Raw genomic sequence first — 72089 nt, 5'->3', positions numbered from 1 at the left:
ACATAGAGTTGACGCTCTCGAAATCAGCAAGGTACCTAGGAGTTATTTTGGACTCCAGGCTGAACTGGATGGATAATACTGCCGATCGCATTAAGAGGGCTTATGCGGCACTATACTCGTGTCAAAAATTGGTCGGGCAGAGATGGGGAATGAGGCCTTCTCTTTTTGCCTGGATTTATACCGCGGTTGTAAGACCTGTGGCCACATATGGCTGTCATGTTTGGTGGACGATCTTGAAACACCAAAATCATATATCGAGAATAAACAGGATAAATAGGACTGCCCTCATCTATATGACAGGTGCCATGAGGACCACAGCCACTGCTGCTCTGGAGGTAATGATGGGGTTTATCCCACTCGATTTACACGTAAGGAAAATAGCTGAACTGACACTTCTGAGACTGAGGAGCTTGAACACGCTGGAGAGGACAACCTGCAGGCATACTGAAATTTTGGACGAGCAGTATAGAGAGACGGGCCATATGGCCACGGAGCATGTTTATCATCACAAACCGACGTACATTATACCAAGTATGGAAGAGTGGGAAGACAGGAAGATACCCTTCGGAACCCTGAACATGTATACGGACGGATCGAAGATGGAGGAAGGAACGGGCAGCGGAATCTATTGTAGTGAACTAGGTATAAGGGAGTCTTACACGCTGGATAGTGATTGCAGTATTTTTCAGGCTGAGATTTATGCGATCACGAAGGCTGCTGAATCGCTGTTGATGAGGCCGTTATACAGAAGCGATATCAGCTTCTTCATCGACAGTCAGGCAGCTATAAAGGCATTGTGCAGTACTGACATAAGGTCTACGGTAGTCAGCCGCTGTCGTCGAGAACTCAAGGTTCTCACTGAACAGCATAATATAACTCTGTGCTGGGTACCTGGGCACTATGGGATAATAGGAAATGAGGAAGCGGATGTGCTGGCTAAGGAGGGTGCTCGTGGAACGAACAATGTCCTAGCGGACGTTTTTCCTCCACTATCTTCTTATCATTACAGGATAGAGGTTAAATATGATGAGCAATGGCGTAGACGCTGGGTCTCTTCGGTTGGTTGCGAGCAAACCAAGTTGATATGGGATGAAAAGAAACGTAGAAACTGCGAAATTTTGTTGTCGATGAGCAGAGAGGAATTACGGCCACTGATTGGTATTATAACAGGACACAACACACTTGGGAAACACATGGTAAGAATAGGACTTAAAGACGATGATATCTGTAGATGGTGCCTGGACCCGGAAGTTACGGAGGACTCGTACCACTTCCTGTGCCAGTGCCCAGCTTTATCCTTTAAAAGAAACAAGATACTGGGCTCCTTTTTCTTTCAGACTCTCACTGATCTACGGGAGTGCAGCTTAAGGAACATACTTGCCTTCATCAGGGCCTCTGGTTGGTTATTCTGAGATTTCTTTCAAAGAGAACGGGCAGAGGGAAGTTTCTGGGACGAGGCGGCCGCATCGGAAGAAGATAGATTGAAAAATCACATCGAGGGATCACAATGGACCTATACTGGTCTAAGTGGGCATCAATATAAAACATTGATGTCACCCTCTACAACCTAACCTAACCTAACCTATATCATTGATACCCTACAAACAATGTTCACTAATTCAGTAGGGGTGATTTGGGGTATGATGTAGTCGGCCCGGCCCGACTTCCTACTTTACTCGTTAATTCGAATTTTATTTAATCTACCAATATTTTATGGTACACTTTCTCGACAATATTTCTCATTTTCGTTAGAAAAAAAACAAAGCAATATTTTATAAAAGGTTTTATTGTTTAAGGAACGGCACTATACTCGGTTTTTGCACCGAAAACCAGCGCTTCAACATTACTTTTTTAATCAATTAATTTTAAATGAAAAAAAAACTATTACACAATCCATACATTGGAAGGTTTAGTGTGACCAAAGTCGTGAGTGTGACCAATGTCGTGAGCGTGATTAAAATCGTGGGCGTGACTGACATCGTGAGTGCGATTGACATCGTGATTCAAATCGAGATCGTGATTCAACTCGTGAGCGTGATTCAAATCGTGAGCGTGATACAAGTCGTGAGCGTGATTCAAATCGTGAGCGTGATTAAAATCGTGAGCGTGATTTAAATCGTGAGCGTTATTAAAGTAGTTATCGTGATTCAAATCGTGAGCGTGATTTTGTTTTCGTGAGTGTAATTATCAAACATTTTTACTCACGCACATTCACGAAGAATTTTTTTTCGTGACTCACGCTCACGTACGAAAATTTTCAGCTTGATCACGCTCACGCACGCTCACGAGATTGACTCCATCGTGACTCACGGCTCTCGCGTGAGTCACGAAAAATTTCGTGAGTCGCGAAAATTTCGTGTCACGTGCACACCTCTAGTAGTGACTCCAAATCGCGATGATAAACAAAATACGACGGCCAAAGCGCGATCCCGGAGGCTGTACACGACGATGCTGACGAAGTTTGACTGCGTGGTAATGGACGACGAAACGTAAGTCAAAGCCGACTACAAGCAGCTTCCGGGACAGGAGTTTTATACGGCAAAAGGAAGGGGAAAGGTAGCAGATATTTTCAAGCACATAAAACTGTCAAAGTTCGCCTGTACCTGTGGCTTGAAAAGCAGCATTTTCATAACTTCCGGGACTGTCAACCAAGAAATTTACGTGAAAGAGTGTTTGAATAAACGTCTGCTGTCTTTCCTGAAGAAACACGGTTGTTCCGTACTGTTTTGGCCGGATTTGGCATCTTGCCATTACGGTAAAAAGGCCATGGAGTGGTACGCCGCCAACAACGTGCAGGTGGTTCCCAAGGACAAGAACCCTCCCAACACGCCAGAGCTCCGCCCAATTGAGAAATACTGGGCTATTGTCAAGCGGAACCTAAAGAAGACAAAAAAAAAAAAACTGCTAAGGACGAGCAGCAGTTCAAGGCAAACTGGCTTTCTGCGGCGAAGAAGGTGGACAAGGTGGCTGTACAAAATCTGATGGCAGGTGTCAAGCGTGAGGCCCGGCAATTCGGATTTGGAAAAGCGAAAGCCTAACTGAATATTTTTCCTGAATTTTATACTAATTGAACTTGAAAAAGAAATTTAATTTAATTTTTTAAATAAACGATTTCACCGATTTACACGCGTTTTCCCTTGACCAAATTTTGACCGTATCACCCTTTATGATCACTCCCTAGACCATGGGGTTCAAATAAATGCCGAATTTTATCCATATACTTTCTCTCAAAGACAGTATTGAAGTCCTGGTCAGACAAGCACGCAAAAAAATAATTCTTGAATGTAACATGGGCTTCTCATAGGACGGATGTCCATCATTTCCACAGCCGTTGCACTGAATTTGCATCACTTCTTAAGGTGTGATCCGAATTAAATGTTTTGGATGTGAATTAAAAAAAATTGTGATATTTTGCCAAATTCATAATTTTTTTATAATTTTTTATGATTTTTAATGCATTCTAACGTTTGCCTAAAACGTTTGACCTCAAATATTTCCACAAATTCGCAATTTTTATACCCTCCACCATAGGATGGGGGGTGTATTAACTTTGTCATTCCGTTTGTAACACATCGAAATATTGCTCTAAGACCCCATAAAGTATATATATTCTGGGTCGTGGTGAAATTCTGAGTCGATCTGAGCATGTCCGTCCGTCCGTCTGTTGAAATCACGCTAAGTTCCGAACGAAACAAGCTATCGACATGAAACTTGGCACAAGTAGTTGTTATTAATGTAGGTCAGACGGTATTGCAAATGGGCCATATCGGCCCACTTTTACGTATAGCCCCCATATAAACGGACCCCCAAATTTGGCTTGCAGACCCTCTAAGAGAAGCAAATTTCATCCGATCCGGCTGAAATTTGGTACATGTTGTTAGTATATGGTCTCTAACAACCATGCAAAAATTGGTCCACATCGGTCCATAATTATATATAGCCCCCATATAAACCGATCCCCCAATTTGGCTTTCAGAGCTTCTAAGTGAAGCAAATTTCATCCGATCCGGCTGAAATTTGGTACATTGTGTTAGTATATGGTCTTTAACACCCATGCAAAAATTGGTCGATATCGGTCCATAATTATATATAGGCCCCATATAAACCGATCCCCAGATTTGACCTCCGGAGCACCTTGGAAGAGCAAAATTCTTCACATTCGGTTGAAATTTGGTACGTGATGTTAGGGTATCCAACAACCATGCAGGAATTGGTTCCTATCAGTCCATAATTATATATAGCTCCCATATAAACCGATCCCCAGATTTGACCTCCGGTGCCTTTTCGAGAAGCAAAATTCATCCGATCTGGTTGAAAATTGGTATGTGGTGGTAGTATATGATATTTAACAACCATCTGAGTTGAAATTTTTGGATGACAGTCTTTCGTAGAAGTTTCTACGCAATCCTTGGTGGAGGGTACATAAGATACGGCCTGGCCGAACTTACGGCCGTATATCCTTGTTCTAGATTGGGTTTAGCATTTTTTTCGACAAAATGTTTACCATTTTGTTAATCCTTACTCTGTTTCACATCACATCCGTCAAATGTGTTGGGTGTTGAATATATAGAGGTTTGTCCCAAATACATACATTTAAATATCACTCGATCTGGACAGAATTTCATAGACTTCTACAAAATCTATAGACTTAAAATTTAAGTCGGCTAATGCACTAGGGTGGAACACAATGTTAGTAAAAAAATATGGGAAACATTTAAACCTGAAGCAATTTTAAGGAAACTTCGCAAAAATTTATTTATGATTTATCGCTCGATATATATGTATTAGAAGTTTAGGAAAATTAGAGTCATTTTTACAACTTTTCGACTAAGCAGTGTCGATTTTACAAGGAAAATATTGGTATTTTGACCATTTTTGTCGAAATCGGAAAAACATATATATGGGAGATATATCTAAATCTGAACCGATTTCAACCAAATTTGGCACGCATAGCTACAATGCTAATTCTACTCTCTGTGCAAAATTTCAACTAAATCGGAGCAAAAAATTGGCGGCTGTGGTCATATAAGTGTAAATCGGCCTAAAGCTATATATGGGAGCTATATATAAATCTGAACCGATTTCAACCAATTTTGGCACGCATAGCTACAATGCTAATTCTACTCCCTGTGCAAAATTTCAATTAAATCGGAGTAAAAGATTGGCCACTGTGGTCATATGAGTGTAAATCGGGCGAACGATATATATGGGAGCTATATCTAAATCTGAACCGATTTCAATAAAATTTGGCACACTTGACTACACTACTAATTGTACTCCTAGTGCAAAATTTCAACCAAATTGGGGTAAAACTCTGGCTTCTGGGACCGTATTAGTCCATATCGGGCGAAAGATATATATGGGAGCTATATCTAAATCTGAACCGATTTCTTCCAAAATCAATAGGTATCTATTCTGAGCCAAAACACATACTTGTGCCAAATTTTAAGTCGATTGGACTAAAACTGCGACCTAGACTTTGATTACAAAAATGTGTTCACGGACAGACGGACAGACGGACATGGCTATATCGACTCAGGAGCCCACCCTGAGCATTTTTGCCAAAGACGCCATGTGTCTATCTCGTCTCCTTCTGGGTGTTGCAAACATACACTGAAAAAAATATTGTCGTGAGGTCAAAGATTTCATGTCTTTAAAATACGAATACATATTTTGCTTGGCATAGAAGACGCATTTCTCTAAAATAAAGTTATTTTCCTTGTCCAAAAGTCGATAAACTTTTCAATGAAGTCGTATTATCCTTATAATTAAGTGATTTGTCTTAAAAATGGGTATCTTAACATGACAGAAAAAATTTATAGGCTAAGGTCAACTTGACTTTAATAATTCAGAAAAATTCTTTAAATTTAATGAAATTGTCTTTAAATTTGTTGTCTTTTTGCATCTTGACTACAAAGCAAAAAATCGTTCAAATATAGGACATGTTTTTCAAAACTTTATTTTAAAGAAGTTTTTTACTTCAAACATAGCATAATTTCTACTGGAAGTCGAGTCCTAATTTGGAAAATAAAGTTGCCGTTAACTCGTTTTTAAAGGACTTTGATAGCATATGAAGAAAAAAAGCTGAGAAAGCGAAAAATTAAAATTTGCTTCCTGGAAGCAAGTACACAAAACCTAAATTTAAAAGAGAATTGTGTCTTAAAAGTATCCTTACTTGTATTCTCCGCTTCTTTGGCTCGGAATCAATACCAAATTTTTTAAAGTAAAGACAAAATCTTTGGAACCGAGTATGCTTTTTTTTCAGTGTATGCACTAACTTATAATACTCTTTTCCACAGTGTGGCGCAGGGTATAAAAAGTTATACTTACCCTTTAAAAATATGAAAAAAAAAGATTTATAAAAAAATTTAATTAAAGACCTTTCTGAGTAGTTAAAATAAATAACATATTTGGAGGAGAGCACTTCCAAGCTTTTAAAGTTGTGCTCTTAGAAGTACTTCCAAATTTTTTTGCTGGGCGTTTAATAATTTCACTTGTAGGAGTAAATTATGACACTCCTCATTTAAGGAATATTTAACTCTAAAAAGGATTTCAGCTATTTAAGTTAACATACTAATTCTTATTTTGTTTTTAACTCTGTCGAACATTGAAAATGCTCCTTCGACAGAAGCATGTGAAAAAGGGCAACGAAAGTAATGCTTATAAAATTTTGACAAAAGTCTCTATAGAAATAAAATTTTGAAAAAATTTTCTGTAGCAATAAAATGTTGAAAAAATGTCAATAGAAATAACATTTTGACAAAATTTTCTATAGAAATAAAAATTGGACAAAATTTTTTATAGAAATAAAAATTTTAAAAAATTTTCTATAGAAATAAAATTTTGACAAAATTTTCCATAGAAATAAAAATTTGACAAAAACTATAAACTACAAAACTTTGCTTAAAAAAAACTGTGAAATAAGAATTTTCTATTAGGTAGTATTTGGTAAAATTTTCTTAAAAATTTGGTAGATTATTTTTGACTTGAGTAGCAATCGTGGTCCTACTTTATTTAGGTTTTGGGCCAAATTTTCATGAGACCAATATTTATATCGCCTTTTCAGCAGCGTTAGACCTATTCTAACTAAAACCGCTCAATATTAGAATTTGTATTGTTTTTTTTTTGTTATTTAATTTATTTCTTTGTATAATTAGAAAATAATTTCCATTCGTCTACTTAAATACGTTGAAATAAAATCGTATTAACTGGTTTTTTAAAAATAACAAATGATTTATAAAATAACTGCCGAAATTTTGGCGCCAATCATAAGCAAAAGAATGACAAATATTTAAATACGGCTTTAATTTATATATCATCTTCCTAAACCAGATGTTCAAAAAAAGTACATGATTTTAGCGGTGTATAACTGTAATAACAGCAATTGAAGGAGGCTTAATATGTACCGGTTTGTATTACTTGCCATATACAATTTTTGTCTATACTATTGAGTATTAAAAAAAAATAAAATGCCATGCATAATGATAAATATGCAATATGACACGTAATTTACTTGTCTCTCTCATAGCTACTGTCAGTGTCAAAAGCATTTGCCTCACCATTCATATGGGACACAAAGGAAATACCCATTTGTACGTGTGTGCAGTGTATTCGCTCTCTTGTTATCTATGTATCACACAATACTCTCTGTTTAGGGTGAGATTCGTGATAAAATTACCAATTTATGGCTTAATCGTGTGTTGCTTATTGTTGTTTTCGTAGATCTTGTTTTGGGATTTCTGTTTGTTTTTGTTTTTGCTGTTCTCTACATGCGGCGGTGTGTAACACGAGCTTCAAATGAGGGTTCCATAACGGCACAACAATACCAGTTCACCATACGCACACATGTCACACTATTTGATAAGAAGAAACCCTCCGCACGAGGATCAGTTTACACTTTTAAAACAAGGTAGCCCAGCACTCTTGCCAATTTCTTTTTCATTATAATTTTTATGATGAATATATTCGTTTACATTCGACGAATGAAACATTTTGTACCTCTTTTTTCCTCGTATAATTTTGTTGTTGTTTTGTTTGTTTGAAGTATTTTTTGTTGTACTCACCTTCTTTCCTGTTTAAATCAATGAAACCCCAAAATTGTATACAGGAGGACAGGGCTCAAAATCCAATTGCCAATTATGCAGCTGCCCCTATTATGGTGAAAAGAAAAATACATTGTATGTATAATGAAAAATGTACAGTACAGTGGGTAAAAGGGGGGAAATTGTATTCTATAATGCAATAATATTTCTCCACGGCAAACGAATCATTTCTGCGACAAGAATGGAATGTATCCAGAGTGATGTGGTGGGAACTTATGTTTGCTACTACCGATTCGGAATTAGTGGGAGTTACACGCAAAAAAATAATTCTTTCCTCCCAAACGAAATTTTAGACAAACAAAGTTCGTTTCTCATTTGCTTTTCGTTGAAAGAAAGTGTATTTAGAAGAAAAGTATATACTTTTTGTGATAAACGTTTATTCTTTTCCAGGATGTAAAAACAGTTTCATAAAGACTAACTCAAAAAAAAAGTTTTCTGGCTAATTGCATTTTCCCTCACATCTTTCTCACTTCCACGAAGTTTTTTAGTTCTTAGCACCTTTTTCTGTAACACAAACAATGTAGAAGAAATTATACGATTTTATAAATTTAAAATTTTTTTTTACCTTTCGCCTGGATGGAGAATCGAACCGCGGACCACGCAATTTGTAAGCCTATCCACTATCCACTGAGCCAAGTAGCCGTTATTGTCATCAATAGACAAATACCCATATAAGTTATATTTATATAGCATAGCTTGCGGCGCCCACGAGCCTATTAAACAAAGTTTATTTAACAGAAAAATACATTTAGTTGGGCACCGTGGAGCAGTGGTTGCTACGTCCGACTTGCATGCCAAGGGTCGTGGGTTCAATCCCTGCTTCGACCAAAGTTTTTTTTTTTACATATATTCCAGATATGGTCGGAAGATTCCGAAAAAATGTTCAATATTACATTCTACTACACGGATGAAAAAGACTGTTTTTCATATGTTCGGCTATAAACATTATATGTTTGGAACACAAATTTTTAAACACAATATTTTTGAGTGCAAGCATATAATGTTCATAAACTAGCATAACATGTTTGGGGCATATATGTTAATATGTTAGAACATATTATGTTTGGGACATAAAATGTTTGTAAATATAATATGCTTGGATGCAAACATATATTAATTTAGAAATAGCCTATAAACATATATGTGTTTAGTAGCTTGGAGCGCTATTTAACAGGGAGCGATATTGAATTAAGTTGGTGGTTGTTGCTTGTTATTACAAAATTAACATTTTATTTTTCCTTGGGCAATTGATCAGCTACTTCTTTGATCCTTACAAACTGTGTGGTCCGCTGTTCGAATCCCCGTCCGGCAAAAGGTAAAATTAAAATAAATAAAAAAAATCATACAATTGAATAATTTCTTCTACAATGTTTGTATTACAGAAAAAGGTGCTAAGAACTAAAAAATCTCGTGGAAGTGAGAAAGATGTGGGGGAATATACAATTGGGCAGAAACAAAATTTTGAGCATTCAGGTCGAAAACCTATGTTGTTAGCACCTATATTACCTGTTTATTTTCATAATTCATTATGATTGTAAATATATAAATAAATAAATAAAATTTTGAGCACAATATTGTTTTGGAGAATTTTTTTTAAGCATATAATATTTTTGGGTGCAAAATGCTTCCAAACATATTATATGTTCACATAATAACATATTGTTTTTTGGAAGACAACATTATTGAATTTGGATGCAAAAATACAAAATGTTTGGAACTTAGACTACCCAAACATATATTGTTTAGACCAATATGCTTTCAAACATATTATATATTGGAAGAGATCAAACATATAAATGTTTGGGCAATACCCAAAAATATATATGCTTGAAGCAAAATATGTTTGGGAGTATATGTTACAGAAGCGATTTTTTGTGAGCGTGTATATAAAATTTTTACTATGAACTGTAAAATGTGTCTTATTAAAGACCTAAAGTCAGAAAAGAACAGTGTTTGATATAAACGAAATGGACTGTGTTGTTGGTTCAAAAATTACTTTTTTTACTGAAAAAATAAAAATTTTGTAACAAACGAATTTTTTTGGTGATAAAAGTTTAAAATTTTCGAAGCAATTCAAATAACTCTAACAAAAGAAAAACGTTTTCGGTACACGTTTTCCAAACGTTTTTTTTTTCTTTGCGTGTAGGGTAGTTTCTTCCCGTCTGCCTAGGATGAAACAACAAATTCCTTAATTCACTGACAGCAAAATGTTGGAGCATTGTTGGTTGGAGAGGAGAGATGACAAACAAATCGTAATTTTTCCAAATTTGTCTCGGCTAGAAAATTCTTTTCACAAAGACACAATACATGGTTTTCGCGTCAATTACATGCTCTACATAAGCATTAAATTAATTCGGCAACAATGTCCAAAAATGTTTTTTCTGTGCGTGTTGTCTTGTGGACATCATTGTAGGGGAAGTGAATCATAGAAATTGTACAACGGGTCTAATGGACATGTTGTCTAGGCATAACTGGGGCAATGAAGACCACGTCAAACAGAGCCTTGGGGACTTAAAACATATATAGGTTCAGATCAAAAGCATCCATTGCTGCGATTAGATTGACGATGTTGGGAAAATGGACGGAAACACGGCGAACCATCAAATAATAATAGGGGAGACGGTGGGTGAAATACCGGATGCAGCAACAATCCATGATCGTATAGCTGAGGTAACCATAGTTTCCCTTGGTCCCAGTACAATGATCCTGTGAGAATGGAACCCCAGAACAGATACCAGGGAGAAATAACTGCTATACGAAGGGATCGAATATGGGCGAGAGAGGGATCGAATATTATCCGATCACAACACAATCCGAAAGAATTTTCTTGGTAAAAAACGAACATTTTCGTTAAAATACAAAATTTGTCATAGTTTTACAACCAAAGACACTTTTCATTAAAAGTACGAAATATTTCGTTCTTTTTACGAAGAAAAGTTCTTCCAAAATTTTCGTAGATTGTAAGAAACAACTTCGTACTTTGTGTGAAAATTTCATACTTTTTATGAAACAATTTCGTTCTCTTTATGAAATTGTTTCGTACTTTTTACGAAAATTTTTCATATTTTTTTTATGAAATTTTTACATACTTTTAATAAAACAACTTCGTACTTTTTATGAAAAGCTTTCGTACTTTTTGTGAAAAATGTTCGAACTTTTAGAAAAAAAAAATTTAAGTCCAAAGTGCATTTGGTTGTACTAACAAGTTTTGAAAAATTTAATCATTACCTTGCAACTTATGCGCTTTACAGACTATCAGTTATTCCGGACGACAGTGCTCGTGTCGAATATATCCCATATATTGTGCACATTATAAGTTAAGTCCGAAGGCATACTCGATACTGCTGCATGTTTATGGGATCGATAACACATTTGACGATTATTTAGTCATCGCCGACAAGTCGTATCGATCCGACACATTGTAAGATTCTTTAAAAACACCGACATTCCGTCCAGAATAACTGATTGTCTGTAAAGCACATTAAGTTTTTGAATAACTTTTAGTTTGGTTGCTTCACTTTTTTTCATTCGATAGGTTAGGTGGCAGCCCTATGTATCAGGCTCACTTAGACTATTCAGTCCATTGTGATACCACATTGATGAACTTCTCTCTTACCACTGAGTGCTGCCCGATACCATGTTAAGCTCAATGACAAGGGACCTCTTTTTTATAGCCGAGTCCGAACGGCGTTCCACATTGCAGTGAAACCACTTAGAGAACCTTTGAAACCCGCACAATGCCTGCAGCTTTGGTATTACCGACGTTGCGGTCGAAGCGCTGTTTTGATAAATTCTTTATAGAGTCATCGGCAGTTATAATTTCAAATTGTCTGCCAAAAAATTTAATGGAAAGAAAACATTTATAAACAAGTAAGGAAAGTCTAAAGTCGGGCGGGGCCGACTATATTATACCCTGCACCACTTTATAGATCAAAATTTTCGATACTATATCATATCATATCCGTCAAGTGTGTTGGGGGCTATATATAAAGGTTTGTCCCAAATACATACATTTAAATATCACTCGATCTGGAAGAATTTGATAAACTTCTACAAAATCTATAGACTCAAAATTTAAGTCGGCTAATGCACTAGGGTGGAACACAATGTTAGTAAAAAAAATATGGGAAACGTTTAAATCTGAAGTAATTTTAAGGAAACTTCGAAAAAGTTTATTTATCATTTATCGCTCGATATATATGTATAAGAAGTTTAGGAAAATTAGAGTCATTTTTACAACTTTTCGACTAAGCAGTGGCGATTTTACAAGGAAAATTTTGGTATTTTGACCATTTTTGTCGAAATCAGAAAAACATATATATGGGAGCTATATCTTAATCTGAACCGATGTCAACCAAATTTGGCACGCATAGCTACAATGCTAATTCTACTCCCTGTGCAAAATTTCAACTAAATCGGAGTTAAAAAGTTAGCCTCTGTGGTCATATGAGTGTAAATCGTGCGAAAGCTATATATGGGAGATATATCTAAATCTGAACCGATTTCAACCAAATTTGGGACGCATAGCTACAATGCTAATTCTACTCCCTGTGCAAAATTTCAAGTAAATCGGAGCAAAAAATTGGCCTCTGTGGTCATATGAGTGTAAATCGGGCGAAAGCTATATATGGGAGCTATATCTAAATCTGAACTGATTTCGACCAAATTTGGCACGCATACCTACAATGCTAATTCTACTCCCTGTGCAAAATTTCAACCAAATTGGGGTAAAACTCTGGCTTCTGGGACCGTATTAGTCCATATCGGGCGAAAGATATATATGGGAGCTATATCTAAATCTGAACTGATTTCAATAAAATTCGGCACACTTGACTATAGTACTAATTGTTCTTCTTGTGCAAAATTTTAAGTAAATTAGGGTAAAACTCTGGCTTCTGGGGCCATATAAGTCCATATCGGGCGAAATATATATATGGGAGCTATATCTAAATCTGAACCGATTTCTTCCAAAATCAATAGGGATCTATTCTGAGCCAAAACACATACTTGTGCCAAATTTGAAGTCGATTGGACTAAAACTGCGACCTAGACTTTGATTACAAAAATGTGTTCACGGACAGACGGACATCGCTATATCGACTCAGGAGCCCACCCTTAGCATTTTTGCCAAAGACACCATGCGTTTATCTCGTCTCCTTCTGGGTGTTGCAAACATATGCACTAATTTATAATACCCTGTTCCACAGTGTGGAGCAGGGTTTAAAAAGAACATTTGTTACTACAAAGTAGTTCTAAATCCAAACTGTATGATAACAGGTTGGCTGATAAGTCCCCGGTCTAACACAGAAAAACACATTTTTTTTGTCAAAATTCGTTTTTATTATTCAACATAGTTCCCTTCAAGAGCGATACAACGATTATAACGGCCTTCCAATTTTTTGATACCATTTTGGTAGTACTCCTTCGGTTTTGCCTCAAAATATGCCTCAGTTTCTGCGATCACATCTTCATTGCAGCCAAATTTTTTCCCTGCGAGCATCCTTTTGAGGTCTGAGAACAAGAAAAAGTCGCTGGGGGCCAGATCTGGAGAATACGGTGGGTGGGGAAGCAATTCGAAGCCCAATTCATGAATTTTTGCTATCGTTCGCAATGACTTGTGGCACGGTGCGTTGTCTTGGTGGAACAACACTTTTTTCTTCTTCATATGGGGCCGTTTTGCCGCGATTTCGACCTTCAAACGCTCCAATAACGCCATATAATAGTCACTGTTGATGGTTTTTCCCTTCTCAAGATAATCGATAGAAATTATTCCATGCGCATCCCAAAAAACAGAGGCCATTACTTTGCCAGCGGACTTTTGAGTCTTTCCACGCTTCGGAGACGGTTCACCGGTCGCTGTCCACTCAGCCGACTGTCGATTGGACTCAGGAGTGTAGTGATGAAGCCATGTGTCATCCATTGTCACATATCGACGGAAAAACTCAGGTGTATTACGAGTTAACAGCTGCAAACACCGCTCAGAATCATCAACACGTTGTTGTTTTTGGTCAAATGTGAGCTCGCGCGGCACCCATTTTGCACAGAGCTTCCACATATCCAAATATATATGAATGATATGCCCAACACGTTCCTTTGATATCTTTAAGGCCTCTGCTATCTCGATCAACTTCATTTTACGGTCATTCAAAATCATTTTGTGGATTTTTTTTGATGTTTTCGTCGGTAACCACCTCTTTCGGGCGTCCACTGCGTTCACCGTCCTCCGTGCTCATTTCACCATGCTTGAATATCCCTGGGTCAGAGTCCGGAAACTCATTATCAAGCCAAGTTTTTGCTTCCACCGTATTTTTTCCCTTCAGAAAACAGTATTTTCTCTTCAACACACGAAATTCCTTTTTTTTCATTTTTTTCACAATAACAAAATTTGCTTCACAAAAGACGCTCTATCTCACAAACTAATTGACTTACAGACGTCAAATGTTGACACGATTTGGTCATTTCAAGGTTGGTACTATATAAAAATAATATGCATAATATGAAGCGCCGATAAAAACTGCATGATATTAGAGAAATTTTCCTTATGACTACCACCTACTAACGCAGCTTCGCTTTACAGTTTCGTCCTCTTGTCCTTTTATTCTCTCTGGTTTTTATTTTCGCTGATTGCCAGATTGTAACACTAGGGTTGCCAAATTGTGAAATGAAAACAGCAACATTTCTAGAATGAATTTTTGGGGACAGTTCATTTGATTTCGATAGTATTGTCAAATATAACTCACCATCAACCCTCCCATTGTTTTCTGATCAACCACGGCTATGGTTTTTTTTTAATTCGTTTCTCACATACACCTCTTCATATCGACAGTAATTTTGTGCACCGTCATCCTTTTTTGCCGCCTGATTTAGCTTGAAATTAAGCCATGAATGAGAAGTTCTTTACGCCAATGATTATGAGGGTGTATCTCTTATTACACACGAGTTTCTTTTCCTTTCTTTGTTTTTTTTTTTAAACGTGAACTGGTTGGATGGCCTAGGTATTCGATGAAGGGAATACAAATGACAAAACTTGGGAGAGGGACTGGGCTCTCAGTTGCAATGACTTGGATGGATTTCATCTATCGACCATATTCAGCCAAGTCAGCAGGGCAAACAGACCCATTTTTTGAGGACAACCAAAACAACAAAAACGAATAGAGCACATCACACATTTGAAACCCACTTTCCTCACCCCATGAGGTATACCTACATATTCATGCGTTCATATGCGAGAACGAGATTCATTTTTATGATAATAACACAATTTGTTTATTATCACAGGAAACATAATTTATGGTGGGAGAATTTCTCCTTTTGTTGGTGTTGTTGTTGTTGTTGCTGCTGCTTCATATTGACGACCCTCTGCCGTGACAGTAAACCTTTAAAAAAAAATTCTGTCTTAATGGTACTTGGGTTCTTTGATGGTCCCAGGTTCTGCCAGAATAATGAGGGGAATTGTCGTTGCCAATGGAATTCATCCATTCCATAAGCTCGTAAGTAAGTCTTGTTATTATATTTCCTTTTGGGTTATTGCTGTTGTTGTTGTTTGTTTTATTGCGTTTTGCCTGTTATTGCTGCGTAACATAAATAAACCTTTTAATTTAATTGAATCGTCTACACGAGTTCTTTCTTCACTCACAAGAATATCGCATCGTGAGGCTCATTTTGGTGCATAATATTTTGAAATTTGTTCTTCCATGACGATATACAAAAAGGCCCGTGTGATTTCTTTTTGAAGCTGATGGGTGTAGGCGTTGGCAATGGAAGATGTATGGATGGAATGGTTTGTGATAATGTTCTTGAAAATTAAATTGAATATCTAATATCAGTATGACTAAAATATTAAATTGAGCTTAAAATTTCATTATTGAAATCATGTAAATTACTTTGATATCATAGCATATCTGAAGATATTTCGTTAACATCAAATTTAGTATGCTAAGTTGACAGACATAGCATAGAAATGAAATTAATATTTATTTAAACCTTTATATAAAGCGTTTCGAAGAATTTCAAACTGTAAGAAACCATCAACTCTCTCCCTCTCACACACTTTCTCTCTATGAGATTGATAGCCGTGGTAATATTCACCTCAAATAATTGTACGGCCGCAGAGATGTACTAGAGAATATGAAAACATATGGTATGTATTAGCAGCAGTGTTGCCAACTCGGTATTCTTGAGAAACAATGTCCTACTAACATAAAGACAATCAACCACAATCATTAGATTGTAATAACAGTTTCAAATGGCAAAGTGTCTTAAAACTTCTTAAGAGTCTATGTTAGACAAAAAAATGGCAGACTAAGATGGTTGCCTTTTCTATTTCGGGATTAGAGAACAAACACATATATTAATCATCGAAAATAGCTTTATTATTTTTCAAAATATTCCCCATTAAGATCTATACACTTTTGAACCAATTATTGAAGCACTTTTGTTACTCTGATTGGGGTATCTCCAAAATATGCATTGTGAGCGCATTAATCGCTTTCTCAGGTGTCGATAAACGATGACCTCTCATTTTATTTTTTACGCTCAAGTATAATAAGGAGTCATTCCGTACCAAGTTTTCTCGTTTTCTGGCGACTTTGCGGCTGATGGCTCCGTGATCGGGGACGATTCTCTCTGGCGTGAGGGCGGTTTTATCAAGCCGTCTTCGGTCGGGGAATTTTTGGGGCCCCGGATGTAGCTTTGAAAAGGGCGGGTGATGTGGTTAGGTCCTTTTTGTGTGTCTTGTTGTGCCACTGCCTTAATTTGGGGTATTTTCCGGCTGCCTGGAGGGTGGCTAGGTGGTTCCTGTTCCCAAGCCGGGTTCTTATCCTGGTTCTTGCTCGGGCTATAGGCCCATTTCGCTTCTTTCCGCTTTTGTGAAGCTGTTTGAGGTTTTTATCTTGAGAAGGGTTGAGGGGTTTGTCGAGGGCGGGGGTTCTTTGCGATTCGCAATTTGGATTTAGGTCGGGGCTCTCTTCTGCTCACGCCCTCTCTGTCTTGTCCGGTTCTGTTGTCCGTGGCTTCGATAGGAGGCATGGCACTATGGCTGTCGGTTTGGATCTCTCTACGGCCTTCGATTTGGTCTGGCATGACGGATTGTTTTTCAAAATAAAGTCTTTCGGTTTTGACGAGCAGACGTGCAGGCTGGTTGCAAGTTTCCTAAGGGGACGCTCGCTCAGTGTCAAGGTGGCTTATGCTGACGATGTTTTGGTTGCCTGTTCGGGGCCCAGGGCCAGCTTGGTGGCTGGTGCGCCTAACGTCCATCTGGATGTGTTGCACGGCTATTTCACGAGGTGGAGCCTTTCGCTCAATGTGTCGAAGTGTTCGGCCATGGTGTTTAGGGGTCGTACGGGGGATGTTTATCCCAACTTTAGGACCTTCAGGCCGACGTCGCACAGGTGTCGGTGCTATATGGAGTTAGCGGCCAAAAATACTTCCAGTATAGGTTTCATCGTGAAACTTCGGTCACTGCTTTATAATTATGTCAGGACTATTTAATGATAAAATGGGATTGATTGATGACGTTTTCGTATAGCCCCCCCATATCGACCGATCTCTCGATTTTACTTCTTGGGCTTCTAGAAACTGTATTTTCTATCCGATTTGTCTGAAAATTAAAATCTAAAGGTATATTAGGACCAAAAGTAGGTTGGCTAAAAAGGTTTGTATAGGTCCATGTTTTGGTAGAAGAAAATGATGGTTATAGGTTCATGTGTTAGTATAGCCCCTATATATACTGATCTTCCGATTTTATTTTTTGGGCTTCTAGAAAACGTAATTTCTATCCGATTTGCCTAAATTTAAAATCTAGAGTTATTTTAAGATCACAAATAGATGTAACGGAAATGAGGTGAATCAGCCCATGTGTTGGTATAGCCCACGTATAGACCGATCTCACGATTTTACTCCAAGGGCAGTAGTTTTAATCCGATTTTCATGAAGTTGTAAAACAGGATTGTTTTGAAAATTCGCCCTATTTTTATCGAAATATTTTGAACCACTTAACTTATCATAGATCTTATTATACACGTTTGTTCGACATCTCAATACCTTGCATTCAAGTACAAACAACGATATAATCGGACATTTCCGGCTCGGACATTTCCGTTTGTTTAGAGAAAAAAGTCAGAAAAACTAAAAATAACGGGATATCTCAAAAACGGTTTCATAAAAAAATGTTAACCTTAATTTTCAAATTCAGCAGATCAAAATACATAAGAAAAGTCATCAAATGTACATTTTCAGTGTAAAATATTGTTAACAAACACCACACAAAATTCATATTTGGATATAAAGAAACAAGACAACTTCGGTATTAGGAAGATAACACAAAGAGGGGCAAAAGAAAGCAGCTGATTTTTATCAATTTTGAATCTTGAAATATTAACTAACAAAAAATCCCATTGGAGTCTTCAGGGGGGGGGGCACAACTAAAACTCTACATAAAACTCACATATATAGACTGACAAAAATTGATTTTATAACAAGTTTTATACATTTTTATACCCTGCGCCACACTGTGGAACAGGGTATATAAGTTAGTGCATATGTTTTTATTTTAAAATATAGCTAATACCATTTAGTTCAAAATTCATTTCGATTTATTTCGATATAATTTTTCTTTCTTTTGTTTTATTTATTTAAAAGTGCACTTAATTATATACTTTTTCACACTTTAAAAAACTGCTTACTTGCTCTCTCTTTTGAAGCCGTTCTTAAAGAGTACAGATGGAATAAAACTAAAACAAATACACATTGTAAAACCTTGTTTGCATAAGAAACAGCGATGCCATACTTTTTGACAAATTTCTAACTTTGATTTTTTATTTTTGGCCAAAGGGATCGACCACTGTGCGTCGGCGGAGGTGGCATTGAGGTCGCTGATACCATCAAATACCTGGGTTGGTATTTGATGGCAAGTTGGAGTTTCGCAGGCATGTTGATCATGCACTGTCCAAGGCGAAGAAGGTGTACTTCGGGTTCACCATCTGCTTCGCATGAGGGTGTAAGAAGGATTGTGGCGACGAAAAGTTCTACTTGAAAAAAATTAAAAATTATAGGAGCTGTTGAAATGAAATAGAAAATTTTTGAAAAAATTTTAAAATGTGTCAAAAGAAAAAAAATTGAGGAGATTGGAAAAAAGGGAGAGAAAGGAGTCATAAAATTTTTATGTCGAAAGAAGAAAATAGAAAAGAAATTTATACTTGAAAATTAATTGGAAAAATACCAAAAATACATTAAAAAAACCAGTAAGGAAAGTCTAAAGTCGGGCGGGGCCGACTATATTATACCCTGCACCACTTTGTAGATCTAAATTTTCGATACCATATCACATCCGTCAAATGTGTTGGGGGCTATATATTGTCCCAAATACATACATTTAAATATCACTCGATCTGGAAGAATTTGATAGACTTCTACAAAATCTATAGACTCAAAATTTAAGTCGGCTAATGCACTAGGGTGGAACACAATGTTAGTAAAAAAATATGGGAAACGTTTAAATCTGAAGCAATTTTAAGGAAACTTCGAAAAAGTTTATTTATGATCTATCGCTCGATATATATGTATTAGAAGTTTAGGAAAATTAGAGTCATTTTTACAACTTTTCGACTAAGCAGTGGCGATTTTACAAGGAAAATGTTGGTATTTTGACCATTTTTGTCGAAATCAGAAAAACATATATATGGGAGCAATATCTAAATCTGAACCGATTTCAACCAAATTTGGCAGGCATAGCTACAATGCTAATTCTACTCCCTGTGCAAAATTTCAACTAAATCGGAGTTAAAAATTGGCCTCTGTGGTCATATGAGTGTAAATCGGGCGAAAGCTTTATATGGGAGATATATCCAAATCTGAACCGATTTCAAGCAAATTTGGCACGCATAGTTACAACGCTAATTCTACTCCCTATGCAAAATTTCAACTAAATCGGAGCAAAAAATTGGCCTCTGTGGCCAAATGAGTGTAAATCGGGCGAAAGCTATATATGGAAGCTATATCTAAATCTGAACCGATTTTGCTGATATTTTGCAAGTTTTTCGAGACTCATAAAATATTCGGATGTACGGAATTTGAGGAAGATCGGTTGATATACACGCCAATTATGACCAGATCGGTGAAAAATATATATGGCAGCTATATCTAAATCTGAACCGATTTTTTCCAAAATCAATAGGGATCGTCTTTGAGCCGAAACAGGACCCTATACCAAATTTTAGGACAATCGGACTAAAACTGCGAGCTGTACTTTGCACACAAAAATACATCAACAGACAGACAGACGGACATCGCTAAATCGACTCAGAATTTAATTCTACGCCGATCCGTATACTAAAAGGTTGGTCTATGATTACTCCTTCTTGGCGTTACATACAAATGCACAAACTTATTATACCCTGTACCACAGTAGTGGTGAAGGGTATAAATATAGAACTCCAAAAATATATAGCTACGAATATCGACCAGTTGGGCCTGCGGCAGGAACAAATCTTAATTTTACGGATAGCCAAGCAGCCCTTAGCCGTAGAGGACAGCAATTTAGAAAAATTGTAAATTGCCGTTACGTGGGTGAATTTCAAGAATCCCAGTAACAAACCTGGTAAAGGAAGATCAAAGATCATTTGGTTCATACTACATATCGTCCTCGTAAATACCAAATCAACAATATTTAATCTTCCGACAAATAAAAGTGTCTCTGAATTATCTCGGGAACTATATCGCTGTAAATGCAAGATTGATAATTGTATCTGAAACCATCCCCTGTCTATGCAAGATTAAAATAATAGAGCTTTATCTTAATTTAATACATTTTGTTGTTCACAACTAATTTACCTCCACTGAACGTACACTTCGAGCGAGTTAATTCGATCCTAAAATTATAAAGCCCCGACTTCACTATCCTCCTTCATCAGGCCTGAGGACTGCGATGGATTTTAAATGGTAAGTCAACCGTATTTGACATTCTCATACATATGGAATTAGCTCGCTATTTCGTTGTTATACATATTATTATACCTTTTAGTCAAAACATATAGTTTACTAATATTTTATATATATCCATACATAAATTTATCATTTTATATGCCATTATACTCAATCAACTATAAGACCTCTCATTTGTTATACGTTCATATGTTTAATCTACGACACTTACTTCCATTGTTTTAAATGAAATTTAATATGAAATTCTAAATTTTGTTTGGGATTCGCGAAAGGAAAGGTTAGCCTAATCAGAGGTAAGATGTATGCCATATAACACCCTGGGCAAAGTGGATTTAATACCAAAATAGTACTGTCATTCTATTAATTTATCTACATGAACACTATATTAACAGGCTACCTATTGTACACTTTTAGTTTATGATAATGTATCCAAAACTATCTTCTCTGACTAAGAACCGCCCCAAGACTGAGCATGGCCCCAGCCATTAGGTAGCCAAAGTCAGAGGAGATCAGACCAAGAAGGGGGATCGTTACAAGGGGTGGCTTGTCCAAGGAGGTTAGATTGGTCATCTACCGTCAGGTGGTCAGACCCAGCAGTCAGCAGCCATGGAGTGGATTAGGCTATGGGAGAGGAAGGTTCTTAAGTCCTGTCTGCACAGAAAAAAAAGTGTCTCGTAAATTTAAGAAGATTTTTACAATAATTTATTACAAGAATTTTCCAGAATTTTAGTTCATTTTTCGTATCTTCAACGAAAATTAACTACTCGAAAGGAAATTTTACAAATTCTAAGTAGCAATCGTTTAGTTCATGGCCTACAAAATACGATGGAAGTTTCCTTAAAAAATTTCTTAACTGGTAGTTAAAAATTCGTTTGTCATGCTATAAAACTACTTGTGAAATGTAAAGTACTTTCTAAATAATAAGTGCAATTTACTATAAGATTTTTTTGTATGAGAAAATATTTTTTTACGAAAAATGAACTTGAAAGTGGATAGCAATTTCTTACTGACAATTCCTATAGTTAATAATTGTTGGTATAAAATTACCCAATGAAATATTTTTAGTTCACATGTAATTAAATTTATAGACATTTTCGTCAAAAATGGTAGATAACATTTCATGAAGTTTTTGCAAATTTTAAGTTAAATGTTTCATCGTTCATAAACTGGTGTGCCTTTACGAATATTATTCTTAGAGTAAATTGTCAGCAGATGCGATGAACTAATGCATAGTACAGAGATCTTTATCGGCATAATGGAATGTGATTAATGTAAAGATGATGTTACTTGAGTTTTGTTGTGTATACATGAGCGTGGGGTTGTTTTTATTTTTGTTCATTTAGTGGTTTGTGTGTGTGTTTGTTATTCGTGGATGGTTTATTTGGCTGGATGAGGTGTTGTTTTCAATAAAGGCACATGTGTTTTTGTTGTTGTAGGAATGTTTTGGCTTTGCTTGGTTTTGTTTGGCATGCTTCAGTTGTATAGTTGGCGTTGGCGTGGGCTGTTGCATCTTTTAATAAGCAACAGGGGAATATAAAGGCATGTAATATTTTGGAATTTTGAGACATATATTGGTGTTTGTTTATTAAACCTTTTAAATGAAAGTTATTAATATTTTATCGGTAGTTTAGAGAAAAGTTATTAAGAATATTTAGGAAAATATGTTGAAATTGAAAGTGTATTGAAATTTTTATTATTCAATGTAAAAAATTAATATTCAATTCCAGATGAATTTGGAACATTTTTGTTATATCTCAGCGTATAGTTTAGTCATAAATTGGTAAGTATTGTTTTTTTAATATGGCTTTCTTTTAAAAATAAAATTTTTACGTATATTATTATTTGTTAATTAATTTTTTTTGGAAACCAGTTTAATGTTTTTCTTTGTTGTAAAAGCAATATTTAATTTCAGAGCAACTCCAGATGGGTTCGAAAATAGAGAATTGGTAAACTTTTTTTTTAAAATTTGGCTTTCTTTCAACTAGAATATTTACGTTTTTATGACCTTTTTATCATCAAAATAACAGGTTTTTAATACCTTATTTTAGTATTTCTTTAATCAATTTTTTTGGAAACCAATGTAATATTTTTATTGTAAAAAACAAATATTTAATTTCAGAGTAACCCCTTAAAAATTTGAAAAAAATTTAGCACTCCTTTGCTTGTAATTTAATAGTGAATTGGTAAGGATTCTTTAACTTTCTTTTAACCAGAATATTTGTTTTTTTTTTTTTTGATGCATAATATTATTTTTTCATTAGATTTTTTGGAAACCTATTTAATAATTCTATTTAATGTAAAAAATAAATATTTAATTTCAGAATAGCCCAAATAAATTTGGACAACTTTTTATATTTCCCCTCAGCGTACAATTTAATAGAGAATTGGTAAGTTTTATATTAAAACTTTGGCTTTCTTTCAATTAGAATATATATTTTATTATATTCTTCACATCGATAACAACACAGTTTTATGAGTTTATTTAGAATACTTCATTATTTCTCTAATTGTTTCAGGTACAAATTTTATGAGATACGTTTTCCAAATAAAAGTTGAATTCCTTACACCATTTGATAAAATGCCCCCACATATGGTAAGTTACAAGCTAAAATAAAGAATTAAAAAATTATATTTTATTACATGGTGTTAATTTTTAACAATTTCCATTATTGCTTCCATTTTTTTCAGCAAGATATGTGAAAAATTTACCTACGATGAATAAAAAACGGATAAGTCAAAATGTCCAAACAGGGAGTTCAAATGAACTACTTTCTTGTTCCACATGGTCATAATTTTTATTCACAAAAAACATTGTATTAAGGACTTTCATCATAAGTTTTTATAATAAAGTACTTTTGCTTAAAGAAAGTTTAATTTTAATGTATGAAAATGTCCATAATAGTAAAACGGTTTGTTTTTCCTTTAATTATTTAATTTCTCTGTACTGTGGAATGATTGATTTAAAAATAGTTTAGTCGTCGAGATTTTTTTTGGAAACCAGTTTAATGTTTTTCTTTGTTGTAAAAGCAATATTTAATTTCAGAGCAACTCCAGATGGGTTCGAAAATAGAGAATTGGTAAACTTTTTTTTTAAAATTTGGCTTTCTTTCAACTAGAATATTTACGTTTTTATGACCTTTTTATCATCAAAATAACAGGTTTTTAATACCTTATTTTAGTATTTCTTTAATCAATTTTTTTGGAAACCAATGTAATATTTTTATTGTAAAAAACAAATATTTAATTTCAGAGTAACCCCTTAAAAATTTGAAAAAAATTTAGCACTCCTTTGCTTGTAATTTAATAGTGAATTGGTAAGGATTCTTTAACTTTCTTTTAACCAGAATATTTGTTTTTTTTTTTTTGATGCATAATATTATTTTTTCATTAGATTTTTTGGAAACCTATTTAATAATTCTATTTAATGTAAAAAATAAATATTTAATTTCAGAATAGCCCAAATAAATTTGGACAACTTTTTATATTTCCCCTCAGCGTACAATTTAATAGAGAATTGGTAAGTTTTATATTAAAACTTTGGCTTTCTTTCAATTAGAATATATATTTTATTATATTCTTCACATCGATAACAACACAGTTTTATGAGTTTATTTAGAATACTTCATTATTTCTCTAATTGTTTCAGGTACAAATTTTATGAGATACGTTTTCCAAATAAAAGTTGAATTCCTTACACCATTTGATAAAATGCCCCCACATATGGTAAGTTACAAGCTAAAATAAAGAATTAAAAAATTATATTTTATTACATGGTGTTAATTTTTAACAATTTCCATTATTGCTTCCATTTTTTTCAGCAAGATATGTGAAAAATTTACCTACGATGAATAAAAAACGGATAAGTCAAAATGTCCAAACAGGGAGTTCAAATGAACTACTTTCTTGTTCCACATGGTCATAATTTTTATTCACAAAAAACATTGTATTAAGGACTTTCATCATAAGTTTTTATAATAAAGTACTTTTGCTTAAAGAAAGTTTAATTTTAATGTATGAAAATGTCCATAATAGTAAAACGGTTTGTTTTTCCTTTAATTATTTAATTTCTCTGTACTGTGGAATGATTGATTTAAAAATAGTTTAGTCGTCGAGATTTTAAAGAGACTGATAACCAATTTTTATTATCAGGTTTCCCTAAAAATAAGAGAGTAAACCAAAATAATACTGACTTCTTAACTTGGTAGGGGTATATAAATCTTATGGTGTTGTAAAAATGAACTAAAATACAATGTTATAGATGAACTACAATTTAAGAGAATTATAAACTAGACAAGTTGAAAAAAATCTTAAGGGCTAAATCATGGTCAATATTACCACAGTTTAGTTCATTTTGCAATGGAAAAGGGTTCACTGTTTTTTCAGTGTGGGGCTTCGGACTACACACAAAAAAATAATACATTTATTTTATGAATAGTGTTCACAAAAAATTTCCAAACACGGGATTCATAAATTATATGAAAACAATTCATAAAATAAAAATGCAGGTTTTCATTAGCTACGAATGTATACATAATATAATTGGAATTTTTAATATTATAAATGAAGTATACATATTTTTGTCATTGAAAAGTATGAACTTATACATAATAAAAACTTCATGCATTACATGTAACTTTGCATTTAGATTTCTGATTCTTAATGCCTGCACAATTGGTCAAATGTATGAACCCATTTATAAACAAGTATATACAGCAGTAAGTTCGGCCGGGCCGAATCTTAAATACCCACCACCATGAACCAATTATTAGGGTTTCCTTTGAAATTTCAGGAGGGCTTGAGGACACTTCCCGATGATAAATTTAAAGATTTCACCTATGAGGACTATATCAGATTCTGGATTTAGTTCTAAATTTCAGGCAAATTGGATAAAAACTACGAATTCTATAAGCCCAAAAAGAAAAATCGGGAGATCGGTTTATATGGGGACTATACCAAAACATGGACCGCTACTCACCATTTTTGGCACACCTCTTTATGGTTCTAAAATACCTCTAGAATTTGAAATTGAGGAAAATTGGATAAAAACTACGGATTCTATAAGCCCAAGAAGTAAAGTCGGGAGATCGGTCTATATGGGGGCTATACCAAAACAAGCACTGACACTCACCATTTTTGGCACACCTCTTCAAGGTCCCAAAATATCTCTAGATTTTCAATTTCGCGCAAATTGGATGAAAACTACGGTTTCTATAAGCGAAAGACCCCAAATCGGAAAGTCGGTTTATATGGGGGCTATACCAAACCATGGACCGATACTCACCATTTTTGGCACACCTCTTCAAGGTCCCAAAATACCTCTAGATTTTCAATTTCGCGCAAATTGGATGAAAACTACGGTTTCTATAAGCGAAAGACCCCAAATCGGGAGGTCGGTTTATATGGGGGCTATACCAAAACATGGACCGACACTCACCATTTTTGACACACCTCTTCAAGGTCCCAAAATATCTCTAGATTTTCAATTTCGCGCAAATTGGATGAAAACTACGGTTTCTATAAGCGAAAGACCCCAAATCGGGAGGTCGGTTTATATGGGGGCTATACCAAAACATGGCCCGATATAGCCCATCTTCGAACTTGACCTGCGCGCAGACAAAAGACGATTCTGTGCCAAATTTCAGGACGATAGCTCCATTATTGAATGCTGTAGCGTGATTACAACAGACAGCCAGACAGACAGACAGACGGACAGACGGACATGCTTATATCGTCTTAGAATTTCTCCCTGATCAAGAATATATATACTTTATATAGTCGGAAATCGATATTTCGATGCGTTACAAACGGAATGACAAACTTATTATACCCCGTCACCATTCTATGGTGGTGAGTATAAAAACGTTCTGTTTCGTTTTTTTATACCCACCACCATAGGATGGGGGGTATATTAACTTTGTCATTCCGTTTGTAACACATCGAAATATTGCTCTAAGACCCCATAAAGTATATATATTCTGGGTCGTGGTGAAATTCTAAGTCGAGCTGAGCATGTCCGTCCGTCCGTCCGTCTGTTGAAATCACGCTAACTTCCGAACGAAACAAGCTATCGACTTGAAACTTGGCACAAGTAGTTGTTATTGATGTAGGTCGGATGGTATTGCAAATGGGCCATATCGGTCCACTTTTACGTATAGCCCCCATATAAACGGACCCCAAAATTTGGCTTGCGAGGCCTCTAAGAGAAGCAAATTTCATCCGATCCGGCTGAAATTTGGCACATGGTGTTAGTATATGGTCTCTAACAACCATGCAAAAATTGGTCCACATCGGTCCATAATTATATATAGCCCCCATATAAACCGATCCCCCGATTTGGCTTGCGAGGCCTCTAAGAGAAGCAAATTTCATCCGATCCGGCTGAAATTTGGTACATGGTGTTAGTATATGGTCTCTAACAACCATGCAAAAATTGGTCCACATCGGTCCATAATTATATATAACCCCCATATAAACCGATCCCCCGATTTGGCTTGCGAGGCCGCTAAGAGAAGCAATTTTCATCCGATCCGGCTGAAATTTTGTACGTTATGTTAGTATATGGTCTATAACAACCATGCAAAAATTGGTCCACATCGGTTCATAATTATATATAACCCCCATATAAACCGATCACCAGATTTGACCTCCGGAACCTATTGGAAGACCAAAATTCATCTGATTCAGTTGAAATTTGGTATGTGGTGATAATATATGGCCTCAAACTCCCATGCAAAAATTGGTCGATATCGGTCCATAATTATATATAGGCCCCATATAAACCGATCCCCAGATTTGACCTCCAGAGCCCCTTGGAAGAGCAAAATTCTTGCCATTCGGTTGAAATTTGGTACGTGATGTTAGTATATGGTATCCAACAACCATGCAGGAATTGGTTCCTATCAGTCCATAATTATATATAACTCCCATATAAACCGATCCCCAGATTTGACCTCCGGTGCCTTTTGGAGAAGCAAAATTCATCCGATCAGCTTGAAATTTGGTACGTGGTTGTAGTATATGATATTTAACAACCATGCCAAAAGTGGTCCATATCAGTCCATAATTGTACATAGCCCCATATAAACCGATCCCGAGATTTGGTTTTGGAACCTCTTGGAAGAGCAAATTTCATCCGAGTGAGTTGAAATTTGGTACATTGTGCTAGTATATGGTCGTTAACAACCATGCCTAACTAGGTCCATATCGGTCTATAGTTATATATGGCACTCAGATAAATCGATCCCCAATCACACAAAAATTGGTCCATATCAAGTTCATAATTGTATATAGGCCCCATATAAGCGACCCCCATATTTAAATTCTTGCTCTCTGCGTACAAAAAGTCCATATCGATTCGTTATTATTTGTAGACTTAACTATACATAACTTTTTTGTCTAATATATACCATGTATGAACTAAATCACAGTCTTTCGTAGAAGTTTCTACGCAATCCATGGTGGTGGGTACATAAGATTCGGCCTGGCCGAACTTGCGGCCGTATGTACTTGTTTTGTCTCGTATTATATGCTTGTATTGTATACACATGAGAATAACTCTAAGTTGTGGCTCTCTCACGCTAAGATAAAACCAGTATTTTTGATATATTAAGTAAAGTTTCATTAATTTTATGAAACCGTCCCTATTATGTAGGTGTACAAATTTTTTATGAAAAAGTCCATAAATTTATAAAAATGTACAAAATTATGTACAAATACATATTTTATTTTTTTGTGTGTAGGGTGATGGAGGATGGTTCTTTCAGCTATCCGTCTAATAGGGAATTGTACGATGCTGTGGCTTTTCCTAGGTTTGAACGTTTTGTGGTCGGACTTGCCTTGGGATTTTTGCGTGGATGTGGGGACGTTGACAATAGGCTCGTTTCGGAGTACTTGACCTGTGGGGATGACGTTGAGACGATGTTGGGCAGGAGGCACTTGCCACCAGCGGTGCTTCTTAGGTTGAAAGGGGGGGCAGGTTATATGATGGTGAGACCCTGCTGTTTTATTATAGGAGGCATCGTACGTTGGATGCGATGGACACTGTGTACCGCACGACACAGTGAGCGTATATAGTGAATATACTATATATATTGTATATAGTTTTAATTTTAAGTTTTATTTATTCATTTAGTTCATAAAAGGAAATTGAAATTGCTCTATTTTAATTTCTCCTGATTTTTGGAGCCCTTTTTGTATCGAAGTACACGCAGAGAAGGAATATGATCACCTCAAACATGTTTCAAGAGCAAAATGTTATTTTTGTAGGGTGACCATGTAACATGTTTGTCACTAAAATGTAATTCTCTCGTTAAATATAACCTGCTTGCCGAAATCAGATATATGATTTACGAGAAAATAACATGGTTGCGAAAACCATGTTACATGGTCACCACCCAAAAATAACATTTTGCTCTTAAAACATGTTTGAGGTGATCATATTCCTTCTCTAGGTGTAGTTAATTGTCAGAAGCGGAAATATCAGCCACAATGCTGAATTCGAATTTAAGTAGATATTGTAGATGCAGGAACTAGTAGGTTATGTAGGAATTTAAGTAAGCTACCTTTTGTTATAGTATGTCAGTTTAGGGAAATGAAAAAGCTATTTTTTGAAACTGAAACTGAAACCAAGTCAAGACTATATACGGTCGGACTATGAGTTATCAAATCGAAGTTTTGAGTGCTCAAAAATTAAGTGCTTTGAGCCGATATGACTTTTCTGCGTTGATCCAGTGGTACGATTGGGACACGTCCATTTTTTTTTTTTTAAAGCGATCATTTGCTTGGAAGTGATTCGTGCGTGAGCAACATTTGTTGGATTTGGTACATCTTGAAACACCCATGTTGACTGCTGTTCGGGCTCATACACATAAATCCACAATTCATTACCTGTCAAGATATCGTAGACGTGTTTCAAATCTAAGGATATATGAGGGGCTGACAGTTTTGCAAGGTTGTTGATAAATCGTACTAACTGTCAATTGTATAGAATATCCCAAACTTAAAGGTTTGGCATCCATTCTTATTTCTCCGTTTTTTTTTTGTCTCAGAACCAATACCAAAATCATTAATCTAAAGACAGAACCTTTAGAACGGGTCTATCTAATTTTACAGTGTGAAATAAACATCAGATCATTTATCTTAAAAAATTAAACTTTTCTTTGAGTACCAAAATAACACCACTTGACAATAAGCGTCTTTATAGGTCCAGATATTCATGGGCGGTGTTAAATTTCTTTTCGTCGAAGAAAATAATATTTTTTTATGTACGAATTTATATACACCCAATTTAAGAATTTTTTACCAAGCAAACGAAGAAGTGAAATTCCAATTTAATGCCTATGTATAAAAATTTATATCAAAGTAAGTAAATGTTCACCGTTATTATGAATCATAAAACACTGGAAACATTGAAAATTCTCTTACCATTATTTTCTAACCACTGAATTTAAATTACAAAGATAATGGGAAACTCGCCCATAAAGCCATGCATGTATTAATTCATTAATAATTTATCGTATCGATTGTAAATAAATGAATGAATATTTTATTTTTAATTTAAGTGAATATATGATAACCGTCGCACAGTGGGGTATTATATATACAAAATTAAATAAAACTTGACTGCAACAATTGGTGCCAAACCATTTTGTTTTAATTCTGCAATTTCTCCCAAATTTCGAATCGTAGTATAAGGAAATAATAGTATTCCTAATTACTAATAATACATAATTTACACAAATTAATTTATATATCATCGATATTAGACTAACACGAGAAGTCCGTCTTAAACACGTGCAAATAAAAATCATATATTCGTTACACTGAAAAAAATATTGTCTTGTTCTTAAATAAATACGAATGCGAATTTTTCTTAGCATAGAAAAATACAATTTTGACAAAATTTTCTATAGAAACAAAATTTTGTGAAAATTTTTTGTTAAAATAAAAAATGACAACATTTTTTACAAAAACTTTATATAGAAATAAAATTTTGACAAAAATTTTCTATAGAAATTAAAATTTGACTAAATTTTCTATAGAAATAAAGTTTTAACAAAATTTTCTATAGAAATGAAATTTTACAAAAACTTTATATGGAAATAAAATTTTACAAAAACTTTATATAGAAATAAATTTTTTACAGAATTTTCTACAGAAATAAAATTTTGACAAAAAATTCTATAGAAATCACAATTGATAAAATTTTCTACAGAAATAACATTTTAACAAAATTTTCTATAGAAATAAAACGTGAATTTGTGACAAAATTTCCTATAGAAATAAAATGTTAACAAAATGTTCTATAGAAATAAACAATTTGGCAAAATTTTCGATAAGAATAAGATTTTCCCAAAAGTTTCAATAGAAATAAAATTTTGGCAAAATAGGAATAAAATATTGGAAGAATTTTCTACAAAACGAAAATTTTGACAAAACTTTCTAAACAAAAAAAATCTATATAAATAAAATTTTGACAAAATTTCCATAGAAATTAATTTTGGAAAATTTTCTATAGAAGTAACATTTTGACAAAATTTTCATAGAAATACAATTTTGACAAAATGTTCTATAGAAATAAAACTTTGACAAATTCAAATATATAAAAATAAGACGGGGTTTCCTTCCTGACGCTTTAACTGCAGAACGCACGTCCGTTCTGGTTTTGCATTCGTTGGAAAGGCCTCGGGCTCTGTGAGATTTATAGCAAAGAAAATTCAAGAAAAGTTTCAACGGAAAAGCGGGAAATCTTTTTTTACATACAGCGCCATCTCTGATGCAACTCCAGACCGCACGAACCGATTTCCACAGTTTTTGCATTCGTTGAAAAGGTCTTGGACTCTGTGAGGTTTATAGCAAAGAAAATGCAAGAAAAGTTTCAACGGAAAAGCTGGAAATCTTTTTTACATACAGCGCCATCTCTGATGCAACTCCAGACCGCACGAACCGATTTCCACAGTTTTTGCATTCGTTGGAAAGGCCTTGGGCTCTGTTAGGTTTATAGCAAAAAAAAATTCAAGAAAAGTTTCAACGGAAAAGCGGGAAATCTTTTTTTACATACAGCGCCATCTCTGATGCAACTCCAGACCGCACGAACCGATTTCCACAGTTTTTGCATTCGTTGGAAAGGTCTCGGGCTTTGTGAGGTTTATCGCAAAGAAAATTCAAGAAAAGTTTCAACGGACAAGCGAGAAATCTGTTTTTTACATACAGCGCACATTACAAAAATTTATAATTTGAATTCATCGCAGTTGCTTTTGTTATAAAATAATTTTATTTTTTCTCATGAAAAATGTTCGGAGAACGTAGAGGGAAATCATGTGGTGAAAATAGGGTACCTCATTTTTTGATATCTGGTGGCGCAGGGGGACATCACCTTTGCCCAACTTTGTCAATATTGGGCCAAAGTTCTCCGATTTGGGTGAAATGTCCAAGGGAGTTTAGGGGTGATGTCTAGACAAAGACCCGCTACTTTATTTTTCGGTATTTGGTCGCGTAGATGGACCACCCCTTTATACGATTTTTGTTTAAAGTACAGAAAAACACACAAAAATTCTCTGATTTACTTGAGATTTACAGAGAACGCGCCGTGAGGTTATGAATTTATTATGGGGTACCTGGATTTTTTAATATTTAGACGGGAAGGGGGACCTCCCCTTGCCCGACGTTTTGAAAATTGGAACAAAATTATCCGATACGTGAATTTACGACATCTGGTTAGGAGGGGTTTCCCTTTTACCCGATTTTTATACCCTCCATCATAGGATGGGGGTATATTAACTTTGTCATTCCGTTTGTAACACATCGAAATATTGCTCTAAGACCCCATAAAGTATATATATTCTGGGTCGTGGTGAAATTCTGAGTCGATCTAAGCATGTCCGTCCGTCCGTCTGTTGAAATCACGCTAACTTCCGAACGAAACAAGCTATCGACTTGAAACTTGGCACAAGTAGTTGTTATCGATGTAGGTCGGATGGTATTGAAAATGGGCCATATCGGTCCACTTTTACGTATAGCCTCCATATAAAGGGACCCTCAGATTTGGCTTCTGGAGCCTCTAACAGAAGCATATTTCATCCGATCCGGCTGAAATTTGGTATATGGTGTTGGTATATGGTCTCTAACAACCATGCAAAAATTGGTCCACATCGGTCCATAATTATATATAGCCCCCATATAAACCGATCCCCAGATTTGGCTTGCGGAGCCTAAAAGAGAGGCAAATTTCATCCGATCCGGCTGAAATTTGGTACATGGTGTTGGTATATGATCTCTAACAACCATGCAAAAATTGGTTCACATCGGTCCATAATTATATATAGCCCCCATATAAACCGATCCCCAGATTTGGCTTGCGGAGCCTCAAAGAGAAGAAAACTTCATCCGATCCGGCTGAAATTTGGTACATGATGTTGGTATATGACCTCTAACAACCATGCGAAAATTGGTCCATATCGGTCCTTAATTATATATAGCCCCCATATAAACCGATCCCAAGATTTGGCTTGTGGAGCCTCTAAGAGAAGCATATTTCATCCGATCCGGCTGAAATTTGGTACATGGTGTTGGTATATGGTCTCTAACAATCGTGCAAAAATTGGTCCACATCGGTCCATAATTATATATAGACCCCATATAACCGATCCCCGTATTTGGGTTGCGGAGCCTCAAAGAGGAGCAAATTGCAACCGATCCGGCTGAAAATTGGTACATGGTATTGGTATATGGTCTCTAACAACCGTGCAAAAATTGGTCCACAACGGTCCATAATTATATATAGCGCCCATATAAACCGATCCCCAGATTTGGGTTGCGGAGCCTCAAAGAGAAGCAAATTTCATCCGATCCGCCTGAAATTTGGTACATGATATTGGTATATGGTCTCTAACAACCATGCGAAAATTGGTCCATATCGGTCCTTAATTATATATAGCCCCCATATAAACCGATCCCAAGATTTGGCTTGTGGAGCCTCTAAGAGAAGCATATTTCATCCGATCCGGCTGAAATTTGGTACATGGTGTTGGTATATGGTCTCTAACAATCGTGCAAAAATTGGTCCACATCGGTTCATAATTATATATAGCCCCCATATAAACCGATCCCCAGATTTGGCTTGCGAAGTCTCCAAGAGAAGCAAATTTCATCCAATCCGGTTGTAATTTGGAACATGGTGTTAGTATATGATCTTTAACAACCGTGCCAGAATTGGTCCATATCGGTTCATAATTATATATTGCCCCCATATAAAACCTTCTCCAGATGTGACCTCCGGAGCCTCTTGGAGGAGCAAAATTCATCCGATCCGGTTCAAATTAGGAACGTGGTGTTAGTATATGGTCGCTAACAACCATACCCAAATTGGTCCAATCACACAAAAATTGGTCCATATCGTTTCATAATTATGGTTGCCACTAGAGCCAAAAATAATCTACCAAAATTTTATTTCTATAGAAAATTTTGTCAAAATTTTATTTCTATAGAAAATTTTGTTCAAATTTTATTCGGTTCATAATCATGGTTGCCACTCGAGCCAAAAAAAAATCTACCAAGATTTTATTTCTATAGAACATTTTGTCAAAAGTTTATTTCTATAGAAAATTTTGTTAAAATTTTATTTCTGTAGAAATTTTTGTCTAAATTTTCTTTCTATAGAAAATTTTGTCAACATTTTTATTTCTATAGAAAAATTTGTGAACATTTTATTTCTATAGAAAATTTTGTTAAAATTTTATTTCTGTAGAAAATTTTGTCAAAATTTTATGTCTACTTTGTCAAACTGAATTATATACGTATTGGATCGATCTTTTTTGGTTTAATATATACCACGTATAGACTTACATACAATTTAGAAGATGGTGTTAGGAGGATTTAAGATACCTTGCCATCGGCAAGCGTTACCGCAACTTAAGTAATTCGATTGTGGATGGCAGTCTTTAGATGAAGTTTCTACGCAATCCATGATGGAGGGTACATAAGCTTCGGCCTGGCCGAACTTACGGCCGTATATACTTGTTTTAAAATAGAAAGTAGAGGATTGTCGATAAATGGGAACTCGGTACATAATTTTATGATCTTTTCACAGGCCTCTGTCAGACTTTTTTAAGTAAAAAACTTAAATTTACATGAAGTTGACAGGCAACGTAGAGGGTGCTTCATTTTCCGGTATATAAACCATGTGATTAATCAGTACTTCAGTTTTTGTGCCAGACTTCCCCTGACCCTACTCTTTAACCCTACGATAGGCGCTAAGCCTTCGATCACTAAGCACTCAAAGTCAAATTTGGTCTGGCCAGACCAAGTAGTCTATCCTAGGGTTAAAAGAGTTCAAATCTTTTCGAATTGGTTTTCAAATCGAAGGATATGGTTGACTAAGTTAACGAAAATATGCTTCGGGAGGCACAGCGAAGCGGGCTGGGTTACGCTAGTTTTCTATAGAAACAAAATGTTGATAAAATTTTCTATAGAAATACAATTTTGACAAACATTTCTATAGAAATCACAACTTTGACAAAATTTTCTATAGAAATAAAATGTTGACAAAATATTCTATAGAAATAAAATTTTGACAAAATTTTCTACAGAAATCACAATTTTGACAAAATTTTCTATAGAAATAAAGTTTTGAGAAATAATAGAAGTAAAATTTTGACAAATAGAAATAAAATTTTGACATAATATTCTATAGAAATAACATTTTGACAAAATTTTCTATGGAAATAAAATTTTGACAAAATTTTTTATAGAAATAAAATTTTGACAAAATAATATTCTATAGAAATAACATTTTGACAAAATTTTCTATGGAAATAAAATTTTGACAAAAATTTTTTATAGAAATAAAATTTTGGCAAAGTTTTCTATAGAAATAAAATTTTGACACAATTTTCTATAGAAATCACAATTTTGACAAAATTTTCTATAGAAATAAAAATTTTACAAAATTTCCTATAGAAAAAAATTGCTGACATAATATTCTATAGAAATAAAATGTTGACAAAATTTTCTATAGAAATAAAATTTTGACATAATATTCTATAAAAAAAAAATTTTGACAAAATTTTCTATAGAAATAAAATTTTGACAAAATTTTCTATGGAAATAAAATTTTGACAAAATTTTTTATAGAAATAAAATTTTGACAAATTTTTTTATAGAAATAAAATTTTGACAAAATTTTCTACAGAAATAAAATTTTGACAAAATTTTCTATAGAAATAAAATTTTGACAAAATTTTCTATAGAAATAAAATGTTGCCAACATTTTCTACAGAAATCACAATTGTGACAAAATTTTGTATAGAAATAAAATCTTGACAAATTTTTCTATAGAAATAAAATTTAACATAATATTCTATAGAAATAAAATTTTGACAAAATTTTCTATAGAAATAAAATTGTGACACATTTTTCTGTAGAAATAAAATTTTGACATAATATTCTATAGAAATAAATTTTTGACAAAATTTTCTATAGAAATCACAATTTTGACAAAATCTTCTGTAGAAATAAAATTTTGACAAAATTTCGTATAGAAATACAATTTTGACAAAATTTTCTATAGAAATGAAATTTTGACAAAATGTTCTATAGAAATAAAATTTTGACAAAATTTTCTATGGAAATAAAATTTTGACAAAATTTCCTATAGAAATAAAATTTTGACAAAATTTTCTATGGAAATAAAATTTTGACAAAATTTCCTATAGAAATAAAATGTTGACAAAATTTTCTATAGAAATAAAATTTTGACAAAATTTTCTATAGAAATAAATTTTTGACAAAATTTTCTATAGAAATCACAATTTTGACAAAATTTTCTATAGAAATGAATTTTTGACAAAATTTTCTATAGAAATCACAATTTTGACAAAATTTTCTATAGAAATAAATTTTTGACAAAATTTTCTATAGAAATCACAATTTTGACAATATTCTAGGTCATAAAGTGTTTACAGTTTCAACAATGCACTGGGGAAATATAAAAAATTTAGTTTTAATTTATTTTCGCTCGAGGTACTTTATTTTCCCATTAAAACCATTTATTTATTTATTATTTTCTTCTGTGTATAAATCATCATATGCGTCTTAACATCACACTTATTTGTATTGGCAATCTGGTGAAAAAGTCGTGAAAATAAAATCTTTGAACTCAGCATTGTTGAAAGAAATGAACGATGATTGTCCCCATTCTAGGTTAATGAGTAAGCGGGTGAATGTCTTCAGAGTCTCTCGCTACTGAAAATCAAGGTAGACCTTTCTAATACCCAATGGATAGTCATTACCACGTTCAATACCACTACCACCACAAAGAAGACTACTACTGCCATTTCTCTGGCATGACAAATTTCATCATTGTCATTATTTGTGTTACCTCATTCTTTCTTCTGGTTTTGTATGACTTGAATATTTACATAAATGTGGATGGTGTTGTGTTTTTGCAAAAAAACATGATCGTTAAATTGCGTCAACATTCATGGCATGTGTGAGAGTAGTGAGTGCGATTGTATTTAATGACTTTGTGGTCAGTTGTTCTCCCTCTCCCTATCTCTCTCACTCACTGTCTTTCATGATGCAAGAGCCGGCTTCTTGTCGTTGCCATCAAAGTCAGGTTTCTGGTTTCGAATGTCTGTAATGGAAGTATGTATGGGGGGTTCTCCGGGAGACGATATGAAGATAATGATGACTCTATAGAATGTGGTTTAAAAGATTTTTTTCGGTAGTTTGCTTGGATGACTGGTTGGGTTAGCTTGGCCAAGAACGAAAGAAAGAAACGAACCAAAAGATCGTTCTAAAGAAAACAACAGAAAGGTGATCAAGCAACAAGAGATGGTTGTGTTTCCAGATTTGTTTCTTTTTCGGTTTGGTGGTGGTAGTAAAGAAGTGAGTGTTTTTTTCTTCTTCTTTTTGCTTGGGCCGGTTCTGTCAAGTGTCTAGTGTAGTTGAGTAAGCTACTCTCTTCTACTGTTGCTGCTGATGTGTGAATGTAGCAGTGCTAGATGATCTGGCCCCCATGTTATGACCGGGCTTTCCATTGTACGCTGTGTGAGAATGTGTGTATGTGAGTGAGAATAGTTGTTCTACCGTTTATAGTAAATAGTTGCTGGTTTTGGCCATTGTATTCCGATTGCTGAGGCTGACGCAGTCGCCGCTGCCTCTAGTGGTCGATGATGGTGACGGTGCTGGTGTTATTGACATCTAGCTAAGCTCGGCATTTATTATTATTTTGCTGGGTTGCTGGTTGTGAATTCAAGATCATCATCATGAATACATTTCAGAGTCCATTGACTTTTTGGCAGTAATTTCGAGTTCGAGAGTTTGGCTTTCCGAGTTTTGCTTTCGGCGTGTAGTTGTGGTTCTCTGCATGCTATTGTTTTGGTTTTTATTTTTTATTGGCTGTGTGCGATTTTAGTGTTTTGTTTTTGACACAGTGGGGGCTATATGTGACGAGGTGATTGTTGATAATATCCGGATTGAGTATTCGAAAAAATCCCCATTTTGGGGAAAATATCACAAATACTGACAACATTTATGAGACTGAATATTACAGTTTGAGGTATCATTGGTATAGGTTTGAGAGATAAACCACATTTCCATATTTAAGATCGTTAAGGGGTATATTTTTATGTGAGCTTTATTAGAACAGATCAGAAATGCCTGATATTAGGAGCTATACTTGATTTTTCACCAACAGAGTTAGCATGCCACTAAAAAGAGGAAATCGCTCAATTAGTGTGGCTAATATATCTAAATTTGTGAAAATCGGGCAATATATTTATTTGAGTTTATGTTAGTTTGAATAAGATCGGCTAATACATTTAAATGTGAAATTTAAGCAATATTGAGTTATATTTAAGAGTATTATGACCAAATTTGAGAAAATCGGTGATACCCTATCTAAATCTGAACCATTTTGGATGATTTACTGCAGGTATAGTTAGTGCTATACAATATTAGTTTTGCCAACTTTGGGTAAGATCGGTCCATAAATAAGGGTTTTATGGCCATATATGGGAAAATCTGGCGATACATATATATGGGAGTTTTATCTAACTTTGAACCCATTTGAATGGAATTTTGCTCACTTGAAAGGTGGTGACTTATAATACTTTTTGCCAAATTTGGCAACTATCGGTTAGTAATGAAGTGCTATGTGACTACGGAGAAAATTTCAACAAAACAAACTACAAAACAAACAACCTAATTATTTGCAAAATTTTGTTTCTACACCGAAAAAAAGTGAGGAAGAATGAACTGCCACCCACAAAAATTGAACTAAATTTTACTCCACACTTGAGATTTCCACAAAGCGTTGTTAAAACCAGGAAATTTTAATGCCCTGCTGTACTTTTTAACTGCAGTTCACGAAATTACATCATCTTATACAAGAAAAAATTAACTAAAAGTAAAGAAGAAAATAGATGCAGCATGACATTAAGGGAATTTGTTACTGCCTTGCTGAATGCGCCTGAGATACACAAACACGCCATACGCAGAACTTTGTCTAAACTTGTTGGCTGGTGAAGTGCCGGCCACCAGACTACAACACCATATAGCATTATAGGTCTAACCTCTGGCGTGTATAGCCAATGCACAATTTTTGGTTTTAGTCCCCACTTTTTTCCTATTGCCTTTTTGCACGAGTACAAAGCTACCGTTGCTTTTCTCGCCCTTTCTTCAATATTAAGCTTAAAGTTCAGCTTCCTGTCCAAAATAACGCCAAGGTATTTTGAACACTCACCAAAGGCAATTTCAATACCCCCTAAGGAAATGGGCCGAACCGTGGGAGTTTTGCGATCTTTGCAGTACATGACTAGTTCTGTCCTTGCAGGATTTACCCCAAGACCATTGTCTTTCGCCCATTTCTCAGTCATCCGGAGGGCCCTCTGAATAATATCTCTGATTGTGGATGAGGATTTTCCCCTGACTGCTAGAGCCACATCATCTGCGTATGCCACCACTTTTATCCTTTCTTTTTTTTTAACCAGAAGGTTATTTATAGCAACATTCCAAAGAAGAGGTGATAGAACTCCTCCTTGGGGAGTGCCTCTGTTCACATACCTTTGTATGTTTGCTTGTCCTAGCGTGGCTGAAATACGTCTCTTCATTAAAAGTTCGTCGAACAGCCTAAGTATACATGGATCAATATTCAGAGTTGTCAGTCCATTTAATATCGAGCTCGGATGGACATTATTGAACGCCCCTTCGATGTGTAGAAACGCCACGATTGTGTATTCTTTGACAGATAGTGAGCTTTCAATAAAGCTGACTAGTTCATGTAATGCGGTCTCAGTAGACCTGCCCTTCGAGTATGCATGCTGTCGTTTCGAGAACAAACTAGAATCGATGCTAGTTCTAAGATAAATATCTATCATCCTCTCCAGAGTCTTAAGTAGGAATGAGGATAAGCTGATTGGTAGGAAATCCTTCGCTCTCACTCGAGGGCTTTTCTCGCTTTAGGTATGAAAACGACTTTTGTTTCCCTCCACTTTCCTGGGATATATGATAAGTCGATACATCCTTTATATAACGCCGACAACCAGGGGATAATTTTGTCAGTCACTGCTTGTAACTCCGCCGGAGTAATTCCATCAGGTCCGGGGGATTTGAATGGTCCAAAGCTATTTAACGCCCATCTTATTCTAGATTCCGATACAATTTCCTCGATAGGAAATGACCGCTGAGCCACTGTGGCACCGCCAGAACCTGGTTCAACCGTCTGATTTCCAGGAAAATTTGTGTCCAATATTACCTCCAGCGTCTACTCACTGGACGTTGTCCAATTGCCCTCAGATGTTTTAATGAAACCTGGAGCGGAGTTGGTGGATGCTAGAACCTTCCGTAGTCTGGAAGCCTCGGACGTATTCTCAATACTGCTGCAGTAATCATTCCAAAAGTTATGCTGAGCCTTTCTCAGTTCTCGCTTGTATCCCCTCAGATTCTTCTTGTAAGTGTCCCAATCCTCAGGGGCTCTAGTGGACTTTGCCTTGTTAAAGAGCTTCCTGCAGGATTTCCTCATATTACTTAATTCCGTAGACCACCATGGTGGTCGATTTTTCCCCCTTGGCTTCCCTCTAGGGCATGCAGCTTTCAGTGAGATGTTGAAGGCCTTAGTAATCCGCTCCACTGCGTGTTCGATATCTTGCACATTTCTCATATTTGTCTCTGTTATTTCCGGTATCATCATATTGAACTATTCCCTATACCTATTCCAGTCAGCTTTCCTAACATTTGGCGGAAATATGGTCTTGGTGATATGAACATCAAATTTGAAACTGATGTAGCGATGATCTGAGAAGCTGTGTTCACTTAAAACCTGCCACTCAGATATCATTTCATTCAGTCCTTGCGAGGCCAAGGTGATGCCCAAAATCTCTTGCCTATTTAGTTTGGGGCATCTCCCTTGTTGCAAACTACCAGATTAGTACGCAAAATAAACTCTATTAGAGACTCTCCCCTTGCATTAGTATCACTACTTCCCCATATACTATGAGGTGCATTCGCATGGCATCCCATAATGAGTTTCGTCTTTGTTTTCAGTGACTCCTCCACTAAGGTCTTAACGGCACATGGAGGCATTTTCTAAAGAAAATGTTGTCAAAATGTTATTTCTATAGAAAATTTTGTCAAAATTATATTTCTATAGAATATTTGTGAAGTACCCCTTAGTTGGAGAGAAATATTTTGCAAAATCTACCAAAATATTAAGAATTGTACCTACATAAATATCAAACAGTAAAATATCTACCATTTTTTGTAGAATTCTGCCAACTGTGATATGACCCCATTTATCAAGATCAGTACATATATATGGGAACTATATCTAAATCTTATCCGTATTATTCCAAATTCGATGGGGTTCGTCCTTGTGCAAAAAAAAAACCTGTACCAAATATCATCGGTTAATAATTGCGATCGGATTCCTGCGAACAACAAATGGACATGAACAGACGGGCGGATTCCAAGAGCTAAATCGACTCAAGAGGTGATTCTGAGTCGATCGGTATATATTTTATGGGGCCTAAAATGAATATTTCTCGTAGGCACATATTTTGGCAGATCAATGTTATTATACCCTGACCTCTATGTGGTCTACTGTCTAAATATGAAATCTATTCGATTTCTTCTAAAGTTTTTGTATAACCGAAAAAAGTGCAAAGAACGAAATTGAGAATGATGTAAGCGAAGATACAATTAGTCAGAAAATTAAAACAAAATAAAATGTTTCTTCCAAACAAACGTTCTTTCAAAGCAAATGCTAAAACGATGGTTGTTGTCTAAATTTCCTTTAGGAGGATTATTTTTTTTGCGTGTAGGAGTTATGGAAAGTCTTCCTTAGTCCTCTTTTTACTACTTGAAGATTGCTCTTGTAGTGCTCCTATTTCTTCGGAACTACAGTGTAAGGAATAGGAACACTGCAAGAGCTTCCTGAAGGATTTTCTCATATTACATAACGTCTAGGGCCTCATCCTCAGTTTACAACGAACCAATTTCCATTAAATCAAAAATTAATAAAAATTCCCATTACTCCCACTGTGTGTTGAACTGTTCACTTCGTTCTTAACTTCTTTCACCTGAAATGATTCAAGAATTCTTTCTACCCATCATCAGCAAAGGTATTTAGTTTATGTTCTTTTGCTAAAACATTTTTTTTTAATTGTTGTTGTTGATACGAATTGAAAGAAAAACAAAAAAAAAACAGAGCCATCATCAAAACCATTTAATCCCTTCAAAATAGAAATATGACAAAGCAATGACCTCTTGATAATGGAACACCGTTGCTTGTTGCCAGGTTATTGCTATTTGACTTTCTAACTGGCCATTCTATTTAGCCCAACGAACCTTGCTCAACTCAGATCGCTCTACTTTCCTTACTCCACCATTTCCATATGTTGAGCTCACTGAACTGTGTTTTAGACTGAAAAAAAAAAAAAAAAACAAAAACATGTCCGTCCCTCCAATTATGGCATAACAAATTTCTCAAATGCCGTAATTCATAGCAACGAACCTTGTCTGGGGGATGATGCGAGTGTTGGTGGCAAAAATGACAAAACACCAGCACTAATAAAAAATCTAATAATTTTATTAATTGTAGGCAACAAAAAAAAAATAAAATAAAAACCCAAAACCTTATATAGCCATTTCTAAAGCGAGCAAAAACTTGTTGTTTTTTTGAGAATGGGATGATTAAGGCGGTTAACGGTTTCTTGAATTTCTTTGCATATATTTGACCTGAAAAAGTTTATTTGGCCATATAAAAATAATCTTTTGTTTTATGATCTTAGAATTTGTACAAATTCCGTGATCTTTTCTTAGACTACAAATCATTTTTAATATAAACATAAATATTATAATGAATTTTATATCTTGTAGTGCAAACAAATAATATAATAATAGTAAATAATTTTTTTCTCTCATACCATTGCTCGTTACCGTAAAACTGCCAGTGTTGCATAGTGTCCAAAATGGGAACGAAAAACACGCCCATAGGCCTACCGCTTTCAATATTTGACACAGATTAGAATTTTGTTAATTCCACCACTAAATTAATTAGGATTGCAATCAGAATCACTTTACTTTTCCTGCAAATTTAAGCCAAATCAGATAACTTAAATTGAATTTTACAATAGACGGGAAGGTTGTGGTACACAATTTTTTTTAAACTGTTTGATAGTTAGCAGCAGGGCTGTGGAGTCCAGTCAATTTTGCTCGACTCCGGCTCTGAATCCGACTCCGGAGTCGACCCCAGGTGGTGTACCTAAATCTCATTTTAACAGTATTCCAATTGTAATTTTAAAGTGTAGTGTTCCAAAAATAGACCGATATTAGTATCCTATTATATGTCCAAAAGAACTCTAATTTTAATTTTTATACGACTCGACGACAAATCTAAGCATTTTAGGAATGTAAAGAACTCTACATTTTAATTTCAGGCCAATAGACTAAAATATGACACAAGACTATATAAAGACCACATCAAAATATAGATAGATAACAACAATCTCCAGAATAGAGGTGTTAACGTGACACGAAATTGTCGTGACTCACGAAAATTTTCGTGGCTCACGCGTGAGTCACCCTAAGGGAAACGGTGTGAGTGTGCGTGAGCGTGATTAACCAACCAAATGTCGTGCGTGAGCGTGATTCGCGAAATTAATATCTTCGTGAGCGTGCGTGAGTAACGAATTTCGGAAAAATACGCTCACGAAAATAATCCCGCTTACGAACATAAAATGCTTAGGAGTTGAATTCATTTATAATTTTTGTGATATCCTAGGTGTTAAGAGTTTTATAACGCTCTCGAATTTAATCAGACTCATGTATTCAGTCAGGTTCTGTAGGTAAATTACTCATAAAATTATTCGTGAGTCACGACATTTTTCGTGAGTCACGACATTTAAAAGATTTTCGTGCGTGAGTGTGCGTGAATACAAATTTTCTTTTCGTGAGCGTGCGTGAGTCCTACCAAAACGTATCGTGCATGAGTGTGCGTGAATAAGATTTCTCCGTCGTTAGTGTGCGTGAGCAAAATATTACTCACGTTCACACCTCCACTCCAGAATATGAATTTATAAAAACACAAAATTTGAAAAAATAATTAGGCTTCCAGATGTTTAAGAAGTAAAATCCTAGTATTGGTCTATATAGGTATTTTATAAAAAAATAAATCTATATAAAAAATACACAAAAATCAAAATGTCGGGCTAATCAGGTAGAAAGTTTAGATGTTAAAAAAATGTAATGTGTCGGATATATAAAACAAACATAAACTGTCATAAATTAGGACGGGCGGAATTTTAAATAACCACTACCATACAACAGATGACAAGAATAGCTGGACAGTTACGAATATTGTTTCTATAGAAGTAAAATGGTGAAACATCGATTTATAAATGGTCTATCAGTTATGGACATTAGAGGCCATTAATTTAATGTAAAGAACTTCGAGTGACATTGATGAAACAAGCTTTCTCCCAAAAGTCCGCCTCAGGTGGCTCGTTGACAGAGGTTTAATTTAAAATTACAGCTTCCAAGGATATCGGGTGTATATGGAGATTTCTCAAATAATCATCTCCATATACAAAATCTGGGCCGACGGGAAATTTCCGCATTTATTTATGGATCTTAAATAATTCAAAATTTCTGACAAACCTTATGAAAATTTTAGACTAGGAAAAATTTCTTAAAACAAATCGGAGAAATTTCACCCATATAAATACACTTTGAATGGCCTGAAATCCAGTACTTTGTTTTGTTCGATTAAAAACCCCAATCGAATCTAATTTGTCGAAATATTTCTTTTGTTAAAAAGATAACATATGAAGTGTTTTTCAAATTTTGTTTCGGAGTCGAGCAAATTTTATACGATTCCGGCTCCGACTCCAGCAAAATCTTCAGACTCCGACTCCAAGATTCCGACTCCGGCTCCGACTTCACAGCCCTGGTTGGCAGTGTCGATTTTTGCACAGTTTTTTTTTTTTATTTCTATAAACATTGTATCAACATTTTATATCTTTTGAATATTTTTGAAAAATTTGCCAGGTTGAAAACCTATGTTGTTAGCACCTATATTACCTGTTTACTTTCATAATTCATTATGATTGTAAATATATAAATAAATAAATAAAATTTTTTGCAAAAATTTATATCTATAGAAAATTTCTTCAAAATTTAGTTTTTATAGAAAATTTTTGTAAAATTTAGTTTTTATAGAAAATTTTTGTAAAATTTAGTTTTTACAGAAAATGTTTGTAAAATTTTATATGTGTACAAATTTATTGCAAAATTTTATTTCTATAAAAAATTTTTGTAAAATGTTATTTCTATAGAAAATTGTTGCAAATTTTTATTTCTATAGACATTTTTCATACCCTGCGCCACACTGTGGAACAGGGTATTATAACTTAGTGCATATGTTTGTAACACCCAGAAGGAGACGAGATAAACACATGGTGTCTTTGGCAATAATGCTCAGGGTGGTTCCCTGAGTCGATATAACCATGTCCGTCCGTCCGTCTGTCTGTGAACAGATTTTTGTGATCAAAGTCTAGGTCGCAATTTAAGTCCAATCGCCTTCAAATTTGGCTCGTGTTCCTTTTTTGGGTCAGAATAGAACCCTATTGATTTTGGAAGAAATCGGTTCAGATTTAGATATAGCTCCCATATATATCTTTTGTCCGATATGCACTTATATGGACCCAGAAGCCAGAGTTTTATCCCGATTAGTTTTAAATTTTGCACTTTGCGTACAATTAGTAGTGTAGCTAAGTGTACAAAATTTGATTGAAATCGGTTCAGATTTAGATATAGCTCCCATATATATCTTTCGCCCGATATGGACAAATATGGTCCTAGAAGGCAGAGTTTTGGCCCAATTTGGTTGAAATTTTGCACTAGGATTACAATTAGTAGTGTAGTCAAGTGCGACAAATTTTATTGAAATCGGTGCAGATTTAGATATAGCTCCCATATATATCTTTCGCCCGATATGGACAAATATGGTCCTAGAAGGCAGAGTTTTGACCCAATTTGGTTGAAATTTTGCACTAGGATTACAATTAGTAGTGTAGTCAAGTGCGACAAATTTTATTGAAATCGGTGCAGATTTAGATATAGCTCCCATATATAGCTTTCGCCCGATATAAACTAATATGGTCCTAGAAGCCAGAGTTTTGGCCCAATTTGGTTGAAATTTTGCACAAGGAGTACAACTAGTAGTGTAGTCATGTGTACCAAATTTGATTGAAATCGGTTCATATTTAGATATAGCTCCCATATATATCGTTCGCCCGATATAAACTAATATGCACCCTCAAAAAAAATCGCTTCTTTAACATATGTTCCAAACATATTTTGCAGGAAGCACATATATTATTGCATACGGCCGAAACATTAATATGTTTGTTTTATGTGAACATATTAAATGTTTGGAAGCATTTTGAGCCAAAAATATTATATGCTTGGAAGAATTTTTCCCAAACACGATTGTGCTCATTCCCTAACATACTCGTAATTTTCACTTCCACGAAATTTTATAGTTATTGGCATCTTTTTCTGTAATACAAATAATGTTGAAGAAATTATTCACTTTTATAAATTTTTAAAATTTTACCTTTCGCCTGCACGGAGAATCGAACCGAGGACCATACAGTTTATAAGCCAACACACTATCCACTGGGCTACGTAGCTGTTATAGTCACCAGTAGATAATTATCGTTTTAAGTTACATTTATATAGCATAGTTTGCAGCGCCCACGAGCCCATGCAAACATAACATTATTTAACAGAAATATACATTTGTTTGCCACGTGGAGCAGTGGTTAGCATGTCTGCCTTGCATGCAAAGGGTCGTGGGTTCAACCCCTGCTCCGACCGAACATTTTTTTTTTTTTTTTTTTTAATTTACACATTTATATTTATACTATATTAATTTTTTTTAAATGAAATGTGCGTTATTAAAGATTTATAGTCAGTAACAGTGCTTGATATAAACGAAATTGACTGATTTTTGGATAAAATATTATTTTTTATTGCAAAAATAACAATCTTGTAATAAAAAACTGTTTTTGTACAAAACTTTAAAATTTGAAAGGACTTCAAAAACTAACAAAAGAAGAACGTGGAGTCGAGTATAAACATACATACATAATTTTATAATATAAACATAAATTTATTTAGGAGTGAACAGTTTTTTACTAGCATTTAACACCATCGCTCTAAAATTCCTTTTATTTTTCTTTAATAATTCATTTTAAAGAAAATAAACTTTTTAAATTGTTTTAGCTGTAAAACTCGAACTTAATGCCCGCTTTTATATTTGATGGTGTCCGTCAACTCCTCTTGGACTACTTTTTAATAAAGAGGAACTAAAGTTTGTTTTTTTACATTTTACTGTGTAATTTTTCACTATTTCCTCCTTATTTCATTTTACTGTCCCAACTCTAAAAAGAGTATAGTGCCCTTTCGTTATTTTTATGAAGACCCCTGATTTCTTTTAACGAACCAAGAAAAAAATTGTGCCCATAATACCAAAATTATAAACCCAACGCACGTCCACACATACATAAAATGCTGCTCTCAAGGCGAAAACATATGCTGTTGGTTCCTAATGTCTATTCTCTTTATTCAAATTAAATAATATTTAGACTTAAACATATCAAATTTTTGGCCTTATCATAAAACAGTTTTCCGAAACAACATACAAGCGGTTTCACAGAAATTGTTCTCTTTTGACTCTTTTGCTGTGTTATATTGATATCTTTCGTCAACTCTCCCGGTTTCCATCTCTATTTCTCTCTATACTCTCTCTGTCGCTTTGAATAAAATATCACAACATATGTATGTTTAGTCGAAATTTGTAAATTTATATATGTTTGTATTCACACATATGATTTTTATGAAACATTCATACCACAAACATAATATATTCTAACATATTAATATAGATGTCCCAAACATTTAGTGTTAGTTTAGGAACATTACATGTTTGCACTTAAATATATTGTGTTTAAAAAGTGTGCCCGAAACACATTTTGTTTATATCGGAACATATGAAAAACATATTTTTCTAACAGTGTGGTCCTAGAAGCCAGAGTTTTGGCCCAATTTGGTTGAAATTTTGCACTAGGATTACAATTAGTAGTGTAGTCAAGTGTGCCAAATTTTATTGGAATCGGTTTAGATTTAGATATAGCTCCCATATACAGCTTTCGCCCGATTTACAGTCATATGACCACAGAGGCCAATTTTTTACTCCGATTTAGTTGAAATTTTGCACAGGATGTTAAATTAGCTTTGTTGTTATGCGTGTCAAATTTGATTGATATCGGTTCAGATTTAGATATAGCTCTCATATATATTTTATTCTGATTTCGACAAAAATAGTCAAAATACCAACATTTTCCTTGTAAAATCGCCTCTGCTTAGTCGAAAAGTTGTAAAACTGGCTGTAATTTTCCTTAACTTCAAACACATATATATCGAGCGATAAATCATAAATAAACTTTTGCGTAGTTTCCTTAACATTGCTTCAGATTTAAATCTTTCCCATATTTTTTACAAACATTGTGTTCCACCCTAGTGCATTAGCCGATTTCAATTTTGAGTCTATAGAATTTGTAGAAGTCTATCAAATTCTGTCCAGATCGCGTGATATTTAAATGTATTTATGTGGGACAAACCTTTAAATATAGCTTCCAACATATTTGACGGATGTGCTATGGTATCGAAAATTTATATCTACAAAGTGGTGCAGTGGTGGTGTATAATATAGTCGGCTCCACCCGACTTTAGACTTTCCTTACTTGTTTTTATATAGAAAATATTTGCAAAATTTGTAAGAAAATTTTTGTACAATTTTTTGTAAGAAAATTTTTGTAAAATTTTATATGTGCAAAAAATTCTTGCAAAATTTTATTTTTATAAATTATTTATATAAATTATTGTAAAATGTTGTTTCTATAGAAAATTTTTGCAATTTTTTTTTATATGGAAAATATTTGCAAAATTTTTTTATAGAAAATGTTTGCAAAATTTTATTTCTATAAAAAATTTTTGTAAAATGTTATTTCTATAGAAAATTTTTGTAAAATTTTATTTCTATAGAAAATTTTTGCAAAATTTTATATTTGTAGAAAATTTCGTCAAAATTATATTTCTACAGAAAATTTGTACAAAAGAAAGCTTTTGCCAAATTTTGTTTTTATAGAAAAAATTTGCAAAATTTTATTTTTACAGCAATATTTTTCATTCCATAGAAATAATAGATTATTTAAAAACAAATTAATTTCTGTAGAAAATTTTTGCAAAATTGTACTTTTATAGAAAATTTTTGCAAATTGTATTTCTACAAAAAAACTTTATATCTATAGAAAATTTTTGCAAATTTTTCTTTCTATAGAATTTTTTTGCCACATTTTATTTATAAATTTTCATTAAAACTGAGCCAACGATATATTTACATTGATATTATTGCAAAACCTATATATGAAGAACATTAAACTTGTCGTAAATATTACGAAAACCTTCTTTGTTTGACACAAAAAAAAACATAAAATTAACGAAAAGTTTCGTGACACATTACATTGATATTTTGAAGCTGTTTCTACGATTATGTTATAAGTTCAAAAAATTCTAAAAATTAATTTTTTATGTACACATAAAATATTTCGCTGGCAACACAGAAAAATATTTTTTTTTTTCTCTTCAATCATGATCCAATTTGGTCCAATTCGTTTGTAATTGAAATTTTCAATCACGGAAATGACAACGTCAATTAAAAAAAATCCAATCAAATTAAAAAATTAATTGATAAAATTATCTTTTGTGATTGATTTTATTTCCATTAAAAAACAAGTAAATAGTCAATTAAATTTTAAATTGAATATTTTTAAAATGCAATTAAATTTTTAATTGGAAAAATTTTAAATATATTGTTTTTGGGATAATGAGATACAATTTAATTATTTTAAATGCAAACGTTAATTTTGTGTAAAATACTTATGTAATTTTCTCTTTCCTTATTCTAATCATTTGAATTGTATATCTGAGTAATTGGCTACTGTTGTTGTTTCGACATAAACGCGATTATCGTTGAGAAAATAAATAAATTAAATGAAAACCGGTTATTATCCAAGAATCACTCAATATGTCTCAAAAAGCGAATATCTGGGTACGCTTTGCTTTTGTTTTTATATATAAATAAATTATAATTTATTTGAAAAACAAAACACATACATATAGAAAATATTCTGGTATTTCCACATTTACCATTAACATGAAAGTATATCGAAATACATTTATATAAAATTTTTATATCTACATATGGTATATACTATATTTTCAACGTTATTAATTATGTTTAATTTCAAAGAGTTGAGCAAAAATCCGGTTAGCTGACATAACAACTTCTATTGGCTATGACAAATCTCGGGATTAAATCAAGCTACTGGATCAACATCACTGTGGCAGCGATACCACCCACATCTGTAATGCCCAACCCTCCGTCAAGGTTACTGGTATTTGTAGGTGTTAAGAATGTCTTTTCTACACGGTAGCAAAGAACAAAGGTTGATTTTTTATACCCTCCACCATAGGATGGGGGTATATTAACTTTGTCATTCCGTTTGTAACACATCGAAATATTGCTCTAAGACCCCATAAAGTATATATATTCTGGGTCGTGGTGAAATTCTGAGTCGATCTAAGCATGTCCGTCCGTCCGTCCGTCTGTCCGTCTGTCCGGCTGTCCGCCCGTCTGTGGAAATCACGCTAACTTCCGAACGAAACAAGCTATCGACTTGAAACTTGGCACAAGTAGTTGTTATTGATGTAGGTCGGATGATATTGAAAATGGGCCATATCGAACCACGTTTACGTATAGCCCCCATATAAACCGATCCCCAAATTTGGCTTGGGGAGCCTCCCGGAGCAGCAAAATTCATCCGATCCGGTTGAAATTTGGTACGTGGTCTTAGTATACGGTCTCTAACAACCATGCAAAAATTGGTCCATATCGGTCCATAATTATATATAGCCCCCATATAAACCGATCCCCAGATTTGACCTCCGGAGACTTTTGGAGGGGCAAAATTCATCCGATCCGGTTGAAATTTGGTACCTGATGTTAGTATACGGCCTCTAACAACCATGCAAAAATTGGTCCATATCGGTCCATAATTATATATAGCTCCCATATAAACCGATCCCCAGATTTGACCACCGGAGCCTCTTGGAGGAGCAAAATTTATCCGATCCGGTTGAAATTTAGTACGTGGTCTTAGTATACGGTTTTTAACAACCATGCAAAAATTGGTCCATATCGGTCCATAATTATATATAGCCCTCATATAAACCGATCCCCAGATTTGACCTCCGGAGCCTCTTGGAGGGGCAAAATTCATCCGATCCGGTTGAAATTTGGTACCTGATGTTAGTTTACGGCCTCTAATAACCATGCAAAAATTGGTCCATATCGGTCCATAATTATATATAGCCCCCATATAAACCGATCCCCAGATTTGACCTCCGGAGCCTCTTGGAAGAGCAAAATTCATCCGATCCAGTTGAAATTTGGTACATGGTGTTAGTATGTGGTCTCTAACAACCATGCAAAAATTGGTCCATATCGGTCCATAATTATATATAGTTCCCATATAAACCGTCCCCAGATTTGACGTCCGGAACCTCTTGGAGGAGCAAAAGTCATCCGATACGGTTGAAATTTGGTACATTTTGTCAATATATGGCCTCTAACAGCCATGTAACAATTGGTCCATATCGGTCTTTAGTTATATATAGCCGATGACTTATTACACAAAAATTGGTCTATATCGCCAAAAATAATCTACCAAAACTTTATTTCCATAGAAAATTTTGTCAAATTTTATTACTATAGAAAGTTTTGTCAAAATTTCATTTCTATAGAAAGTTTTGTCAAAAGTTTATTTCTATTCAAATGTTTGTCAAAATTTTATTTCCATAGAAAATTTTGTCAAAATTTTATTTCTATAGAAAATTTTGTAATCTACCAAAACTTTATTTCCATAGAAAATTTTGTCAAATTTTATTACTATAGAAAGTTTTGTTAAAATTTCATTTCTATAGAAAGTTTTGTCAAAAGTTTATTTCTATAGAAATGTTTGTCAAAATTTTATTTCTATAGAAAATTTTGTAAAAAATTTATTTCTGTAGAAAATTTTGTCAACATTTTATTTCTATACAAAATTTTGTCAAAATTTCATTTCTATACAAAATTTTATCAACATTTTATTTCTATAGACATTTTTGTCAAAATTGTATTGCTATAGAAAATTTTGTCAACATTTTACTTCCATAGAAAATTTTGTCAACATTTTATTTCTATAGAAAATTTTGTCAAGTTTTTATTTCTATAGAAAATTTTGTCAAATTTTTATTTCTATAGAAAATTTTGTCAAAATTTTATTTCTATAGAAAATTTTGTCAAGGTTTCATTTCTATAGAAAATTTTGTCAAAATTTTATTTCTATAGAAAATTTTGTCAAACTAGATTATATACGTATTTAATCGGCCTTTTTTTGTTTAATATATACCCCGTATGGGCTAACTTACAATTTAGAAGACAGTGCTAAAAAGTTTTACGATACCTTGCCATCGGCAAGTGTTATCGCAACCCAAGTAATTCGATTGTGGATGACAGCCTTTAGTAGAAGTTCCTACGCAATCCATGGTGGAGGGTACATAAGATTCGGCCTGGCCGAACTTACGGCCGTATATACTTGTTAGATTGATTAGGTTGATTAGGTACTGTAAACAGAATCAAAAAGTCAACTTTTCGATTTTACGACTTTTGTGAAACCCTGATTTCATTTCTATAGAAAATTTTATCAAAATTTTATTTCTATATTGTCTATTTTGTCAAAATTTTATTTCTATAGAACATTTTGTCAAAAGTTTATTTCTATACAAAATTTTGTCAAAATTTTATTTCTATAGAAAATTTTGTCAAAATTTTATTTCTATAGAAAGTATTGTCAAAATTTTATTTTTATAGAAAATATTGGCAAAATTTTATTTCTATAGAACATTTTGTCAAAAGTTTATTTCTGTAGTAAATTTTGTCAAAATTTTATTTCTATAGAAAATTTTGTCAACATTTTATTTTTATAGAAAATATTGGCAAAATTTTATTCCTATCAAAAATTTTATCACAATTTCATTTCTATAGAAAGTTTTGTCAAAATTTTATTTCTATAAAAAATTTTGTCAATATTTTATTTCTATAGATTTTTTTTCAAAATTTTACTTCGATCGAAAATTTCGCCAATATTTTATTTCTATAGGAAATTTTGTAAAATTTTTATTTCTATAGAAAATTTTTGCAAAATTTTATTTCTAAGAAAAATTTCGTCACAATTTTATTTCTATAGAAAATTTTTGCAAAATTTTGATTCTATAGAAAATTTCGTCAACATTTTATTTCTATAGACAATTTTGACAAAATTTTATTCCTATAGAAAATTTTGACAAAATTTTATTACTATAGACAATTTTGTCTTAATTCATGCGATTTATCACAATTTCATTTCTATAGAAAGTTTTGTCAAAATTTTATTTCTATAGAAAGTTTTGTCAAAATTTTAATTCTATAGAAAATTTTGTCAATATTTTATTTCTATAGAATTTTTTTCAAAATTTTACTTCGATAGAAAATTTCGTCAATAATTTATTTATATAGAAAATTTTGACAAAATTTTATTTCTATAGAAAATTTTGACAAGATTTTATTACTATAGACAATTTTGACAAAATTTTATTTCTACACTCTTAGAAAAATACGTTTTTCATATGTTCCGATATAAACAAAGTGTGTTTCGGGCACAATTTTAAAACACAATATATTTAAGTGCAAACATGTAATGTTCCTAAACTAACACTAAATGTTTGGGACATCTATGTTAATATGTTAGAATATATTATGTTTGGGGCATAAATGTTTCATAAAAATCATATGTGTGAATGCAAACATATATAAATTTACAAATTTCGACTAAACATACATATGTTGTGATATTATATCCAAAGCGACAGAGAGAGTATAGAGAAAGAAATGGAAACCGGGAGAGTTGACGAAAGATATCAACATAACACAGCGAAAGCATCAAAAGAGAACAATTTCTGTGAAACCGGTGGTATGTTGTTTCGGAAAACTGTTTTATGATAAGGCCAAAAATTTGATATGCTTAAGTCTAAATATTATTTAATTTGAATAAAGAAAATGGACATTCGGAACCAAGAGAATAGACATTTGAAAAAAAAGCCTGTGTTTTCGCCTTGAGAGCAGCATTTTATGTATGTGTGGACATGTGTTTTGTTTATCATTTTGGCATTATGGGCACAATTTTTTTCTTGGTAAAGAAATCAGGGCTCTTCATAACAATAACGAAAGGGCACTATACTCTTTTTAGAGTTGGGACAGCAAAATGAAATAAGAAGGAAATAGTGAAAAATTATACAGTAAAATGTATAAAAACAAAGTTTATTTCCTCTTTATTAATAAGTAGTCCAAGAGGAGTTGACGGACACCTTCAAATATAAAAGTTCGAGTTTTGCAGCTAAAACAATTTAAAAAGTTTATTTTCTTTAAAATGAATTATTGAAGAAAAATAAAAGGCATTTTAGGGCGATGGTGTTAAATGCTAGTAAAAAACTGTTCACGCCTAAATAAATTTATGTTTATATTATAAAATTATTTATGTATGTTTATACTCGACTCCACGTTCTTCTTTTGTTAGAGTTTTTGAATTCCTTCCAAATTTTAAAGTTTTGTACCAAAAACAGTTTTTTGTTACAAAATTGTTATTTTTGCAATAAAAAAATAATATTTTATCCAAAAATCAGTCAATTTCGTTTATATCAAGCACTGTTAATGACTATAAATCTTTAATAACCCACATTTCGAAGTTTCATTATAAAAATTTAATATAGTATAAATATAAATGTGTAAATTAAAAAAAGAAAAAAAAAAACAAAAAAAGTGTTCGGTCGGAGCAGGGATTGAACCCACGACCCTTTGCATGCAAGGCAGACATGCTAACCACTGCTCCACGTGGCAAAGAAATGTATGTTTCTGTTAAATAATGTTATGTTTGCATGGGCTCGTGGGCGCTGCAAACTATGCTATATAAATGTAACTTATAACGATAATTATCTGCTGGTGACCTTGACAGCTACGTAGCCCAGTGGATAGTGTGTTGGCTTACAAACTGTATGGTACTCGGTTCGATTCTCCGTGCAGGCGAAAGGTAAAATTTAAAAAAATTTATAAAAGTGAATAATTTCTTCAACATTATTTGTATTACAGAAAAAGGTGCCAAGAATTAAAATATTTCGTGGAAGTGAAAATAACGAGTATATTAGGGAATGAGCACAATCGTCTTTGGGAAAAATTCTTCCAAGCATATAATATTTTTGGGCTCAAAATGCTTCCAAACATATAATATGTTCACATAAAACAAACATATTAATGTTTCGGCAGTATCCAATAATATATGTGCTTCCTGCAAAATATGTTTGGAACATATGTTAAAGAAGCGATTTTTTTGAGGGTGTATAGACTATTTTGTCTTAATTCATGCGATCCGGTTAAAATTTGGGTGGCCGATATTTAAGGCAAAAAATGTTGTCAAAATTTCATTTATAGATAAAATTTAGTCAAAATTTCATTTCTATAGAACATTTTGTCAAAATTTTATTTTTTTTTTTGTTTTTTGTTTTCTATAGAACATTTTGTCAAACGTTTATTTCTATAGAAAATTTTGTCAAAATTTTATTTCTATAGAAAGTTTTTTCAAAATTTTATTTCTATAGAAAATTTTGTCAAAGTTTTATTTCTATAGAAAGTTTTGTAAAAATTTATTTTCTATAGAAAATTTTGTCATTTTTTTTTTTTCTACAGAATTTTTGGTCAAAATTTTATTTCTATAGAAAATTTTGCCAAAATTATATTCCTATAGAAAATTTTGCCACAGTTTTATTTCGTTTTGTTTTGTTATTGTTGGTTTACTCTTCAATCATTATTGTTGTTTCTGATTTCAGCTTAAAACCATGCATTGACTAAACTACAAGTGTATCATAACCAACAGAGGAAAAGAATGTTTGTAAAATTTATTTGGGCAAAACACTATAGATTGCAAGATGGTTGGATGAACGCACGTTTCGGCATTACCACATTCCTCATCAGCATCCTCTACTTGCAGCAAAACTATGAACCAATTATCAGAACTACACTTGAACCTTCCGAAAAAAGGTTCATGATAGTCGGCTTTTGCCGAAATAAATCTTTGTACAAACATATCTCTTTTCTTTTACCAATGTCAAATCATCGATTTGAGTGCAGTTGGCTTAATTCTATAGAAAATTTTGACAAATTTTTATTTCTATAGGAAATTTTGAAACAAATTTATTTCTATAGAATATTTAGATAAAATTTTATTACCATAGACAATTTTGTCTAAATGTATGTGATCATGTTGAAATTTGGTACGTGATGTAAAAGAATTGTCTCTAAAAACCATGCAAATATTGGACGATATAGGTCTATAATTATATATAGCGTCCATATAAACCGATCACCAGATTTGATCTTTGGATCCAAGTTAACCTTATTTTGAGTTCAAGTATTTTGTACTCAATTGTAGGGATAAATTTTTATTTAATTTAATTACAACCCATTAATACATTTACCAAAATCAATGACAAATTATACAAATTTATATATAATAGTGATTTCATATATCAAATATAATATGCAATAAAATTTATAGGTGCAGTAGGAGTATAATAGCCGGAATACAAACCTCAAATATCTATTTGTTGCGGTTTTCGTGTTTTTTTTACTTTGGTTTGCTGCGAATATCTAGTTTTGCCATTATCGACAGTAGCTAATCATAGGTTAATTTGTGGCAATTTATAATACTTTATTAAACCTTATCAAAATGATAATTTTATACAGAACATAAAAAATATATTAGACATTATGTCTATTATTTTGGAGGAGCATGGGACCAGAAAGAGAGAAAACTATTTCAATAAATTATTGATTTAATGAAATCACTTTGTATTCGTAATGAATTTGATGATTCAAAACTAGTATACCATAGAAATTTTAAATTTAAATTTTTGTTTGTGTTCAAATCAGTGAATAGTTTTCAATGAATTTTTTTTTGTTTTGAAAAATTGAGAAACCTCTTTTCGTTACTAGAAACAGGCGAAGAGTTTCCAATTTTTTCGAAAACATCTTCGGAATAGAGAACTGCAGCCGGCGGTATTTTTTTGTCATGCGATGTTACTCGAAAAAAAGGCGCTGGCATTGGGTAAACACTCCAAATTATAACATATACATATGTTTAAAAATATATTCTTAAGTTCAAAGAACTTTAAACCAAAAATACAAAATCTTCAAAATAATTGTTATCCTATTTATCATTATTCGAAAGTTTAAATATCTCTGTAAATTATTATTATAAATTATTCATTTAAGTGACAAAAGTTTTTATAGAAATAACATTTTGACTAAATTTTCTATAGCAATGAATTTTGAGAAAATTTCCATTGGAAATAAAATATTGAGAATATTTTCTATGGAAATAAAATTTTAATAAAACTTATTAAAATGTTGACAAAATTTTCAATAGAAATAAAATTTTGACAAAATTTTCTATAGAAATAAAATTTTGACAAAATTTTCTATAGAAATCACAATTTTGACAAAATTTTCTATAGAAATATAATTTTGACAAACTTTGCTACAGAAATAAAATTTTGACAAAATTTTCAATAGAAATAAAATTTTGACAAAATTTTCTATAGAAATAAAATTTTGACACAATTTTCTATAAAAAAAAAATTTGTCGAAATTTTCTATAGAAATAAAATTTTGACGAAATTTTCTGTAGAAATAAAATTTAGACAAAATTTTCTATACAAATAAAATTTTGACAAAATTTTTTATAGAAATACAATTTTTCACAAAATTGTCTATAGAAATAAAATTTTGACAAAATTTTCTATGGAAATTAAATTTTGACAAAATTTTTTAAAGAAATAAAATTTTGTCAAAATTTTAACAAAAATTGCTATATAAATAAGATGTTGACAAAATATTCTATAAAAATTAAATTTTGACAAAAATTTCTATAGAAATAAAATTTTGACAAAAATTTCTATAAAAATAACATTTTGACGAAATTTTCTTTAGAAATAAATTTTCTCTAGAAATTTTCTATAGAAGTAAAAAACGTTTAACAAAATTTTCTATAGAAATAAAGTTTTGACAAAATTTTCTATAACAATACAATTATGACAAATTTTCTATAGAAATACAATTTTGACAAAATTTTCTATAGAAATAAACGTTTGACAAAATTTTCGATTGAAATAAAATTTTACAAAAGTGACAAAGTCTTCGATAGAATAAAATTTTACAAAATGTACTATATCAATAAAATTCGAGAAAATTTTGTATAGAAATAAAAATTTTACGAAATTTTCTATAAAAATAAAATATTTATGAAATTTTCTATATAAATAAAATGTTGACAAAATTTTCTATAGAAATAAAATTTTGACAAATTTTTCTATGGAAATAACATTTTGACGAAATTTTTTCTATAGAAGTAAAAAACGTTTGACCAAAATTTCTATAGAAATACAATTATGACAAATTTTCTATAGAAATACAATTTTGACAAGATTTTCTATAGAAATGAACGTTTGACAAAATTTTCGATAGAAATAAAATTTTGACAAAATGTACTATATCAATAAAATTCGAGAAAAATTTCTATAGAAATAAAATTTTTACGAAATTTTCTATAGAAATAAAATTTTTACGAAATTTTCTATAAAAATGAAATTTTGACACAATTTTCTATAAAAAAAATTTGTCGAAATTTTCTATAGAAATAAAATTTTGACGAAATTTTCTGTAGAAATAAAATTTAGACAAATAACAAATAAAATTTTGACAAAATTTTCTATAGAAATACAATTTTTCACAAAATTGTCTATAGAAATAAAATTTTGACAAAATTTTCTATGGAAATTAAATTTTGACAAAATTATTTATAGAAATAAAATTTTGTCAAAATTTTAACAAAAATTTCTATATAAATAAGATGTTGACAAAATATTCTATAAAAATTAAATTTTGACAAAAATTTCTATAGAAATAAAATTTTGACAAAATTTTCTATAGAAATAACATTTTGACGAAATTTTCTTTAGAAATAAACTTTCTCTAGAAATTTTCTATAGAAGTAAAAAACGTTTAACAAAATTTTCTATAGAAATAAAGTTTTGACAAAATTTTCTATAGCAATACAATTATGACAAATTTTCTATAGAAATACAATTTTGACAAAATTTTCTATAGAAATAAACGTTTGACAAAATTTTCGATTGAAATAAAATTTTACAAAAGTGACAAAGTTTTCAATAGAATAAAATTTTGACAAAATGTACTATATCAATAAAATTCGAGAAAATTTTGTATAGATATAAAAATTTTACGAAATTTTCTATAAAAATAAAATTTTTACGAAATTTTCTATAGAAATAAAATGTTGACAAAATTTTCTATAGAAATAAAATTTTGACAAATTTTTCTATGGAAATAACATTTTGACAAAATTTTTTCTATAGAAGTAAAAAACGTTTGACCAAAATTTCTATAGAAATACAATTATGACAAATTTTCTATAGAAATACAATTTTGACAAGATTTTCTATAGAAATGAACGTTTGACAAAATTTTCGATTGAAATAAAATTTTACAAAAGTGACAAAATTTTCGATAGAAATAAAATTTTGACAAAATGTACTATATCAATAAAATTCGAGAAAATTTTCTATAGAAATAAAATTTTTACGAAATTTTCTATAGAAATAAAATTTTTACGAAATTTTCTATAGAAATGAAATTTTTACGAAATTTTCTATAGAAATAAAATTTTCAAACAATTTTCTATAGAAAAAACATTTTGACAAAATTTTCTATAGAAATAAAATGTTGATAAATAATCGTTTGAGAAAATTTTCTATAGAATTAAAATTTTATCAAAATTTTCTATAGAAATAAAATTTTGACGAAATTTTCGATAGAAATAAAAATTTTGTCAAAATTTTCTATAGAAATAAAATTGTGACAACATTTTCTATAGAAATACATATTTTGAGAAAATTTTTTATAGAATTAAAATTTTGAGAACATTTTTTACAGAATTACATTTTGAGAAAATTTTCTATAGAAATAAAATTTTGGCAAATTTTTTTGTCTATAGAAATACAATTTTTCACAAAATTGTCTATATTTTATTTATAAAGGGTGATTCTTTTGAGGTTAGGATTTTCATGCATTAGTATTTGACAGATCACGTGGGATTTCAGACATGGTGTCAAAGAGAAAGATGCTCAGTATGCTTTGACATTTCATCATGAATAGACTTACTAACGAGCAACGCTTGCAAATCATTGAATTTTATTACCAAAATCAGTGTTCGGTTCGAAATGTGTTTATCGACAAATTTTGTTCAGCGATGAGGCTCATTTCTGGTTGAATGGCTACGTAAATAAGCAAAATTGCCGCATTTGGAGTGAAGAGCAACCAGAAGCCGTTCAAGAACTGCCCATGCATCCCGAAAAATGCACTGTTTGGTGTGGTTTGTACGCTGGTGGAATCATTGGACCGTATTTTTTCAAAGATGCTGTTGGACGCAACGTTACGGTGAATGGCGATCGCTATCGTTCGATGCTAACAAACTTTTTGTTGCCAAAAATGGAAGAACTGAACTTGGTTGACATGTGGTTTCAACAAGATGGCGCTACATGCCACACAGCTCGCGATTCTATGGCCATTTTGAGGGAAAACTTCGGAGAACAATTCATCTCAAGAAATGGACCGGTAAGTTGGCCACCAAGATCATGCGATTTGACGCCTTTAGACTATTTTTTGTGGGGCTACGTCAAGTCTAAAGTCTACAGAAATAAGCCAGCAACTATTCCAGCTTTGGAAGACAACATTTCCGAAGAAATTCGGGCTATTCCGGCCGAAATGCTCGAAAAAGTTGCCCAAAATTGGACTTTCCGAATGGACCACCTAAGACGCAGCCGCGGTCAACATTTAAATGAAATTATCTTCAAAAAGTAAATGTCATGGACCAATCTAACGTTTCAAATAAAGAACCGATGAGATTTTGCAAATTTTATGCGTTTTTTTAAAAAAAAAAGTTATCAAGCTCTTAACAAATCACCCTTTATATTTGACAAAATTTTCTATGGAAATTAAATTGTGATAAAACTTTCTATAGAAATAAAATTTTGTCAAAATTTCCTATAGAAATAAAATTTTGCCAAAATTGTCTATAGAAATAAAATTTTGACAAAATTTTCTATGGAACTTAAATTTTGACAAAATTTTCTATAGAAATAGAATTTTGTCTTAATTTCCTATAGAAATAATTTTTTGTAAAAATGTTAACAAAAATGTCTAAAGGAATAAAATGTTGACAAAATGTTCTATAGAAATAAGATGTTGACAAAATTTTCGATAGAAATAAAATTTTGACAAAAATTTCTATGGAAATAAAATGTTGACAAAATTTTCTATAGACATGAAATTTTGCAGAATAATTTTTGAAAAAAAAATTATAATGTTTAATAAATAAAATGTTTACAAATTTTTCTATAGAAATAAAATTTTAACAAAAATTTCTATAGAAATAAATAAATTTTCTATAGAAAAAAAATTTCCTATAGAAATACATATTTGAGAAAATATTTTATAGAATTAAAATTTTGAGAACATTTTTTATAGAATTAAAATTTTGAGAAAATTTTCTATAGAAATAAAATTTTGGCAATTTTTTTTTGTCTATAGAAATACAATTGTCTATATAAATAAAATTTTGACAAAATTTTCTATGGAAATTAAATTTTAATAAAACTTTCTATAGAAATAAAATTTTGTCAAAATTTCCTATAGAAATAAAATTTTGACAAAAATGTCAATAGAAATAAAATTTTGACAAAATTTTCTATAGCAATAAAATTTGAGAACATTTTCTATAGAAATAAAATTTTGACAAAATATTTTATAGAAAAAACATTTTGACAAAATTTTCGATAGAAATAAAATATTGACGAAATTTTCTATAGGAATAAAATTTTGACAAAATTTTCTATAGAAATAAAATGTTGACAGAATAACGTTGTATTCAATACTAAAATAGGAATACCCCTATTATTATTCCCACCTAATTAAAAATTAAAAATTATTATATAATCTCCCATTAAATCAGTTATCAAATTATTGTATTATTTGAAATCAAATTTATTCTTGATTATATCTACGAATTGTTAACATTTCACCTAAGTAACACACAATTATTTGAAGTTTAATTAATTTAAACAAACAAAAAGCGTACAAATCGTTGCCTCTGTATTCGATTTCGTTGGATCGTTTTGTTTTACTTCATTGTCTGATTTTGTTCGATTTCTTTTGTTTCGCAAAAAGACCACCTGTCTGTCTAGACAAAAGCCTCACCATAAATTAATCATCAAAAGTTGAAATCGTTAAAGGATTTTGCAGATTGGATCAAAATGAGGAAGTCGACCGGCCTAAGCTCAAAAAATTGAACAGAACAGAACAAAAACAAAACATCCGACCATGACGAATTGCTTTCGTGTGAAGTCAGTCATTATGAGAGACCGATTAAAAAAATTGTTTATTTTATCTAATTGTTAAATGTTGATTGTTCTGGGCCTGGGCCAAGAAACATGAATACACGCACCAAGTCTCTTCCGAGTATCATATTTGGGCAGGTACAATCAACAAACACTGGTCGTTAACGTTGTATAGGCTTAACAAAATAAGACAACAAAAAAACTGAATCCAAAGACCTTTCCCAGAAGGTTAATGGCGTTTTGTTTGAACACACCAGAGCATCGACAGCGTAGATATGGCTTTAGTACGTTTGATGATGATGGCATTCTGGAGAGCATTAGGTAGCTAGTAGAGAGGTGGTACTCGTAAACACTGACTTGTCTTTCCTAGGTATAAAATATCCAAAAACAAAAGAACATATTTAACCATTTGATATCGTATCTAACAATAATTGTTAATACTTCTAAGAGATTTTAGCCTCTTGTCATTTCGTCACATTGGTTATGGTTAATGAGTGCGTAAAGTAGCACCACCAAATTCCTTTATAAAGTGGAGTAGGTATATCAGTTATATTGAACATTAAGCTACCTTCTTCTTCTCATCTCCATTATGACAGTTTATATGGTAGCTCTTGTACCTATGACTGTTAAATGTGCTGAATATTAACTAAATGGGAATTAAACTTTGGCCACTGTGGCCAGAATATATCCTTCAACTCGGGTGAAGGAAGGATACTTAAATATATACCGATATTTTACAAGTTTACTGACTACCATACGATATTATCTCATGCTAAATTTGTTAGGTTAAACAAGTATATACGGCCGTAAGTTCGGCCAGGCCGAATCTTATATACCCTCCACCATGGATTGCGTAGAAACTTCTACGAAAGACTGTCATCCACAATCGAATTACTTGGGTTGTGGTATCTTAAAACTTCTTAACGTTGTTTTCTAAATTGTGAGTTAGTCCATACGTGGTATATATTAGACAAAAAAGTTATGTATAGGTAAGTCTACAAGTAATTACGAATCGACATGGACGTTTGCACGGTACGTAGAGAGCCAGAATTGAAATATGTGGGTCGCTTATATGGGGGCTATATATAACTATAGACCGATATGGACCTAGTTAGGCATGGTTGCTATACTAGCACAATGTACCAAATTTCTATAGACTCCGATGAAATTTGTTCCTCCAAGAGGATCCAAAACCAAATCTCGGGATCGGTTTATATGGGGGCTATATATGATTATGGACTGATATGGACCACTTTTGGCATGGTTGTTAAATATAATATACTACCACACGTACCACATTTCAACCAGATCGGATGAATTTTGCTTCTCCAAAAGGTACCAGAGGTCAAATCTGGGGATCGGTTTATATGGGGGCTATATATAACTGATATGAACCAATTCCTGCATGGTTGTTGGATACCATATACTAACATCACGTACCAAATTTCAACCGAATCGGATGAATTTTGCTGTTCCAAGGGGCTCCGGAGGTCAAATCTGGCGATCGGTTTATATGGGGCCTATATATAATTATTGACCGATTTCGACCAATTTTTGCATGGGTGTTTGAGGCCATATATTAACACTACGTACCAAATTTCAACGGAATCAGATGAATTTTGGTCTTCCAAGAGGCTCCGGAGGTCAAATCTGGTGATCGGTTTATATGGGGGCTATATATAATTATCGACTGATATGGACCAATTTTTGCGTGGTCATTAAAGACCATATACTTACACCATGTACTAAATTTCAACCGGATCGGATGAAATTTGCTTCTCTTAGAGGCTCCGCTAGCCAAATCGGGGGATCGGTTTATATGGGGGCTACATATAATTATGAACCGATGTGGACCAATTTTTGCATGGTTGTTAGCAAATTTCAACCGGATCGGATGAAATTTGCTTCTCTTAGAGGCTCCGCTAGCCAAATCGGGGGATCGGTTTCTATGGGGGCTACATATAATTATGAACCGATGTGGACCAATGTTTGCATGGTTGTTAGAGACCATATACTAACACCATGTACCAAATATCAGCCGGATTGGATGAAATTTGCTTCTCTTAGAGGATTCGCAAGCCAAATCTGGGGGTCCGTTTATATGGGGGCTATACGTAAAAGTGGACCGATATGGCAATACCATCCGACCTACATCAATAACAACTACTTGTGCCAAGTTTCAAGTCGATAGCTTGTTTCGTTCAGAAGTTAGCGTGATTTCAACAGACGGACGGACGGACATGCTCAGATCGACTCAAAATTTCACCACGATTCAGACTATATATACTTTATGGAGTCTTAGAGCAATATTTCGATGTGTTACAAACGGAATAACAAAGTTAATATACCCCCATCCTATGGTGGAGGGTATAAAAATAATATGGCTTAATTTGTGAGAATTGGGTTTATATGCACTTTCACAAAAAATCGCTTCTGTAACATATACTCCCAAACATATTTTGCTTCAAGCATATACATTTTTGGCTATTGCCCAAACATTTATATGTTTGATCTCTACCAATATATAATATGTTTGAAAGCATATTGGTCTAAACAATATATGTTTGGGTAGTCTAAGTTCCAAACATTTTGTATTATTGCATCCATATTCAATAATGTTGTCTTCCAAAAAACAATATGTTATTATGTGACCATATAATATGTTTGGAAGCATTTTGCACCCAAAAATATTATATGCTTAAAAAAATTCGTCCAAACAATATTGTGCTCAAAATTTTATTTATTTATTTATATATTTACAATCATAATGAATTATGAAAATAAACAGGTAATATAGGTGCTAACAACATAGGTTTTCGACCTGAATGCTCAAAATTTTGTTTCTGCCTAATTGTATATTCCCCCACATCTTTCTCACTCCCACGAGATTTTTTAGTTCTTAGCACCTTTTTCTGTAATATAAACATTGTAGAAGAAATTATTCAATTTTATGATTTTTTTATTTTAATTTTACCTTTTGCCGGACGGGGATTCGAACAGCGGACCACACAGTTTGTAAGGATCAAAGAAGTAGCTGATCAATTGCCCAAGGAAAAATAAAATGTTAATTTTGTAATAACAAGCAACAACCACCAACTTAATTCAATATCGCTCCCTGTTAAATAGCGCTCCAAGCTACTAAACACATATATGTTTATAGGCTATTTCTAAATTAATATATGTTTGCATCCAAGCATATTATATTTACAAACATTTTATGTCCCAAACATAATATGTTCTAACATATTAACATATATGTCCCAAACATGTTATGCTAGTTTATGAGCATTATATGCTTGCACTCAAAAATATTGTGTTTAAAAATTTGTGTTCCAAACATATAATGTTTATAGCCAAACATATGAAAAACAGTCTTTTTCATCCGTGTGGGCACAAGCATTACCTTTGAAAATTTCTATAAAGTGTCACACGCCATTAAATGTGGCGATTTATTTCGATGACAAAATGCTAAAAAGTATGACACTTAGTGGCACAAAAAAATCATCACTTGAGAAAAAGTTGCGACTAACATGGTACAATGGCAACACTGATGCCAGCTATATGTAAATCTGAACCGCCACAAAATCGCATGGACAGACAGAAAGAAAGTCGGACAGGCGGACACAAACTTATTATATCCTGTGTCACAGTAGTGGTGAAGGATATACAAAATTATAACGTGTAATAAGCTTTGTTAATGTTTTTTTTTTAAATATCCTGGTAAATACCCAGCAAAAACTCTCATTACCCGGTAATCTTGTAGGTAAGCCTATTTAAAAATTAATAACCACTTATTAATTGGCATCGCTTCGGATTACATTTACATACGCATGTCCTAGGAGGAAAGTACTTCTCCCCAGGCATACTTTCGGCCATAAAATAAGTAGTGCATTTAAAGCATATAATCACCTAATATGTAATGACTTATTCGTAGATACACCAAAGCTTTCAAAATAGCCACTTATTGTCTCAGGCAACCAAATCTCTAAAATATTGATTTCTATCGCCGATTGGTGCTGTAATAGGAGAACTACTTGAATAGAAAAAGAATATTGTATAAATAAACAAAAAATCTAATAAATAATCTAAATAAGCTTACACTCAAATTCATTTCACACTTAAAATAGAAATAATTGCAGGTTGTTTAAGGGAGTTGGATTCGTGAATTACGTTATAATATATCCAATAGCCAATTCACATAAGGTTCGAAATCTACTAAAAGTTGATTTTAAGTTTCTTTTTTATAAGGCAAATGGCATTTGGAATTTAGTTTAAGCGCATTTTGGAAGTGTAATGTCAATGAGGTATAAGAAAGCATTTATTTAAAACATAATATGATAATGTCATTAAAAACAGTTATTATGAAATATTTGTGATAAAAAATTCTTAACGGAAAAATCTTCAGAATTACCGTTACATTACATATTCTTTTTGATGTGTTATGTAAGTGCTCGATTATGTGAATAATTATATTAACTACAACTGCCTAAAAATTTGAGAATAACAATTCGAAAATTACGGAGAAGTATTAATTTTTGTCATTACAAATTAGTCATTATAACTCGCCGCAATGTAATGCAACGTGTAATGACAGCTTTATTCCTGGTAATGTCAATTGTAATGAGATGTGGTTACCTAGTTTTTGCTGGGTACACTTTTTTGAGTGAGTGTAAGGCCAAATCCATCATTTCTTTATTGTTTGACGAAATAATCTTTTGAAAAATATAAACACTCTTGCTTGCTTCTAAATGGTCTTTAAATCGATACAATCCTTTGACGATTTTAAATGATTTGGCAACTCTGCCAACAATCCGTTACACCATAGCTACAGTGGTGACGATTTTGTCAAAGTCTCCCATAGGCAATAGACAAACGATAGACCTTTTTTTGCCTTTTCTACTTTATCGGATCTATAAAATTTTAATGAGACAATTACAACAATGTCAAATGACACTGACACAGACCAATTGTTGGGAGGACTAATGACAAGGAACAACGAAGCAAAAAAACAAAAACAATATTGTAAATAGCCACATTAACAGCCCCAAACCAGCAATAAGAACAAAAGCAACAAACGGTTGCCGGTAATAACAGAAGTGAACAAAACGACAATGTCTGAGAGTAATAAAAGTAATTCACCTCACACACACACACATTAAATTATTGAGTTTAGTGTGTAAAGGCTTGGGGCTGTATTTTCTTACTGCACAATTACCATTGTTTAAGATCCTTCTGTACACAGTGGACACCATGCAGGGTGGAGTTAGCTAAGAGAAAAAAGAATTTAGTGGAGTTTAGTACTCTACCAAAATATCGAGAAAAAGAGAATGGATACAAAATCCATTCGGATTCGGACACAAATAACGATGTCTACACTCAAAAAAGGTTTACTTGGACCAGAGATGTTGACCCTCTTTTAAGGATGTTGGTATTTACTACCAGCCAAAGTTGCGGCATCAACAAAGATAGTCTTTAAGGATTTATCTAGTTATAATTCTTAGAGTACAGATCTCATTTATTAAATTTTAATTCTCATTTTAGGTTTTCTTATTTCTATATTTGAAGCTTTTTTTATTTTTAACCCAAAGACTCAATATCTCAATTTAAAGATTACTGCTACACAGAAAAAAATTTCCGTAGTTAAACTAACGCTAAATTTAACTTATTTTTATTGGAAAAAATTTATTTGGTTCTAGTTAGATTTTATTATTTTTATCGAAATTTTCCACAGCTTAATGAAATCTTACTTTTTTAAGTATGTCTCAAAAATTTTATGAGCTAAACTTGAGTACAAAGTTCATTGACCGTACACATAAGTTCAATATAAACTAAAGCAAAAGAAGATTTTCGTACGATTCCCAAAAATAGTAAAAGTGAACTACTGTATGGTTAAAATGGTCGTGATTTGGCGCCAATGATTTTCTTCTTTACTTTTAGTTAATTTTTTCTTCTATGAGATGATGTAATTTCGTGAACTGCAGTTAAAAAGTACAACAGGGCATTAAAATTTCCTTGTTTTAACAACGCTTTGTGAAAATCTCAATATGTGGAGTAAAATTTAGATCAATTTTCGTGCGTGGTAGTTCATTCTTCATATAAAACAGTTCACTTTTTTTCGGTGTACAAATGTTTTTCTTTTCATTAAAGAAAAATTGACTTACTTCAAAGGCACATAATTTTAACGGCGTGACCTACATTTCAAAGATGAGTATCCATTATTCAAAGAAGTAACATTTTAAATAAAATTTCTTTATTAAAAAAAATTGTGTAAAAATTAAAACAGGGCATTAAATGCTTTGTGAAAATATCAAAATGTGGAGTACAATTTAATTAAATTTTCGTTTTTCCTATAAAAGTGTTTACTTTTTTCGGTGTACTATGCCCATGAATCTGATTCAAGCTGAAACTAAACAATTTCTCACACACTCTAATATCACCGTACATTCTATTAAAGTCAATCTATTAAAATTGCATATGTACAATTATTTGAGCAAAGGGAGTAAAGGATGTGTGCCCACATGCTGAATATTACTGTCTAGGGTTCCAAAGACAGGATAATAGAATGAAGTCCCTTAACCAATAGCAGTATTCAACAAAGAATGAAAAAAACACAATAGGAATGTTAAATGTTATAAGGAAGCAACTTCTTATGTGAAACAATAGGACAAACAGGAAGTCATTATTATTTTAGATTCTGTTTTACTTGAATAATTTTTATTTTATGGGAAATTTGCAAACAATAGATTGAATTCGATAACATTAAAACTTTTCTTCGAAATATTAGTATTCAAAATATTTACAAGATTTTATTTTATATACACTGAAAAATATGAAAAATATTATCTTAATATGAAGTATAATGCGAACTAAATGTTTGGAACGCATTTTGGACAAATATCTTTAAAATAAAATATTTTTAATTAAACGAAAATTTATATGTTATGTTTTTGAAGTAAGGCGAATTTTTTTATGTAAGGAAAAACATTTTGGGATTCTAAAAAATTGCCTTTACATTAACTGGTTTAAATTTGGTTTTAAAATTAATAAGTATTTGCTATAAAGTGTTTTTTTTTTTTTAACTGATATTTATTTTTACGTGTACAGCTTTGTTTATATATCCCAAAAAAAGTATCCAAATTCGATGAATCTATATATATAAAATTCAAATTATGTTTGTTTATTTGTTTGTTTGTTTATTTGTATGTTCCGGGTTGGCGCGAAAACGGCTGAACCGATTTACTTGAAACTTTCAGAGATCGTGGGGGCACTCATGTGCTGAAAATAGGGTACCTCATTTTTTGACATATGGTCGCGGAGAGGAACCTCCCCTTTGTCCGACTTTTTGAAAATTAGACCAAAGTTGACCGATTTGCTTGAAATTTTCATTGAAGGTTGGGGTTGGCATCTAGACAAAGATCCGCTACTTCATATTTCGATATTTGGTGGCGGAGGGGGACCTCCCCTTTGTTCGACTTTTTTTAAAGTACAGTGAAAAAACTAAAATTCTCCAAATTATCTGAGATTTACAGAGAACATATGGTGAGGTTATGGAATTAATATGGTGTACCTGATGATTTCATATGTAGACGGGGAGGGGGACCTCCCCCTTGCCCTACTTTTTGAAACTTGGAATAAAATTGTGCGATTTGCTTGAAATTTTCATTGAATGTTGGGGTTGGCATTTAGACAAAAATCCGCTACATTATTTTTCGATATTTGGTCGGGGAGGAGGACCACCCATTTGCCCGACTTTTTTGTTAAAGTACAGTGAAAACAAAACTAAACTCCCCCGACTGAAATTTTACGGAAAAATGGGTGAGGTTATGAAATTTATATCAGGTTCTTAATTTTTTAATATTTGGTCGGGGAAAAATAAAAGGGCATAGGGAGACATCCGCTTCTCTTAAGTATGTTACATACAGAGAAACCATTAAACTTTACCAAATTTACAGAGGACTGGGGAGAGGTTACGATATTAATAGTTGATACCTGATTTTGTGATATTTGGACGGCTTATAATTTGCCTTTAGGCTTATAATTTGCTTGACATTTTCTGGGACTTTTACAAAAGATACGCTACATCACTTTTCGATATTTGGTCGGGGAGGAGATCCTCCTCTAAAACTACAAAAAAAAAAAGTTTGAAATTTACAAAAGCAGTGGGGGAAGGTTATGAACGAAGAGGCACCTTTCTTGCCCCACACTTGAAGGAAAGTTTCACGAAGGTTAGGGGTGCTATTCACTACGATGTTTGTCGATATTGTATCGGGGAAAGTGACGTCCCTTTAAAACAATAGAGCAAAATTTAAACATCTCCGATCTACTTGAAATTTACAGGGAACGTGGGAGGAGGTGATTAAATTTATACATGATTTTTAAATTAGTATATGATTTTTCGATATCTGGTTGGGGAAGGGGAAAATTGAAATAAACTTTGTCGATTTACTTCGATAGAATTTATAGGGACCATTGAGTAGTTGTGAAATTAATATAGGGTACGTGATAGTCCGATATCAGGTGGGAGTGGAGCGAAGGTGGTTTCCCTTTTGTCCGTTTTTTTTTTCTTAAATTGAAAGTAGAGGGTTGTCCGTAAATGGGAACTCGGTACATAATTTTATTATTTTTGCACAAGCTTCTGTCAGACTTCTTTTTAGTAAAGAACTTAAATTTACATGAAATTGGGAGCCAACATAGAGGATGCATGCATTTTCCAACATTTTATCAAATGTTAATGTGGTAACATTTTTTACTACTTTTGCTTTTTCCGATTTATTGGATGGGAAACAGTAATTCTTTGTATGTTATTATAATATAGTGCTTAATATT

The sequence above is a fragment of the Haematobia irritans genome, chromosome 2 (assembly GCF_050003625.1).
Source record: "Haematobia irritans isolate KBUSLIRL chromosome 2, ASM5000362v1, whole genome shotgun sequence".
Taxonomy (NCBI): domain Eukaryota; kingdom Metazoa; phylum Arthropoda; class Insecta; order Diptera; family Muscidae; genus Haematobia; species Haematobia irritans.
The sequence above is the reverse complement of the archived record's forward strand: the minus strand, read 5'-3'. Positions refer to the sequence as shown.